Raw genomic sequence first — 72,089 nt, 5'->3', positions numbered from 1 at the left:
TCAGGAAATGTGTAGTTTTCTGAGAAAAAATGATTTGATAGGTATGTATCCACTATCCTTATATTGATGTGTCTCTGAGGATGCTGTTATGCACACCAGTTAGTAATTGTTCGACGGAAAGGTCTTTCTCATGTTTACAACGTATTAAAACATATCTGAGGTCTAGTACCTCTGAAGAAAGGCTAAATTATTTAGCTATCATAAATATTGCAGCTGATATAACAACTAACATTTGATGATGTAATTCAAGAATTCGCAACACAACAGAGTAGAAGAAAAATTTAAATATTATATTTAATAGTTTTATACTTATGATTAAAATAAAAGAAGTTCCAAAACAATGATCTTAAATATTATTCTATATTATTAACATTATTCATTTAAATAAGTAATATTATTTAATTATTTGCTATTAAATTTTATGTTTATTATAATCATTATTTTTTGTAATTTCTACAAAATTAAGTAAGTAAGAATCAATTAAACTATAGGTATTCAAAGATAATTAATGTTTAATAACTGGTAAGTTGATAAGTTGTTATTAAACAAATTTATGCAGGTCACTTTTTTGTCACTTTTATGAATAAATTCAGTCACTTTTTTAAATAGCTTAAACCACTTCCATCCCTGTATATAGTTACATTAATTTTATAAAATACTATATACAAAAAATATAAAATATTTATTTGCATAGTTTTATATAATTTTATTTTATTTATCCATGAAGTACCTACTTAAATATGTTAAAAAAAACAACTTAATGATGAATTATTAGCAAGGTTTAAGTGACATAGATTCCAATATATCTTTGCGGAGGGATCAAGCAATTGTTAAACAATATTTTTTAAAAAAAGCACTCTTAAACAAATATTCTTTTCTTCGCTCAAAATCTAAAAGGTTAATGAGGATCGGTCTCACATATTTTCCTTGGGAGGAGCAATTTTTTTTTCACGGGGGCTTAGGGGGCCTTCGCCAATTTTGTTTTTGCACCGGGGCGCAAAATGTCTAAATTCGTCACTGGATTATGTGTGGGCCCCCACGGTTTATTGTGATACACAGACTTCTTGCATATACCCTGAAAAAAGATCTGGCTACGCCTATGTATTTCAATTAATTATTACTCACCTATGGATATTGGTGTAAGTATTCGCTATTCGTTCTTCACTATGTATGTATGCTAGTAACATTATGATTAACTTTTAATGTTAACTTTATAAGCGAGTAGCGACACTACGAGTACGGTTTATGCCATCATGGGTAAATATTATAATATTATGAATTTATTAATACATTTATTTATTATTTTGTATAAATAACTTGTGTGGTGTGTCGCGTGATAATGAATTTCTACAGAGAAATGTTGCCATATTATTCTTATTTAATCACACTCGTCACTCCAGCACTAAGGTTTACTGCAACAATAGTCTATAATATTTAATTATAATTATTATCATTTAGAATAACTGAACATAATATCTCTTGTTTATTTCTATGTATAATTACAACAGACTATACTCTATTTCACGAGAGACTTTTCACGCATTTCGATTGACGACGAGCACCGACGAAAACTGGTTGACCGACTGATTGTTCTTTCGTGAAACAGGGTATAGTCTGACTACAGAGACAGAATATAATTTTGTATTATTGTCTATTGATATTTCATAAATAAAGTTTTAGAAATAGTGGTTCGAATGGGCTATACGGGTAGCGCCTAGTAATCCTAAATCATGATATAATTATTTTTACATCAAGACTTAAAGGGACCCCAAAAAATGTTACAAGCTCGGGGCTTGGGGCAAAATAATCCCGTTGCTCCCCTTCAGAACGGCCCTGTTTTAAATAATTTAACACTAGCAATAGTAAAACATAAAAAAAAATTTTAATCAACATGTATTTGGGATGCTGTTATTTTTTTAGAGCTCAGTTGTGATTAAATGAATAAATGACTGGTTTGAGTTGCTAAACACACAGAAAAAGTATGACAAACACAAAACTAGTTATGCTTTGGACGAAGATAACTAAAACAAATTGCTCAATAGAATAAATGATTTCAGAGATAATATGCGAATAAATTCCAAAAAAAAACGTTCTTACCATTCCAAAAAGGCAAACACTAAATTTAAAAATATGTAAATTTAATAATTATGTACAAGCAGTATTTAAAAAAAAAAAAAACTTATTAATAAAGTAGATGTTATCATAACAAATAAGTCGTTAAAAGGATTACTTGATGATATGAAAGTTATGAAATAAATTATATAATGACTTGAAAAGTCAATCAAGACATGGTTGAAACCCTTTTTAGTTTTTAAAAGAAATGTGTAGTTCATCTAATAACAATATTACAGCTTTACAATTTAAATATTGGTAAGTAATTATTAAATACACTAAACATAATAAGTAGTTATATTAATAATCAATTACATCAATGGAGTCTTAGATGGTACATACTAGAGAAACCCAGTAAAGCAGTACCTATTTACAGAAAATAGAAATACTACTATTAGATCGGAAGATAATTTAGTTACTGGAGAAGAATGTCTTACTGGACAACTAATTCATATTTTAGAGGATGACTGTTCCAAAACTGAAGTGACTGAACTATAAAATCAAAATGGACGATCATTTGTAAACATTGATAAAATCAATATGAATATATTGGATGAATTTGAATTAGAAGTATATTATTATTTTAATTAACAGTTTATAATTAAAATACCTACAATAATATTAAATTACAGATAAAAGAAACTAAACAATTCGATGAAATTTAAATTGAAAGTGTTGAGTATGTAGTAGGTTATGTAACACATTCCTTCATAAATACCCATTCTTGAAAAGTGATGAAGAAAGTTTTAAAAATTCATGGAACCAACATTTTTCTATGAGTTATCTTATGGTACCGTCAAGAACATTGGTTAATGCTGCACAAACAATGGGGTCTTTATTCAAAGATCTTCATGGCAATTGTCTATTAAAACATCCAGATATTATAAAAAATATTGTCAAAAAGCTCAATGGAAAATATCATGATTTACCAACAGATGTTATTGGTTGCTAGGTTCGAACACCAACATTTATTCGTATGAATAAATTAAACAATATACTTTTAAACAACCGCAAAACAATAAAAACAAAAAATAATACAAAAATAAAAAAATGTTTAAAGTAACACACTTATGTAAAAAAAAAATGCATGATTTAAATAAAATAAATGTTTATACTTTGTCAGTTGTCTGTTTGTTTATGAATCATGATAAATTGATAGTGTATACTGTATTGCTAAGCGTTTGGAGAAAAGCAATATGGCCGACTTGCGCAAACCCAAATTGCTGGCATATCTATTTACTTTATTATGGTTTTTAGTAAGATATTATTAGAAGATTCATCATCTCTCCTTATTAAAAAAAAAAAAAAAATCAGTTTTATTTATCGAATCTTTAATTTCTTAATACTTAATATTCATTATTTTAGGTATTGACTTATAATGTTCCTTATAGACTGATGAAGGCGTAGGTGTTATCCATAAACTTTTTCTTCTAAACATTGGTGATTCTACTAATAAAACTTTATTACATATATGTGTATCTAAGGATTTAGGCGTTTTAATAAATTTTTTTGTTGAAGTTTCATCTTTCATATGTTGAACTTTTGGTATTTCAGTTATTTCCGACGGTCTGTCTTCTGAAATTTCTCGTTCGGGAGACTTTCGAGTCTCCTGAATCGGTTTAATCTTAGTAATTTCTAGATCTGGTGCCTGTATATTAGATAACTGGCAGTTTTTAGTTTTAATATCTTGATACATAGGTCTTGTATTTGCTGCACAAAACCAATTTTCTGTGGAATCATGATATTTTGGATCTTTGATCAATAAAGAAGTTACCCAATTAGTATATTTTCCAAAACTTTTTATTATTACTAAGTTTGTTATCATTTTCAAAAGTGTAATAGCTTTATTATGTTTTTCTATAATTATATCATCATTGTTAGGGTGCATACTTAAGACTTTTTTATCTTTTCACAAAATAAATAGGGTATATGACTATCTATTAATTGAATTTGTTTCTATGCAAATGCATTTTAGGTATAATATTAATAGCCAACATTAAATAAATAATGTTATATGTAACGAAATTAATAAGTGTGTTTGGTTTATTTATTTAGTTCATTAATAACGTACAAAAAAAAGAATAAATAATATTTTAACAATTTTTTCTTTTATAATGAATCTAAATGCCGTGCAGGCTAACAATAAAAATGACATACAATATTGGTTTTAACTCGCAGTTCGACTCACGGTTTCCGTTGGTTAGGTATCTTGTGTCTGACTGGACTTGACTGGTTACGGTTCCGGCGGCTAGACTCGTGGTATTAGGGGCTCTTCTTTAACTAAAGAGCTCAAATTCCTTTTTCTTCTTGATTACCTTATTTTTTTAAAATTTGCTTTTTAAATTATTTATTAGTAATTTCTTGTTTAACAATATTTATAGCTGGTTTAAATACTATTTTTGAATTTGATTTAAAAAAAAATATTGCTTTTTCTACTTTAAGACAAATTAGTTTTATATTTATAATTTTATGTTTAGGTAAGATTGATATATGTTTTTTTATTTATTAATACATGCTTTATTTAAATCTATAATATTCTTAAGAGCTGGAATTTTAATTTTAAATATAAATAATAATCAGGATATTCATAAGATGGGAGGTTTAATTGATTGTTTACCTTTTTATGGTTTAATTTTTATATTTGCTTTAATATCTTTATGTGGTTTTCCTTTTTTTTGTAGTTTTTATTCAAAAGATTTAATTTTTGAATATTTTTTAATGATAGATTTAAATTTTTTTTTCTTTTTTTTATTCTATTCGTGTTATTTATTATTTAATGATTATTGAATTTGAAAGAAAATTTTTAATTATTAGAATGTTATTAATTAGATTAATTATAATTTTTTTGGTTCTTTTTTTGTATGATTAATATTTTATAAATTTGATTTAATTTTATTAGAATTTATGTTTAAAATTTTAAGAGTTTTAATTTTTTTTTTTTTTGAATTTAATAATTTTTTATTTTCTATAAAATATTTAATTTCTGTATTTAATATTTTTTTTTTTTTAGAATAATATGGAATTTATTATTTTTAAAGGTTAGTTTTTTTTTAAATAATTTTCTTTTTATTGGATTTTTTTCTTTAAAATTATTTGAAACTGGTTGGATTGAATATAATTTAAATAGTTAATTTTTTAAAAAATAATTGTTTTTATTCAAAATATTTTTTTAAATAGATATAAAGTTTATATTTTATTATTTTTTATACGATTCTTAATAATTTTAGTATTTAACAATTAAATTTAAATAGCTTAAGATAGAGCGTTATATTGAAGATATAAAGGTAAATTAAATTTTTTAAATAAAATGTTGGTAAATATTTTTATTGAAGTATTTTTCTAAATAGTTTAATTTTATTATTTTTAAAATAAAGTTTAAATTGTAGTTTAATTTTTTTTTAATTTTTTAAGAAGGTAGCTATACATGCATACAATTTTTTATTAAATTGTTTAAATTATTAGTTTATAAATTTAAAAAATTATTTTTATATTGAAAATATAATGTTTTATTTTAAACTAATAAATATTTAAAGATTAAACATTTTAAATGCTTTAAAAGATAGTTAGCAGCTTCTGTTTTATAAATCTTTTTAATTGGAATTTTTTTTTCAATAATATTATTAACAGTAATAAACCTCTTTTTGGTTTCAATTAAAAATAAGGATTAAATAATCTATTATTAAGTCGAAATTAATATGTAATTTTATTACTTCTTATTTAAGATAAATTAATTAATAATTTTTAAAAGCAAATTAAATGTTATAAGTTTTAACTATTATCCTATAAATTTTTGAATTTAATGATCCAAATTTTCATTCATAAAAAATGAGGTATAATATTAATAGCCAACATTAAATAAATAATGTTATATGTAACGAAATTAATAAGTGTGTTTGGTTTATTTATTTAATTCATTAATAACGTACAAAAAAAAGAATAAATAATATTTTAACAATTTTTTCTTTTATAATGAATCTAAATGCCGTGCAGGCTAACAATAAAAATGACATACAATATTGGTTTTAACTCGCAGTTCGACTCACGGTTTCCGTTGGTTAGGTATCTTGTGTCTGACTGGACTTGACTGGTTACGGTTCCGGCGCAGTGTTGCCAACTCATCATTTCTAAACTATGCTATGACCACTTAAAAAAATAGCTAGATATGGCTAAATAATATTTTTAAAAAAAATGCTAGATGTAGCTAAAAAAAATAACAGAAAATGCTATGAAAAATGCCAGAAAAAAATGATAAAAATGCAAAAATTATTTTATTACATAAATATGCAATATCAGCATCAACATAAGATAATAAAAACAAAAAAAAACAATTTAGATATATCCATCAAGTATTATTAAAAATTGTATAAAATAACTGAAACAATATTTAAGAATAATATTATAATAAATAAATTTGCAATATCAACATAAGATAATAAAAACAAAAAAAAACAATTTAGATATATCCATCAAGTATTATTAAAAATTTTATAAAATAACTGAAACAATATTTAAGAATAACATAACATTATAATATCCATAATTCATCTGGATCATTGGGATCATCTTCTTGATATTCTAAATCTAAATCATAATTAGTTGTATTAGGAACATTTGATGTTGAAGCAACTAAATTGGGATTTGAAGTTGAGTTATAAGTTTGTAAGGTACCAATTTTTTTTAAAACATCTGGTGGAAATTGATATTTTAAGCAGCACGTGTTACTTCTCCTTAGGCCAGATTTAATCGTGAGTATGGAGCCCAACAATGTTGTACCCATCTTATTGCGAGTTTTTGTTTTAATTACATTCATTTGGCTAAAATCCTTTCAACTTCTGCATTGGACCACGGAAGCACTAATAGCTTCAACGCAAATTCGCTTAATTCAAAAAATGGATTTGTGTCTGATGAATCCCTGTACTTCGACACTTCATACCAAAATGAATGTGTATTTGTTTTTTCCAACCATTTAATATTAGTTATATTATTCCATTGTACATTTATCTTGCCAATGGTTTCAACATCAATATTCATCATTTCCATGAGTGGTATAAGTGTATCTTTTACAACTTTAAGTGTGTTGGATACTGATAATAATGAAATATTTATATTATGTGGGAGTCTTTGTTGCAATTGTTTACCTAGGTGAAAGATAAATGACACGCATCTATCTCTTAAGCACTTTTCACTTGCAGGGTCAATATTTGATTCTTCAACAGTTTTTTCAAAACTATACCCTAAGTAGGGTTTAGGATTTAAATAATTTTCAATATTTACTATTAAAAAATCTTCCCTGCACATAGGAGTAACAATTTTTCTTACAGTTGATTTTACTAAATTTGTTAAATCACTGAGTAATTTACATGGATCTGCATTATTTGATTCGAATGATTTATTTACAATTTGCACTTCTTCAAGTATAGGTCTTAAGAATCTTAAATATGCTAAATTTTTGTTATCCTAATACATTTCATATAAAAGTTCTGCAGTGTAACATTTGTCCTTCAGCCTAGCAATACCAAATAATGTCTTCAGCTCAAGCCATTGTTCCAAAATTTTAAAAACTGCAGATTCTATGGATAGCCATCTTGTACCACAAGCTCTTACTATCTTTAAAGGGTTATGACCATTATTTGTGGTCTTATAAAGATCGTTGTACTGACTTTGCCTCAGTGTTGAATGCGAAAACCAGTTAAAAGTTTCTTTAATTAAGAAATCTATATATCTTGGTAATGCTTCAGATGCAGCACTAGACACTGCAAGTTGGAGAGAATGACACACACATGGAATTAGTATAAGAGATGGGATTTCTAGCTTAAGTTTTTGGTAAACTCCATTATTTACACCAACCATAACTGATGCGCTGTCCGTTCCAATTCCTACCAAGTTTTTTAATTGCAGCCCTTTATTTTGAATTGCATTCGTTAATGCATCAGTGATTGATTGAGCATCACAATTTGTGATCTCAACCAATGACAAATATGTAGAAAATGTCTTTCCCATTTCTCGGTAAAAATATGTAACTGTAATGCCGAGAAATTTAGTGACACTGATATCTGTTGATTCATCAATCAGGAGACTATATGGATTATCGCCAATGCTTTGCCTTAGGGCACTTTCAAAATGTGGTGCCAAAACATTGTTAATAATATTGGTGCATTTGGTTCTGTGTAGTTTAAAATCCTTAGCAGCTACACTATCACCAAATGCATTGTGGCAAAGAGTTCCTAAATGGTCGACGGGTAAAATCGAACAGTGTATTGCAATAAATAAGCTCAGACTTGCTTTAGCTTCATGAACTTTTATAGTTGGAGGTTTAGAGAAATTGGTTAAGCTTCTTGAACTGGATAATAATTGTGTAGCCGAAATGTGTTTTGAAGTTTTGGAGTGTTGTTTAATGTCATATAATTTAGCATTTACCTCAGTTTTGCAGTACCGACACCGCCCTTTACAATCATCTCCTTCAACTGCTACTAACCTATCTTTAAACAATGTATTCTGCAACCATTCTTTACGAAACTTCTGTGTGTATTGCGTCTTACCCATTTCAAATTTAATTTAATTAGCATGTGACAAAAAAATTAAATAAAACTAAAAACGTGGAACAAATTAACAATATACTTTGTAAATTGTGGCTTTTACTGTCTTTTGTTAATGACTGTCCAGACATCCAGTTAGGCAGTAACCACTAACAATGTTTGAATTCAGGTTAGATAATTAAATTATATAGTTTTATATTATATTATATTATTCTATGAACCTTGGTATGTACCATATTATCATTTATCATAGAACAACATGTTCAATGATATTACCTACATACCTAGCACATAGAGTAATAATAAATCATAAATGTTCAAAGATATTTAAATAAATTATATTTGGGGGAAAGCTGGCTTATCACCACATTCCTTATCATTCAAAAGAGGATTAATATGGTTTAATCATGATTCATGAAGATTCACTGAGATAGATAAGAATATATATAGTATATTCTTATCTATCTCAGTGTGAAGATTAGATATATATCTCTAATCTTCATGAGATGACGACTATAGTCCCACAATACTGGTTACCTACAGTCGTTATCTACAAATAATATTATAATATAAAGTACATCAGCTTCTGTGTTCGTTAGTCGTGATACTAATAAACATTTTTAAATCATATTTTTAAAAAAAAATAATGAAAAATGTTGGTTAATGCTTAAAAAAATAGTTTTATGCCAAATATTTTTTTTTAAATATGCTAGATTTATAGCTAGTAGCTAGATGTAAAATCTAGTGGCCATGACAATATCGAAATAAGCTAGATTTAGCCATAAAATGGCTAAATTGGCAACACTGTTCCGGCGGCTAGACTCGTGGTATTCGGGGCACGACAGCTGTACAAATCGGCCAACGTATCCGGAGGCTCAACTCTGGCGGCGGCGGCTCGGTTTTACGGGGCGGATTAGTACTTCGATGCTTCGGCGACTAGTACGACGGTCTGCGGGCTCGGTTTTACAGTCGTCGGATCAGGCAAGATATGCTACGTTTCGGAGTACCGTCGGTCTCCGTCCATCCACGCTCCGTCACACCACACCCGTAGATCCTGGCAGGTATAAGTACGCATGCACGTACTCCGTACACAGGTTCTAACGGGGAACTTACTTTCTTTGTCGCTCTGGTGTTACATACGGGTAGAGATGTAAAATTTCATATTTTCACAGATCTGTTGAAACTTTTCAGAAACTTTTCATGTTTTCGTGAAACTTTTCAAAAAAATTGAAACTTTCGATTTAACATTTTTATACATTTTTAATTTGTTTAAAAATTATTTAAGTCTATAACCAACTAAAATATTAACTGTTCTCAGCATAGATTAAGAAATTATTATTTAACAGTCTCAATAGTTCACAATATTAAATACTCATGTAAAAGTAAAACTATAAAATATGAATAACCTTTGTAAGCATACAATGTAGGTATGTAACTAACTAACAGTTCAATAAAAAAACAAAGTAACATTTAAACAAAAAAAACTTTTTCAACAAATTATTTAAAACTATAACCAACTAAAATATTAACTGTTCTTAGAATCTTAGCAATTTATAATAAGTCATCAGTGCTACTCTCATTGTCAACTTCAAAAGAAAAGTCTTCTTCATTTCCATCACTACTCTTCCACTCACTACCACAATCAGATTCTTCAATACTACTGAAGCTTTTATCATCATCTGCTAACATTTTTTCAATTCTGGTGTCACTTAAATCAGTTAGATCCATATTCTTGTTTGGTGATTTTCGTTTTGGTTGCCTTGAATAATTTGATAAAGTACTAGCAGACATAATCAATTGATTTTCAATATGTAACTCAGTATCATCAAGCCCTGCATTTCTTGATTTTTTTAATGGAGTGCTAGAGTAATTAATCATTTGGTTTTCATCATAATATTCTAGGACAACATTAGATGAAGCTGTTACCTTTTTTAGTTGCACTTCATCTGTATTATAATTTTTAAGCAAATTCTTGTTATGAGCAATAAAAAGTAATTTTGATGCTCTTTCGTTGTCTAGTCTATTTCTTTTCAAATTTTGTATATGTCCCATTTTACTAAATGATCTTTCAACAGATGCAGATGTTGGTGGGGAACTTAGTATTTTTATAGCAATTTTAGCTAACTCAGCAGCTGAATTACTGCAAAATCCTTTCCACTAGATGAGTGGATTAAGTTTTGAATCCAATGTTTTCCATAAAAACTCTTTGTTGAAAATACCTTCTTGCGATATCTGCATTATTTTCTCCCATATTAATTATAAATTCAATAGCTTCTATGTCTTCGCCATCTTTAAGATCTTTTCCAAATGTGTTTGGGTCAAGAATGTTTGCTGCCAAATGTATTTTTTTTAAGCAAAAATCACGTCTGTTTTCAAGCATAGCTAAAATTTTTAATTCTTCATTTTTCAGAGCTGGTTCTATTTCTAATGAAATAAATTCTTTAAAATCTTTTTCCAGTTCACTAAATATTGTACAAACAATGCTTAAATTAAGTTTATCTCCTTGTACTAATTTTAAATAATGTGTAAGTGGTTTTAATAATTTATAAAAGGTTTCAATTCTTTCCCAAAATACATCCATCAAAATACAATTTTTAGTTTGTTGAGTGACAGTTAGTTCAACTCATTCATCGATACACATGGCCTTTAAACAAGACTTATTGTCGATTAAACTCTGCATAGATCTTACAATTGAACCCCAACGTGTAGTTCCAGGCAATTTTAAGCTAAGTAGATTCCCAGACAATAAACTTTGTTTTTCTTTTAAAACTGATAACAGAATATGTTTGTTTTTTATTTCTTTAATTACATGTTTCAATTCTACAACAACTTCTTTTAGTGACTCTAATCCAATAGTAATATCCTGAACTTCAAATTAAGTCCATGAGCCACACAACCATAACAACTGATATGTGGATAATAACTTTGAATTAGATTCCATGCTGCTTTCATATTACTAGCATTATCCGTTACTACTGATGTAAACTTCATTTAACCAAATTCTTTTAACACATTTATTATAATATCCTTCATATAAACTCCTGAATGTTTATTTGATTTTGTATCAATAGATTTTAAAAATATTGGTTCGGGTGTTGTAATTATAAAGTTAATTATACTATCACCTTTAACATTTGTCCACCCATCACAAGTCAGTCCCAAATTATATGACTTATAAATTTTTTCTTTTAAGTTAAGAAGCAGTTTATTATAGTGTGTATTAAGTAATTTGTTGGATAATTTATGACGACTTGGCAAAAGAAACCCTGGCCGAATACTTTTGTAATGGTCTATTGTACTGCGATTCTCAGTGATATTTAATGGTGGACAATTTCCAAAGACAAACATAGCGAATGACAGCTCAAATTTTTCTTGATCTTCTTTGGTTACAATATCAATAAAATTAATCAAAGATGAATTACGTTTAAATGTTTTATTAGCTGAACAATTCTTAATATCAGACAATTTTTGTGATGCAGAAATATGTTGTGGTTGTGACTGTAATGATACCAAGTTGTCCGTGTCAGTACACTTAGAATTGTCTTGGACTTGAAATAGTTGGGAATGTTGGGATGCATCAAAATATTCAAAACCATTACTTGGATCATCAATCTCCTCATCTGGATTGTGTATAATTGTACAAATATTGTTATTTTGCCTGGTGAAAAAAAAATCAGGAATATTTATATGCCTCCTTTTTTTTTTCAGGATTTAAATGCATAAAAATACTGAAACATTAAAATTTTTTTAAGTACCATATTATGTAGGTAGTAGGTACCATTAATTTAATATTTAAATTAATTTATTACATTTATAAGTTGCCATATTATAGGTAGGTACCTATTTGAGTAGGTATTTTACAAGATTTTACAAAACTTAAATCTTTAAAGTAAAATCAATTTTATTGTAAATAGCACTTACTTTTTTTGTTATTTTTAGTATCAAAATAAACTTGTCGAATGTCTTTTGGACACTTCCAACATTTTTTAATAATGTGTTCCGACATTCTTGTTGCATTTTTTGAGGTAGACCAATTGCAAAATTTACACTGATATTTACTGTTTTTTTCATTAAAATATTTAAAAATATCGGTTTGTCTCGAATTCATGATGAATACAGAATAACGAAGGCAGTAAATCATAGAAAACAAATTAAATATTTAAATATTACAAGTCAGTAAACAAACTATAAAAACTTATTATTATTTATTACTAAATACTATATAATAAATTTATCGTACTATCATAGTTGAAGAACTACCAAATAACAATTTAGTAGTAGAAAATTATCATGATAAGTGATAACACATTAACACATAACAATTAACAGCAGATACCAGTGGTACCATAATACCTACTACAACTACAATTGTAGTTATTAAAACTATTGTACTATTACCTATCTATTGGTGTAAACTGTATACGTACGATTATGAAATTAAATTTTTAACATTGAAAAGTTTCAATACTATTCATTTCAATAGCCTTGAAACTTTTCAAATTTCAGAAACTTTTCAGCCTCACATCTCTGCATACGGGGTACCGTATCCCGAGAGAGGCAGAGGAAAGGTGGTGGAGTGACGTTCTCACTACCGTGTGCAGGTATAATACGCAAAGACGTATTCCATACACAACGGCAGGAAGGGTGAGCGGTTCTTACCACACTGGTATAGTACCACAGATTATATGCAAACAGATTGTGCACTTCGCATGTTGCAATGTAAAAAATGAATAAGGTGCTTTGATTGGTCGGCTCCAAAATCAGTGTGACCACAAATAGCAATACTAATTTATTGTATATATATATCATATTTTTGAAATTTGAATTAAACCAGTGAACTTTACAACTTACAAGTTATTCGAACTTTAGTACATTAATTAACAGAAATGTAAAATATGCAAATTTTTGCCCAAAAATATATTTATTTAAATTTATCACAGTATACAACAATATATTGACAATTAAATAATGTTATAATATAGGTAAACTACAAACAACTTAAATTTTTTACTATAAACAATTAAAAATTAATACATATTATAAATTTAAAACATGATTATCCTTATAATTAATTTATAAATGATTTAAAATACATAACTTTCTATTTTTTTTTTTGTTTCTCTGAAATTAAATTTCTATTTAAATTTTAATAGCAGCATGAATCCTAAACCTTATAAAATAATTAATTAAATATTCTTTATTAAACAGTGGACACGGATGTCGAAATACAACATTAGTCATGCTTAGCTTTAACTTAATACCTACTTCATTCTCAATAGCTATTTGTGGAAACCTATTTATAAAAATGTTTTCTAACTCATCTATATAATTGTAAAATTCATGTTGTGGCATCATTAAATTTCCATACATAGACTTTTCTGAATTTTCATATGCTTTGAAATAACAAAGTAAGAAAGACTCATCCAATTTGTTTTGTAATTTTGCATAATGAACACAAACTTCTCAACTATGTTTTTCTATACATTTTTTCATTAAAAAACCACAAACATATGTAAAATCATTTTTCTCGGGTATAGATAAATTTCTATAATCTGGGGTATCTATGTAAGTGTATTTTTTTTAAATTTAAATGGATTTTTATCTTGAAATATTATTTTTATGGTTTCGTCATTAAAAGTATCAGTCTTTATTTTAGATAAAATTTCATCAAAGTCTGCTATACAATTTGCATTCTCTGAATGAGTAAAATAATTAAGACAACAATTTTGTTTAAATGACCAGATGAATTGTATGGGAGTTGGATTAATATTATTTCCATTATGTTGGGTGCGAAATGTGCCAAATAAATTTTTCAACCTATCTTGGTTAATTCGGTTTGTATACAAAACATAATTTTCATCAGTATTAGTAACTTTTAGTGACTCCCACAAATGAAATAAACCAGAGATTGAAATTAACCAACCTCTAATAAATTTCATTTGGTTTGTCACTTCAACATTTGTTTTTTTGTTAAATACTTGTAGTGTTTTAAAAAATTTTCCATAAATTTTAAATTGGAAATTTGGGTATCAGTATTTTTAAAAGGTCTATTAAAATTTTTTAAGCCAGGTCGTTTAGATGAATTAAAGATATCAAAAAGTTTATCCATATTTCGAATGAAGTTAATTGTAGGTAATGAAGTATAAGGTAAGTGACTTGATGCTAAGAAAACTAGCATTCCAGCTGCGACACTCTCACTAAACACCTGTGCTCCTAAATATACACGCATTTTTTCAAAAGGTCCAGGAAATATATGAGAATATGTTATTTTAGGAGCAGTGCGAAGATTATTTTACTATCTTGATTATAAATAAAATCAAATGTTTTTTTTCAATAAATTCATTATTGAACTTAAATTATGTTGATAAAACATTTTCTGGTGGCTTTTAAGAGATGTGGTGGATCAAATATATACACTATTTTTTTATTGTTAACTTCAAAATATGGCCTTTTGGGACTAACTTGAAGTTTACTTGATAGGCCTATGAAATTGGAACCCATATCACTAACAAATGCTTTAACATTAATTTTAATATTTTCAAGTTTTAAAATACTGGTTAAAATTATGTCCTGCATATCAAAACCTGTACAACTGTTCGAAACAAAGAAATAAGCAATTGGTTGCTTCCAATTAAAATTTACGCCTTGAATCATTAATACAAGTACAAATTTAGCTAGATCATACGTTTTGCGATTGTTTGTTTCATTAAATCCTATTATTTCATCCTTACTTATGTTATAAAATAAATTACTTTTTATGGACATTTCATCCGCACACAACACACATTCTAATGATTCAGGTAAAAGATGTTGTATTTTAAATTGTAAAAAATTAAACAATAAATCATTAAGACCAGGAGTTATTTCATAATTTTTTGTTACACGTCATAGTGTACATGGATTAGGCAGGGCAAGAGTTGATTGCAAAAACTTATATACCCTTGGTCCCAAAAAATAAATGGTAAGAGCTAATTGTTTAAATTCATTACTATACCTATACCCAACTGCTTTTGTATCTCTACGATTAACATGCGTATTAATAATTAAAAACAAACTAGGAGGTAAAAACTTCTTACATAGCGTTAACATTTGTTCAACAGTATTTACTTGTACTAATTGTTGAGTTACGGCATTAATTTGTTTTTTCATTTTTTTAATTTCTTTGTTTTTGGACTGAAGTTCGTTTTGTAGTTTCAATTTTCTTGGAGTTTTGTTAGTTAGATAAAGTGGAGTTTGACAGGATGAATCACTAGTAGATACTTGCAGCTTACTAGAAACGGAAGAGCAACTAGACACATCACTAACATTTGTATATACATTATCCGGGACATTATCACTGTAAGATAATGAATGTGATGGACTGGAACATGAAGCCATTGCAACCTGAGTTTCGAATTCTTGCATTTCCCTTTCTTCTCCAATTTCTTTTTCCTTTTCTTCTATTAATTTCTTTTCTTTTTCTCTCTCATAAATATTTCAGCTATAAATTATATTTTTGTTTTAATATTAAAGTAGTTCATTAATTTGCAAGGCATTAGTAGATGCATTGAAAAAAATCATAACATTTATTAATAGTAAAATACATTTTATTTAATTAAATTAAATTAAAATAATTTTACAATTATTTGCAGTTAAAACTAAACTAAAAAAAAACTTACTAACTAAACTAAAAAAAAAAATCTAACTAAACTAACTTTACAAGAAGAAAAAAAAATGTATAATAATTAAATTAATGTAAATAAACTTAAGTCAACATCTGCAATTCACTGAATACCCTCAGCCCACTGTGCAATCTAAGTTACAAAATGTTACCGCTATGTTAAGATTCGATCACATAAAAATATTACTAAGTAACAATAATGCAATATTGTATAACTGTTCCATTAAAATATCATAAAATGTATCATGGAGTAACATTATTCATATGTTAAACGTTATTATGTATGCAATGTTACAAATTAACATGCATGCAATGCTCAATTATTGTTATATTGAAATAATCTTGTTTACTCGTTAACATGCAATTATAATATTATTATTACTTTATTAATAAGTTTAAAAATATACCCAAATAGTTTTATCTCATTGTTATAAGCAATATAGCATTGGATTTCCATTTCGGATTTCGGGAAAGCTGACCCGCATGACGCGGAACGGACGGCGCAAACAGCCGCGCACTGTAGTGTATACTAGTGTGCGGCAGTCCGGCGGATATTATGAAAATAATATTATTACACTTCATATTATAAACATAAAATTCGTAATCATAACCCATGTGCATGTGACATTGTGACCGTTTAAGTTTTCATTTGTTTTTTCCGAGTTTCTCTTGTTTGAAATTGTTCAGTTAGGTATTGTTTTTCTCTTTCATTAATTTTACCTATACTTCACGTCTATACGGAAAGAAATGGATTGCCAAAATAGCTGTGAATACTCAATTTCTACAATTAATAGAAAGGTAATTATACACGTATTTTGCATTTTAGTCTCAATGTGTTCATCAAAAAGTAAGTAATATAATATTTTTTTCGTTCAAATGGTTGTAAACTTGTAACTTTATTAAATAGGTAGGTTTATAGACAGTTTTGGGAAGTAACTTGTCTTAAGTTACAAGTTTCTATAACGAAATTACTTTTTAAGTAATTTGCTGGTAATTTAATTGCATTTTATTGTAAGTAATTTATATATGATTTGAGTTACTTTTTAAAAACAATTATTACTTAATTACTCGTTACTTTATTTGTTTTAATACTTTAATATATGTACCTATGCACTAAAACGCGATCTAAAACTAGTGACTGTAATTTTGAATAATATGCACTTTTTAAAAAATAAATTCGAAAAATAAGATTAATATTTATGTTTAGCAAAATGAGTATTTGTTAATAATTTCATATTGTTGGTTATCATTATTTAATATATTTTAGTTTATGTATTGTCGTATTGAACACATGGTTATTAAGCTCAAGTGATATTTTTGAAAAAAAGTAACTTTTATTATAATTGAGTAACTTTTTAAACTCAAAATAAATCCAACTTGACCAATTAAAAAAAAAAGTGACTTAAAAATAATTAAATTACAATTTTGATGAGGAATTAGTAATATAATTTAATTACTAAAAAACAGTAACTTTCCCAATACTGTTTATAGATAGGTACACACATAAGTATTTATAATTCATTAATAATTATTCATTTTTCATACATTTTCATAGACACTAACCAAAAAACGTTGGGTGATAGCTACATTTCCTGACAGTCAGGAGTATAGTGTCATACCAACTAATTGGGTTTTAAAAACTGTTGATGGACATGGCAATGCAATAGTCAAATGTATGTGGCCACCTGCTACATTACATGTTACAAGTGATGTACTAAAAGAGGCTATGGAACCATTAGATGATTGGAATACTTACCGAATAAAATTATTTGAAAATGGGAAAGAGTATAGTATGTATCCATTACATCTAAAATTTTAAAGTATTAATGAAATTAAACCTATAAAAAAAGGGCTTGCATAGATTATTATACACCTACCTAAATTTACTATATTTACATAAACAATTTGTAGGTGATTTTGGTAAAGCGTGGTATAGGCATGGTGCATTAACTGAAGAATCAGCATCCGAAATTGAACAGCAAAATTTAAATAAAAAAAATAAAAACAAAAGACTGTATGGTCAGTCATCATCAATGATGTGTGGAGATCAGTGGCGTAGCCAGGGGGGGTTTTAGGGGTTCAAACCCCCCCCTTGGCCTTAAAAAAAATGTTATTATTGTATGATTTTAATACTTTAATTTTTATTATTATTAATATTATTTTAGTATTTTCTATGTACGGCTGTGGGACGCTATTCGGTGATCGTCGCGTGCTTATCGCACCGACGACCGAGCGATCCCACATCTACTCTGAATTATATAATATAAACACATGTATAATATGTCTATGGCGTGTATGAGGCGACCCGACGATGGCGACGGGTAATATTTTTCTATTTATACTTTTATCAATTGTTCTTTAATACTCGTACCATATACGATAGTGTCCGTCTCACTGCGAAAGTGAAACCATTAAAAAAATAGATTTATTTTATCATGAGTGAAACAGTGTCGTTGTAATAATATGAACAAAATAATCACTATGAATAATCTGAAGAGAAAAGCACTCAAGCAAGAACAAGGGCAATCAAAAACTATTACACAGTTTTTTAAAAAAAAAACTCCTGAATCATTAGATGTAAGTATTTTATCATTTTTTTTTCTTATTGAAACAAAATTTAATATATTTATAATCTGTACATGTTATACAATAAGTAAATTGGATGAGATTTGATTGTCGGGAGGGGAGACCACCCAGTGGTGGCACCCCGTAAAATCATTTTTTTTAAATATATATATTACCTAATACATGAGTTTAAATTTCAAATATCTATAATTATTTTTTTTTTTTGTAACTAATTAATAACTATAATCTAGGATACTCATTTAGTTGCTATTTCTGACAATAAAAATGCTACAGTGAGCAACGAAAATTCATCAGAATTGAATATTAATTTGAATACAAATGCAGATTGTTCAATTGTAAGATGTTTATAAATATTATTTTATATTAAAACATAATGTTCTGTCATAGTTAAAAATATTAAATTACTTTTATATTTTTAGTCCACACCAGTATCAGTAGTAAATATGGATGAATATAAAACAGCAAATTCACCAAATGATATTGGTTTATTTGTTAATTGTTCTGAAAGGGTAAGTATTTAAGTAGTTAAATATTAAATCCATACACAATATTATTTGATTTATTTAAATTAATATACAATTTTGAATACAATAGGTAATAACAATGAACTACTAGATAAAACTCATTTAATTATATTTTAGATTTTTGGTGATCCATAATTCTGATAACTTAAGTAAAGCATTTTTCATTTAATTGTGTGTACACTGTTAAATGATTAGGGAATTGATATAATGATATACATTTATGATTTATATTAGTTTCCAGTAAGGTACACTGTATATATACTTTTTAAAATAAATTTCAGCTTTATTTAGCTTGATTTAAATTCAGTATGTAAATATCTATGGCTAATTATATAATGGCATGCTGCTTTTGCAAATCAGCTTTATTAAAATAAATTCTTAATATTTTTTAGTACTATACTACCTATATTGAATATTATACAAAATTAAGGTTTACCTAGTTTTGTTTATTTTAGGTACTAGTTGCATTTAGAAATGTAGAATGATTATACTTAATATTTATAAATTTGAAATATTTAATTATTAATAAGTTTGTTTATTATTTAAGATTGAATCTATTAAACGAATTGAAATATTGCAATCATTGTGGATTCCTGAACAAAATTATAAATATCCAACAAACAATAAAAGAAATCTAAAATTCCAACACCATTGGCTTTACAAATGGACTTGGATTGCTTACTCAAAAATGTTTGATGGCGCATTATGTAAATATTGTGTAATTTTTAATGAACATGAAGGTGGTTCGGGTAGTCAAAAATTGGGTAAATTTGTTTTAACACCGTTTTCAAATTGGAAAAACGCAATAGAAGAATTTAATAAACATGATAACAATAAATACCATAAAATGACATTATTAAAGTTTGATTGTTTAATGTCAGTATCTAATAAAACTACTGATTCTATTTTAATACAACTAGATAAAAAATTGAAATCTGAGATAGAACAAAACCGCGCCAAATTAAAACCAATTATTGAAACTGTTATGTTTTGTGGCCGTCAAGGTCTACCTTTGCGTGGTCATCGAGACTCAGGTCCAATAAACTGTGACAATCCTCCTGTTGAAAATGATGGTAATTTTAGATCACTCTTACGATTTAAAGTTATGTCTGGTGATATAAATCTAGCTGAACATTTAAGAACTGCTCAGGGAAATGCAAGTTATATTAGTGCTGATATCCAAAACCAAATATTAACTTCTTGTTCAAATTTAATATTAAAACAAATTATTTCAAAAGTTAATGCTGCTAAATGTTTCACTGTATTAGCAGATGAAACTGCCGATATATCGGGAATTGAGCAATTTTCTCTGTGTGTACGTTATTTTGAATTTTCTTCAATGCAAATGAGAGAAGATTTCTTAACGTTTGTTCCTGTTACTGATGTTACAGGTATGGGTTTAGCAAACACACTTTTAAATACTCTTGATAAACTTGGTATTGATTTGAAATATTTAAGGGGCCAAGGTTTTGATGGTGCAGCTTCCATGAGTGGATGCTTTAATGGTGTACAATCCCACGTTACCAAAAAATATCCACTTGCTCACTACATTCATTGCACCTCCCATTGTTTAAATCTAGCAATATCCGACACATGTAACATTCAATCTATACGAAACTGTACTGGTACCATACAAAAAGTATGTGTGTTTTTTAAATACCCTAAACGACAAAATGTAATGTTAGATTCAATAAACGTGTATGTCCTGAATCACAGATTACTAAACTAAAATTACTTGTCCAACAAGATGGGTCGATCGGCATGACTCCATAATTACTTTTATGGAATTATTTGATGCAGTTATTGATGGATTATCGATTATTTCTACATGGCCAGACAGAGAATCGTCATCAGGAGCTTATCAACTTTTGTGTGTCTATTAAGCAACCTGAATTTATTTGGGCAACACATCTGCTAGCAAAAGTATTTATAGCATAAGTTTACCTCTTAGTAAACTTCTTCAAATGCACAAACATAGATTTAATTGAAGCGCATGTCTCTGCAGATAATGTATCTGATGTGTTAAAAAATATCAAATAGAATAATGCAGATGAGGATTTCAGAACTATTTTTGAAAGTAAAAGAAAAATGTATGTCACTTGATATTGAAATAACTTTACCTCGTTTAACAAACAACAAAATCGGTGTAATGTAAAAATTACTTGTCCAAACGAATACTATAAAATATCATTGTTTATTCCATTTTTAGATAATTTTATTAGTCAACTTCATGATAGGTTCATTGCACATAAATCTCTAATTACCAATTTTTGCTGTCTCTTACCAAACAATAATTTGCCAAATAGAGAAGAAAACATAAAAAGTTTGGCAGAAAAGTATAGTGAAGATCTTCAATGTAGTTCAAATTCAGTAATTGGAGAAGTATTGACATGGACACAAAAATTTGTTGGAGCAGAAAAACCAAAAAATGCATTAGAAGCTCTTATAGCATGTAACCCACTCATTTTTCCATCTACTTATAAACTTCTCCAAATAATAGCTACACTTCCCGTAACTACAGCAAGCAGTGAAAGGTCATTTTCTACGTTAAAAAGACTTAAGACATACCTTAGAAATACTATTGGAGAAAACAGATTAAATAGTTTAGCACTACTAAATATTCATCGTGAAATTATTTTAACAACAGATGAAGTTCTTAATGATTTTGCAAAAGACTCAAGGAAAATAAGATTGCTATAGCTTATAATTTATAATGTGAAAACATATATTAACATTAATATTACAATTTAAAGTTTTTTTTATTTTATATTTTTACTTGTTTATAATAATAAGTCAATAAGTGTGTACTACATGTTTAATATTAACATAAATAAATATAATTATTCAGCCTCAATTAATCAAACAAAAATGTATTATTATATAAGCGTATAACTCAGTACATTTTAGCGCATTTAGTTTTACTACTCCTGAACAATATATTTTAGAGGTGAGCAAAAAAAAAGTCATTAAACCCCCCCTTTAGGTAATTCCTGGCTACGCCACTGGTGGAGATTCTGATACTTCTAGTGATGAAGGTAAACAATTCATTAATTTTTTTATACCTAATAGCTTACCTATTTTATTTTTAATTATAGGTATTAACATTATTCAACAGAAAAAAATAAATAAAGGTCCACAAACTGGTATAACAGAACAAACTGTTGTTAATAACATTTCTGAGCCTCAGTTTACTGAATTAAATAATATCAATTTAAGACCTTCCACAAGCTCAGAGAATGTATCGTTGAATATGGCAATATCTCGCAGTTTTAACATACCTGAGGTAAATAAATTAAACATCATTTTTAGTTACTTAAATAATAACGGCTAATAAAAGATTAAAAATTTTAATTTTTAAAAAATAATTCTTAACATTCATAAATACCAACATTTTTTGTAATATAATTCCCTTAGAATTTCTAAATCAATTATTTTTAGTTACCTAGGTACCTACCTATTCATTTTTTTTTTAAATGTTTAACTCATTCTGCTTTGACCCTAAATTATTTAAACATTAGCTTCAAGTAGGTATTTTATTTAATTAACATAACTAAGGTATGTGATGATAATAATTTAATTCATGTTTCATTTAATTTTTACCATAAATTTCATTAGTCATTTATTTAGAATTGTAATTTTATTGTAAACTTAGAGTGGCAGTACATTACCTCAACAAACTCAAATTAGCCCAATACCACATTCGGTATACAAATTAAATTCAGTGGATTGTTTGGATAAAACTCAACCAGGTTTAATAAAATATAATAATTCTTATGAATATTTTACCTTGTTTATATTGCACTTAAACATTTTATTTCATATTTTTATATTTACTATTTATAGAAATCATTCAGATAGATAAACCAAATACAATTATGGAATTATTAAATTTAATTTATATGGAGCAAATTCAAAGTCGAATTAAATATGATCATTTATTGTCTAAACTTAATAATATTGAAAGAGCTGTTAACAAAATTGGATTAATAAACAACGCTTCAACTGTATTACCCAATTTCGATGATAATTTTATGTCAAATTGGCCCATGAACAATGAGCAAATGTTTCAACATGTTTCAAACTGTTTGTTGGACGATTCATTTGTTTCATTAGTGGCACGTATATTGTTATAATAATAATAATATAAATCATTAATTTAAATTCATACCAAAAATAATTTTAATTGTATTTAAAAACTTCAGGAACATTTTTTTATATCTATTGGTGGGAACGCAGTTAAAGATAACGTAAAGAGAGTTCTTGCAAAAACGTTTACTGATGAGTTTGCCATACGTTGTTCATGGACAGGAAGAGGAAAAGATATTTCCACTAAATTATGTGATTCTAAAATTGTAGTTGTATTAAAAAGTAAATAAACTTAAATAGTTATTTTTTACATTTAACTTCAATATTTTTAAATTTATAATTAATTATTACAGGGTGTATAAAGAAAGGCCAAAAAGATTATAGTGATGCTTTATTTGAGTCAATTTTAGCTGATTGGTTCCGTTATGCTACAACAAGATACAAAAGATCATTAGAATAATATTTCTATCTTTTTAATAATAACTTTACAATTAATATTTTATGTGCAGTGTTCAACAATTTTACATTAAACTAAAGTAGTTAACAAAAGTATAAAGACTTATAATTTATATTAATTTAAATATAAAAGCTTAATTATGTTGGTATTTATGAAATAAATGTCAAATGTTTGATTGAAACTAGAATATGTTTTAGTTTTTGTTTGGGATCTATTTTGTTAAGTACCTAGTTACTATTTCTAGAAAAAGAGAAGGAAAGAGCTTTGTCAAATAACAAGTCGTCACTTGAGGAGAATTATTCAAACTGAGCAAGATAGATGCATAACCAATTTAAGGTCTTCTCTGCAACAACCTACTTTCACGATGAATACAATGCCAGAAATTACAACTTCTGTAAAAAATGAAATTTCAAGTAAAACATTGATAATATCTGATAATATCCCAAGTTTATTAACTTGTACTGATAATATTAATAATAGTGAAGAACCTTTGATTGATAATTTAATACCTGAAATAATTGTCAATAATTTTGACAGTACTATTTCAAATGATCAAATGGGTATATGTGATAAATTAAGAAATTGGAATGTAGAATTTAATGTTTCTCATAATTGTTTAAACAAATTATTAAATATTTTAAAAAGTGAGGGTCTGAATGTTCCTAAAGATGGTAGAACGTTAATGAATACACCCAAAAAACATAACATTTTGTCTATGGAACCTGGTGCTTATGTACACTTTCATATTAACCAAATTATTAGTTCTTTATTACATAAGCATGAATTTGATTTATCTGACATTACTGATTTAAAATTAGGTATAAATGTGGATGGTTTACCGATATCAAAGAGTTCAAAAAGCCAATTTTGGCCAATTTTAATTAGTATTTGTAATGTTCCAGTGTTATCGAGATACGTTTTACCCGTAGGTATTTATCATGGTTTAAAAAAACCTGATTCATCAGAGGATTTTTTAAATTATTTTTTAAGTGATATTTTAAATATCATGCAATTAGGTATTCAAATAAATGGCAAGGTATTTAATGTTACAATAGGACATATTGTGTGTGATGCACCAGCTAAATCATATTTACTAAATGTTAAAGGTTTTAACGCATATTTTGGATGTAATTTGTGCACTGATGAAGGTACATATATTGATGGTAGAATGGCTTTTTTATCCATTGATTCTTCTTTAAGAACAAATGAAAGTTTTAGAAATAAAACAAATGAGTATTACCATAAAGGACCTAGTGTACTTGAAAAATTACCAATTAATATAACTGATGATGTGCCACTTGACAATATGCATTGTACATATATTGGGGTAATGAAAAAACTTATTGAATTCTGGGTAAAGGGAAAAAAAGATGTACGATTATTGGATGTAGCAAAAAATGACATTAATGATAGTATTTTAAATTTAAAAGCTTATGTTCCATCTGAGTTTTCTAGACTTCCTAGGTTACTTGACGATTTTTATTTTTGGAAGGCTACAGAATTAAGATGTTTTTTGTTATACTATGGGCAAACTGTTTTAAAGGGAAAGTTAAAGAAAAAGTTTTATGTACATTTTTTGCATTTGGTTACTGCTATAAGAATCCTTGTTACAGCTGAAACATGTATTTCTTTAAATGAAACAGCCAAAATATTACTTGACACTTTTGTAAATGATTATGCTGCTCTATATGGTCAAAAGTTTATTAATTACAATGTTCATAGCTTAATACATCTACCATATTTTGTTCTTAAACATGGCCCACTGGAATCTTTTAGTTGTTTTAAGTATGAAAACTACTTGCAAGAAATAAAAAAATTTATGAAATGTTCAAGGTTTCCTCTACAAGAAGTTTCTAATAGAATTTATGAAAAATTAGATCAAATTAAAAATACTCCAGAATCTAAATATCCTAAATTGTCTAAAGAATTACATAAAACCCACCATTTACTGAGTGACAGAGTTTATGAAAAAGTGGGTTTGGAAAACTTTTCAACCATAAATATAAATTCCATAAATAATAACTTCATCATGTTGAAAAATAATGATTTGGTATTTGTTGAACAAATTTTAATGTCTTCAAACAATGAAATCAAATTTCTTGTCAAAAAATGTAACAGCTTTTCATCTTTTTTTAATCTACTCAATTTTTCATCTAAAGATATTGGCTCATATATCATAAATCTTCAATTTTTAAGTACACCTTATCTTATCCAAGTAAATGATTTTAAATGTAAGTGTTTTTATATTCAAATATCAGGGAATAAAGCAGTAGTTATCACTCTTTGTCATAATTTTGATATACCACAATAATTAAAACAAAATTTTTAATGTGATTTAAAATATTTGATAAACTCCTCATGATAAATTAATTATATTTATTAAAAATTGAAAGTTTTAATTATTGTTTTGCATTGATTAGAATAAAGGAATGTAAATATTTGATGAATATAATGTAGGTACATATCTAATCAATTTGGATTAAATATATTTTATATATTATGTATTGCAATACCTATATGTACAAATATATTATTAATTTGTATGATTTTAAATGTACATGTTTTATAAAATATTAAGTTTCCTATAATATTATAAAAATTATATTAAGTTAATTATCATTTTAGTTAAATTACCTTTGTGCCACATTGATTTTAATTAATTCATATATTTTTTATGTATAACAGAAAATTATAGAATTGTATATAGTATATTTAATAAAAAAAATTGTTTTGAAGTAAAATAAAACACTTGGTTATATTAATTTGTTTTTTAATTTTAAATAAAATGTGTACCTATTCCTTTTCATATTTGATAAAAGTGTAAAAAATAATATACCTTAAAAAAATAAGCTATGAATTATGTAAGTATTATTGTAATGTTTTATTAATTATATTAATATTCTAAAATATATTTAGAATACAATTGAAAAGGTTTAAAATTATTTGATAACGTTTATTGAATGTTTTTTGGTAACAATCATTTCATGTTATTTGGTAACAATCAATGGATGTTATTTGGTAACAATCATTTCATGTTATTTGGTAACAATCAATGGATGTTATTTGTAACGTGCTTGGAATATTACCAGATTACTTGTATGGAATGATATACAGTAATATGCATGGAACATTGGGATAAAGCATTGTATTCATATTACGAATAAAGTTACTTTCTCGGGACATAAGCAGTTCCATACACATTGCAATTACACAAATGTAACATAAAGTGTAACATTACAAGTTACAAATTAATATTGTAAAAACATCGCAGAAATATTCCATTGCACAGTGGGAGGGCTCTGGGGGTGCATCAATTTCATCAATCACTTTGTTGAGTAGAATTTTGGTAGCTGAACTATCCATATGCATCTCTCAGCCGTGTAGCCACAGAAAAAGCAAAAGCAAATTAGAATAATTTTCACGGAGTAATAAAAATATTAATTTTAGTAAACAAAATCTTACCACTAAATATTGTTGGCACGGCATTCATTGTAAGACGGTTCCTGCTACTTAGATTTAAAAACATATTGTCTTCAAAATGAACACCACACACTCTGTAATTTTTGTATAAAATAGCAGGATCTTTTTTTAACAAATTTACAGTGTGACAATTTTCCATCCATTGTTTACACCTAAAGTAAATTAGTAATACATCAAATTATAATGCATATACATGAAAATTATAAAACAAATTCAATCACTCACCTCAATTGGTCGCTTGGAAATCTGAAGTAGCTAATGTTTTTTGTTTGTGACATTTTATTGTTGCAAAATTTGACTGCACAAATAGTCATTTTTATAGTATTAGATTGTGTAAAGTTTTATGAAACAAATTTGACAATATAAATACTATAAAAAAGGTTTTTTTACGAAATAAATGACTACTGCAAACTTTAGTGAAAAATAATTTCAACAAACGAATTCAAATTTAAAAACAATCAGAACACCAATTTCCAAACACGTGAAAATCACAAGTCAGAGCACGACAAGGAAGAGTCAGAAGACCCAGAGTTCATAAGATCATAACAAAATGTTTACAAGCATTGTTCCGGTATCACTATCAGGTAGCCACCATTATATGATAAGGTTCAAATATTTTTAGTCCGTTGAAATGGTCACATTGATTTTGGAGACAACCTTATCAGGTCATTTTTTGTTTACATCTAAGTGCACAATCTGTTTTCATATAATCTGTGATAGTATGCTCTGTACCCCGCACCGTGTAGGTTAATACGTAATACGTATGGACATATTCCGTACACGGAGGGTATAGATACAGCGCGTACTCCGCGAGTGGTAAGACGGATAGAGGAGGAGACGCGGCGGCACTAGCGAGCGATGGCGGATAACTACGACTATGTTCGGATGAATAACGTCGGACTATTGTCTTCATGGTCAGAATTGACCCCTACTTATACACTGCCTGGTCCGAATTATACAGACAGTGTATATGATTTTCATGCGATGTTTGATTGGCTTTTGTATTGTTTATTTGTCGTATATATGGTTTTTTATTGATGTATGGATATAATATGTAGTAGTACTAATGGTAGTGATTATTTGATTTGCATATAATACATTTATGCCGGGTTGCATGAAATCGAACTTTAAATTTATTTAATGAATAGTTTTATTGAACCGTTAAATATTTTTACAGGGGCGTTTGGGTTGCACAAACCGTACAATAAAAATATATTGGTATTAAACATGATACCAAAGTTTGTGTAAAATTGTAAGCTTATCACAGAAAAAGTGATAACATCTTTGGAGATCATGTCAACAGCTGTTAATTTGTACAGGTACAATAACAATATTGTAAATGTTTACACTTAGTTGTTCTGATTCTGACTTCTGAGTTTCTGACGTACTGACGACTGAGTTCAACTGACCGTTCAATCTTCTTTTTAAGGTTTATTCTGTAATCTGTTTCAGTTGTGTTTTAATTGTTAGTGTTGTTTCAGTAAATAAACCTTTTTTAATATTTTAAAGATGTCTGAAAACCAATCAAAAATTAAGAGACAAAGGGGTAAGAACTTCAGTGATCGGGAAAAAGATTTATTAATTGATTTAATACTTCCCTTTAAATCAATTATTGAAAATATTAAAGTAAGTAAAGCGTTCTTTTTAATATTCCTTTTAATCTATAATTTTTAAGCTTGAGCTAATCATTATGGAAATTCTCCGAAATATTTTATTGTTCTATTTTAACCAAGGTATAATTATTTGAACATTATCCATATTTATTTTTGTGGTGACGTCAGTCAATCATCATCATATCTCATCGATCCTCAATGTTTTCATTTGGTACCCCTGGCTTCATGTTATCTTTGTAAATTATCTGTTAATACATCTACTTTATTTTTTGATTTTGTATACCGCTTTAAAAATAATAATCATTTGAATTGTAATCTAAATAGTTTAAACATTTTCTACCAAAATGTCCGTGGGTTAAAAACTAAATTAAGTAATTTTAGAAGTTCTATTCCCCTTTTTATTTGTAATGATGTTATTATCCTCACAGAAACATGGCTCTCTTCTGACGTCCATGACTCTGAACTTGGGCTCATTGGCTATCAAATCTTCAGGGTTGACAGAAATTATCTTAACAGTAACTACTCACGAGGAGGTGGTGTTCTCATTGCAATCAAGTCTTATATTAAAACATCTCTTATCTGTACAAACCTTAACACGCTCGAGCAAGTATATACCCTTCTATCCATTAATTCATTTAAAATTCTTATAGGTGCAGTTTACTTACCACCTATGTCCGCGCTCCCAGATTTTGAGGCCCATACCAGCTCTATCGAACACTTAATATCATCTACCAACCCTACATCTATTCTTCTCTGTGGTGACTATAATTTACCTCTTATTAAATGGTCTAAAAGCAATCAAGGTCTTTTCGCATCTGGTACCATGTCTAACACTTCTACTCATCTTGTCGATTCTTTCTCGTACTATAATTTTTACCAGCTCAATCAAGTGCCTAATGCCCGTGGATGCCTTCTTGACCTTGTATTTTCTAGTTTTGACAAACCTACTGTCCAACTTGCCAACATTCCAATCGTTTCTCCGGATTCTTACCACCCACCTTTGTTTGTATCTTTTCCATTTCCAACTCCGATAACTGCTCAAGACACACATAAATACCGTGAATATAAATCGGCCGATTATAAATCCATGCTCCGTTATCTAGGATCGTTTGATTGGGAAAATACTTTTTCGCTTTATTCGGTCGATGATTCCGCTGTTGTCTTTAACGATGCACTTCTAAGCTCTATTAATAAGTTTGTTCCCATCAAAGTTTTTTCACCTTCTAAATTTCCTCAATGGACATCCACAATTCTCAAAAATCTTATAATAACCAAGAAGAAGGCCCATGCAGTTTATAAGCGAACCAAGTCGATATCTGATTATCTTGTTTTCTCTGAATATAGAGCAAAATGTAAACGCCAATCAAAAGTTGATTACTCTGCTCATATTAGGCATACCGAGGAGGCCCTATCATCTTCCCCCTCCAAATTCTGGAAATTTGTAAATAATCTAAAACAGAAACCTCCAATTCCGTCATCACTCCATCTCGGTAATATTGCCTCAAATACTCCAACTGAATCAGCTAATCTGTTTTCAACTCATTTCTCCTCGACGTTCAACTCCTCGGCTCTCCAACTTCCACCATTTACTGGCTCATCTGAATACTTATCCTATGAACTTCCTTCCGATATAACGTTTACTGTCGACGATGTTTTTTCCGCTCTTAAATCGCTAAAAAATACTTACTCTAATGGTCCAGATGACATATCCGCTCAATGCTTGTACAATTGTCGTTTTTCTATTGCTTATCCAATTTATTTACTATTCAGGCGTTCATTAGATTTAGGTATTTTTCCTAAGGTTTGGAAAATATCTTCTATAGCACCTGTTCTGAAATCTGGTGACGCTTCTGATATCCAAAACTACAGACCAATTTCTATTATACCACATATTGGTAAATTATTTGAATCAATTGTATACTCCAGAATAAAGCGTAGTCTTAATCATCTTATTATAAGTGAGCAGCATGGTTTTAGATCGCATAAATCAACCGTAACAAGTGGTGTTGCCTTCTCTTCCTATTTATCAGAAGTTATCGAGCACAGAGGTCAGGTAGATGTAATCTTTACAGACTTTAATAAAGCATTTGACACAGTGGACCACGATTGCCTAATAATGGTGCTTAAGTCTTTAGGCATTGGGAATCCCCTTCTATCTTGGTTGCACTCTTACATCACAGATAGAAAACAATTCATAAAAATCAAAAATGCTGTTTCGGAGTTAGCTGTGATACCATCTGGAGTCCCTCAAGGAGGCCACCTTAGTCCTCTTTTATTTATTCTGTTTGTAAACTCGATAACCAAATGGATCACTAAGGCTAAACTCCTTCTTTTTGCTGATGACATAAAAATATTCCTTAAAATAGACAATCTTAATCAATGTCATATCCTACAGTCAGAACTAGATATTTTTGCAAGTTGGGCGTACTCCATAGGTCTCAGCCTTAATATAAGCAAATGTCATGTTATGTCGTTTTCTAGGCAGCGATCTCCTATCCACCACAACTATTCTCTAAATGGCACTTCTCTTAACCGTGTCTTCCTCTATAAAGATCTTGGTATTCATTACTCACCATCGTTAAATTTTGAGCACCATATAAATGTCACTGTAGGTAAAGCTTAAAAGTACTGGGTTTTATTAAACGCAATACTAATCAGTTTTCTTCGGCTCGTTGTCTCTGCACATTGTACTTCTCATTAGTACGTTCTATATTAGAATACGGTGTGGTGGTGTGGCATCCCTACCTAGCTAAAGACGAACTAAGACTCGAGCGTGTACAAAATAGATTTCTTTCCTACATTGCCTACATAATGAAGATACCTCACCCTACGCATGACTATTCCTTAATTCGTAGTTCTTTGGGAATACCAATGCTGTCAACTCGTCGACAAGATGCTGATGAGCACTTTATAACCTCGCTCCTAGATGGCACCTTAGATGCACCCGATCTCCTCTCTAAAATATGTCTTCGTATCCCTTCCTTCTTCTCCAGAAATCACGCACTCTTCCAAATTCCAACTCACAATACATTATATGGACATAATCACCCCTTGCACAGGATGCTTCGTACTCTGAACAATCTTAATTTTGATTTTAATAAGTAATTAAATAATATCATTGTTATAAATATGTTGTATTATAGTTTTATATTACTAAATTAAGGTATTACCATTTAGTTTATATTATGTTGTTTTTTTTTCCATATGTTCTAATTTTGTGTGTATTTGTATTATTATATTTTTGTTATATCTATTAATTTAAACTTAATCTGTTAATTAAAAATTGCCGTTTGGCGTTTATATATTATAAATAAATAAATATTTATGTTTTTAATGAATATAATAAGTTCATTATATTTTAATTATTTATTCTATATTAGACTGATGCGGTTTGGAATACCAAAAAGACTGAGGCATGGTCTGAAATAACCAGCCTCTGTAACCTTCGACAAACATCTGGTATTCGAATAGATGCTCAATTAAAAAATCTCTATGACACTCTTAAAAGAGATGCTAGAAAAGAAAAAAGTAACGATAAGCTAAAAAAAAATTTATATTATTATTATTTTGCTCATTATATTACCCAATTTTTGTTTATAATACCAATCCTAAACATTAAATCAAATTTAATAATACTACACTACTACCAATATAATTATATATTTAATAACATTTTATAATGTTTATTAAAAACTAAACAAATCAAATTATCAAATTCAGTAGTACATAATTAAGTTTGATCCTCAAGTAGGTAATCTAATTTATATTTCATTTTATAAGTACCTATTGATTATCTATAAGTTTGAAATTAACTATGTAAATTTAAATAAATTGTTTAATATTACATAAAATAAATTAATTAGAAAACTGTTAGAATAATGCATTAATATAATTGAAATTAAGCTGGCAACTTATAAACGAAATCACCTACTCCAAAAACATTAATAAGGATACTATTAAAACTATTATTAACAACGGCCAACATTTTGATACAAGCAAAGATCCAACGATGGTTTCAAACATTTTTAACAATTTTTTTATTAACATAGGAAAGAAATTAGCAGAGAAAGCTGGTTATGTTCTGAAAAATGAAACTATTAATGCTAGTAATAACTTTTCCTTTGATAATTCCTTTTCTGAAAAGATAGTTAACTCTGAGATTATCAACATTGTAAATAACTTTAAAGATGACACAGCCGCTGGTCATGATAGGATTACCTGCAAGTTATTAAAATTTATTATCGAACTTGTTGCAGATCCGCTTGTGTTCATTTTCAATATGAGTATACATCAAGGTATATTTCCGGCTAATCTTAAACTAGCAGTGATCAAACCTATTTACAAAGCTGGAGATAAAAAAAATGTTAATAACTATAGGCCTATTTCTTTGCTTACTAATTTTGCGAAAATATTTGAAAAAATTATTAAACAAAGATTAATTTCGTTTCTAGAAGCCAACAAACTCTTATCAAAAAACCAATTTGGTTTTAGACCAGGTATACTGAGGTACTCAAGATGCTTTATATCAAACAACTCAATTTATTTATAGAGAATTAGATAACAGTAATAAAGTAATTGCCGTATTCCTGGACTTAACTAAGGCATTTGATACTGTCAATCATACCATATTATTTCAAATTTTTCTGAACTTCGGTATTAATAATCATAGCTTAAATTGGTTTAAAAGCTACCTAACGAACAGGAAACAAATGGTCAGGATCAATGACATTACTAGTCAGGTAGGTTCAATTGAATATGGAGTCCCTCAAGGTAGCGTTTTAGGTCCCATTTTATTTTTATTATATATAAACGCAGTAAGTGATTTAAATATTGATGGTTTGGTGGTCTCTTACGCTGACGATACCTGCTTGCTTTTTACCGATAAAACATGGACCGGCGTTCATCATAAAGCAACTGTTGGATTAAATAATATATACCGAATTCTATGTGACAGAAATCTGACGCTTAACGAAAATAAATCAATGTTTATGACCTTTTCATTTTATAAAAGTTTCCAAACACTAAATCATATTAAAATACATAGATGTAACGATGGTAAGAGTTGTAGTGACTTAAATATTTGCTTAACTATTAAAGAAGTTTCTAGTACGCGATATTTAGGTATCATTTTTGATAATAATTTACGCTGGAATCTTCACATTCATAATTTGGTAGGAAAGTTACGTCAGGTAACCTATAAATTTTATAAATTAAAAGATCTGGTACCAAAACACACAATGCGTGTAGTTTATTTTGCATTGTACCAATCCATACTTCAATATGGCTTATTAATTTGGGGAGGATCGGCTGATTGTTTTTTAAATCAAATACAAATTAATCAGAATAATATAGTTAGAATTTGCTTAAATAAACTTTCCTTATCGGGTTCTACCTCGCATAATTATAGAGAGTTTGGGGTCTTACCTGTTAAATTTTTATATAAAAAATTTGCTGTTCTGTTCACCTTTAAAAATTTCAATAAAGGCCTTGACGGTCAAGATATTGTGGACAAAAGAGAAAATAGACGGTATAATATACCTGTTGATTACCCATACAAATCTTTTGGTCAATCTTTTGTCAATTATTTAGGACCTGTGTTTTTTAACTCTATGCCATGTCAGTATAAAAAAAATATTCAGCTGTCTGAAAATAATGCTAAAAAGTTAGTGTATAATTGGTTGTTCTCTCAAATAATTTAAAATATTTTTTGATCTACTGTTGTATTTAATTTGATTACTATTTGTATAAACTTGTTTCCTTTTGTTTACTTTAAATTTGTTATATACTTATATATGTTTATAATTATTATTTAAGACTGTATTACTCTCTATCTCTAACACAAGCTTTTAGCTAAAAGAGATAGATAATCATGAATAATTTTTATAATTAAATTTTTGTAAATTATGATGATTTCAATAAAAAAAAAAAAAAAAAAAAAAAAAAAAAAAATAATAATAACTTTAAATAAGTGTAAAAAACGATACATAATATCTTGAGTGTTAAATAAAAAAAAAAAATTAGAATATATTGTAAAATTGTATTATTAAATATTAAATATAATTAGTTTTTCTGGTTTCTCAAGTGTCACTCCCACTTTGTGAAGGCTTTTAATAAGATTAATTTTAACTTATCAAGATATTTTGTTTATCTATTCAACCTATTAAATTGTATTAAAATTAACCTCATACATCGTTTATCAGTATAGTTGTATATTTACAATGTTTAGGTTCAAATGTATAAGACAGGCGGTGGACCAAATAATAGCCTTCTATCAAAGAACACAGAAAAAATTATTGGGTTACTAGGTGACCAAATGGATCCATTATTTAATTCTATTGACTCTGATGCTAATTACAATGATGGTAAATACTAAATACCTACAATGAAACAATGTATCAATGTTAAAATGGTTTATTCAAATATAGATTTAATTTAATTATTTTTTTTTATATTTAGCAAGATTTGAAGTTGTTGATATATTTTCTGAGGACATTAGCAACCTTCAAGATTCGAGTATGTATTTATTAACTATTATTTTTAATTATAATTTTTTTTTTTTAGCTTCCATGGACCATTTAGGCTGCTTCTAAAATTAATTCCCTCTATACTTCTCTTATGTAAACTAAATCCAAGTTTCCATTCCAGTTCTCTTTTAACTCCTTTACATCTTTTCTAATTACATCTAGCCATCTTTACCTTGGGCTTCCTCTTGGTCTACTTTGATCTATTTGATTCACCTTAACCATCTTTATAAGAGATCTATCAGCTCTCTACGTATTACCAGCCCAGGCAAGTCTCAAACTCCTTACAAACTACACTATGTCCTCTTAAAATAGGTCTATAAATTTTTCTTTAAGTTTTCCTCTCAAATACAAAGAGTTTATTATAATTCCTTACTGTTGTGGCCCATGTAAAATACAGTCAAGTCTAGATAACTCGAATCTCAAAGAGAATAAAAATAAATTTGAGTTATGTATTTTTCAAAAAGTGTACCTTAAAACAATTCAAGTGGCAAAAAAAGTTATAAAGGTTTTTGACTTATTGAGGTTTGATTTATTGAGATTTGACTGTATATAGTTCATAGCGTATAGTCATCTTACATAAATTACCTTGTACAGTGGCGGTATAAACAAAGTTACATATACACAGTTGTATAAATGAAAGTAGAAGGTGGATGCTGGTTGGGTAGGAATTGGCACTTGTCAAGTCAATGTATGTTATAATGGATTGACTTTAAAATTATAATATCTAACTAAATTTTAAAAAAAGTTTTCTATTAATGGGTAAATAGGTGGATTGTTAATATTCATATAAATTAAATTGCGTATATCATGCCACCACTGACCTTGTATAATGTATTATAATCAATGTTAATAACTATATAATTTGGCTATTGATGTAGCTAATATGTTTCAAAATTCAGACATCCTATGTGAACCTGTTATTCCTGAATCCATATCTTTAAACAAAAATTATCATCTTTGAGTCAACCATACTTGTCTAATACTTCTACTCCTTCAATATCCACTGCATCTACTTCCAATCCATCCAACAAAAGCATATATAATTCCTCTATGAAATCTAGTAACAGCAATAATTTTGAAACTGAGTCCAAACAAATTTCATCAAAAAGAGTATATGACGGCTTAACAACATTAAATAATAAAAGATTAACAAAAATTGACAATAGCACTAAATTTGAAGAAGAAATATATAATAATAAAATTAAAAAAAGTAAAATTGATGTTGAAATAAGTGAAAATTATGAAAAGGAAAAATTTGAATCTGAAATCCGTCAAAATAAAATTCGTGAAGAAATATTATTAACCGAATTGATGCACAAGAAAAAAATGTTTGGGATTGAATAAGTTATTTATTAATATTTATTTAGAACCAACTTATATTTTATTGTTATTTATATATATTACATTACTAAGCTACTAGGTATATTCTTATATAATATATACTACTTTATTCTCATATATTATATGACTATATTCTTATATTATTTATATATTACTATATTATTAGAATATTTTATATTATATTGTTAATTTAATAATAACCATTTTTTTTTCAATTTTATTTTATTCTAATGAATTATGATAATTTTTAAACTTAAAATGTATTATAATATTTATATTATGTGTTGGTATAAAGTATAATACATTTTTTATTATTATTAAGAATTAATTTATAATTTTTATCAAAAATAAATTTTTATTTTTTATGTAAAAACAGAATTAATTAATTGTGTCCTAACTAAGTTACCCGTCTAGTACCTGTCTAGCAGGGTTAACATAAACTGCATTTAATAATTCATTATTTATTATATTGTCATGATCTTCTGGCATTTCATCATTTTGCTGTTTCAACATATTATATAAAACAGCAGTAGCAACAATTGTCATCATAGTTGTGTTCAGCTGTGTACGTATTCCTACTGCTAACACAGGAAATCTCCGTTTCCACACACCAAACATCCTTTCCACAACGTTTCTTGAGCCAATGTGGGCTCTCTATTATGTAAAATAAAATCATGTATATGGATCTAAAGACTTGTATCTAAATTATACCTGAAATCGTTTCTCTGCCTCAGTATTAGGATTAAGGAGAGGAGTCATAAGGTAGTCACGACAAGGATACCCACCATCTCCTAATAAAAAGCAATTTCCAAATTCATAATTTTTAAATTGAGCTCTTATCATGCTATTATCAAAAACTGTGCTATCAAGGACTGAACCAGGCCACCTATAAAATCATAATATAATATGTACCCATTGCTATTATTGATGTTTTTTTTTTACCTAGCGACAATATTCATTATATTCAAATTGCTGTCACATATGGCTTGAACATTAAACGAAAAATATCCTTTCCGATTCCTAAAACGTTCTCCTATGTTGGCGTTAGGTGACTGTATTTTAATGTGTGTACAGTCCACAGCACCGATAACCCTAGGAAATCCACGTAAATGGTAAAATCCAGTTTGAATGATATTCCTCTTTTCGACATTTCTTGGAAAATCAATAAACTGGGAACGAAGTCGACAATTTGATTGTGATACACGTTTTATTGTTCTACAAATTGTCGATTTATGTACGTGCACATGATCTCCAATTACAGCCTAATGAATTATTCCAAAATATTTATAAACAAGTAATATAATAGCATCTTTGTTCTCTGTGTGATACAGGGGGTGTGAAATATATAGTTGGACATTGAGTTTAATTTTCGATAACATTTTTATTTTATATATAAAAAATGGTAATAACCACGATCGCTAATAAAAAAGTATTTCGTTTTATATTGTTGGTTAAATTATCATAGTTTAAAAAAATGGCCAGAAAACCCCGAATAATGGATATTATTGTATAATATAAGAAATTTAATAAACAATTTGAAAATTAAAAATTGAAAGATAAGTATTAAATGTCATTGTAAAAACATAGACTATTATAGTATAGTATAAGTACTAAGTAGTATGGTATCGTATTTTTTTATGATATACAACCATTAAGAAAGAAATCGTAAATTTGCCACTGCGCATTGTCTAACTAAAGAATAGGTTAAATAAGTACCTGTAATAGAAAGAAGGTAATTTGTACATTAATTAACATACGTTTTAATTTATCTACAACTGAGAGATAAGTTTTCATTCTAAGAAATTTTTTACTAATGGAAAAGGGCCCTTAGATCTACCAGGATAGTCGAATTGCACTTATTACCTAAAAAGAAATGGTCGAATTGTACTTGAGTTGAAAAAAGGTAATGGTCGAACTGCACTCGGATAAAATACAGGTAGTAGTCGAACTGCACTTGTGTTCAAAAAAGGATTTCCCACAAAAATATCATGCATTTGAAGGGATATAACGTTTAGAAAACACTCATTAGATGCAGAATACTAATACAAGATTTTAAACTACATGGTCATGTTACTAGAAAAAATATAAATTATATAGAAAAATATATTACTTTTATGCTCAAAAACGAATTTTTAATTAGCTAAAATTTTAATTGGAGTTTGTTATTAGTTTATTACTACAAAAAAATGATCGAAATGAAAAAAAAAAATGTATTAATGACAATATTTATTATATTAACGTTTAAAAAAAAAAATTAAAATATATATATATATATATATATAATATTATATTAACATGATGTATGTATAAAACTATCATTTTTAATCACACCAATGATTAAAATCATTGTCAGTTCTAAGCCTGTAAGTGGGAAAGGAAATGAGTATTTTTTAAACGTTTAACTCCTTCAAATGCATGATATTTTTGTAATAATACCTTTTTTGAGCCCAAGTGCAGATCGACCATTACCTTTTTTCAATTCAAGTGCAATTCGACCATATCCAGATCTACTTAGTTATTCTAATATATTTAATTATATTTAAAATACTTGAAATGCTCCTGTGGCGTAATAACGTAATGTTACTAAAATTTGAATTTCTGGAGAAATCGCGAAACTTCTACGAGAATTGCGTAATTCTCCACCAATCAAATTACATAAAAAACCAAACGTTTCCTTCGATATTTACAAATTATGTACATTTTAGTGTATATTTATTAAGCTACTATATTCATACGTTATATATAGGTAGTAAGTACCTATACCTAATACTTTTTTAAAATAACTTGCCTAAAACGACACTTGAAATCAATGTCGTCAAATTCCTCCAAAGGATTTGATCGATCTCTAAATAACCTTGGTCTAGGTAAATAATACACAATATCCAGAACAAATTCATCATCAGAAATTGACATACTTGTATCAGAACTTGACATTTCAAACTTTATTTTTAAAGGTACAACGTACAAAACATAAAATAAAATTATGCGAGTACCTACTACTAACTACAGGACACAGTGACTACGTGATAACAGTAGAGTTATCGAATCATTAAAATTTAAAGAGCCGAAATCGGTCCATTAGTTTAATGAGCTGGTAACCTATATTTTAACGGCCCAATAAATCTATTGAACGTTTAAAGATTGTTTAACGGATCAATAAAATTTTAATCATTCGTTACAGCGCTAACGGATCGTTAAACGTTTAACGAACGTTCATGCAACCCGGCATTAATATGCAAATCGAATCGCGGCCACAGCAACCAATTAAAGCGTGCTGCTCATAAGCGTCATCTATGGTGAACAGTTTATATGCGGTAGTCACGAAATATCGTTGTGATAGTTATTGAGTTAACGACGGGGCGCGCTGTATATTTCTCGTTACATATATTTTATCTTAACTAAGAATGACTACAGATGGCAACAAAATATTGTCCAGTTAGTAAGAATTCCCCATTAATTAAGTTGTATTGGTGAGCCTAAGTTTAATATTATGGGGTTAATTTTTTTTTACTATTAAATCGTAGCGAATTATTGAAGTTACAAGATTTAGAGTGGTTTATTTTTGAGATCATCGAAAGAAAAACCAAAATCGTTAATCCGCTAGTACTACAGCAAATTAATTAAATCGCAACTTACTTAAAATCAAACATCGAGGTAGTAACTAGAACCCTTGAATATAATATGACAAATCGTGTGAAAAGAATTAACGTTGTCATTGCAACACATGTTAACGACTACATTTTCATGAGTCAGCTTCAATTATATGCATCTGAACATATCACACATAGATGGTTGGACGAATTATAAAAAGATGAGTTATGAAAAAATATATTTATTTTTCTTATTTCGTTATTAATATTCTATATTTTATAAAAATATTCCGACGAGTGCTCTAAACCTTTTTCACCAACATCGTTTTACAGTACCTATAATAAATGAGGTAATATATCAAAATCTAACCCATAAAATAATATATATTTATATATTCCATGTTTTAGGAAATTGAATCTGTTATCTCGTCCAAGTCCCCTCCACATTACAGATAAGCTGTATAGATGAAAACGATGGACCATACGGACTACAGTATAACAACTTCGCAGTGCCTTAACCCATAAGATGAAGCTCTATTTAATATACTATTTTTGTATGATATTTGTGTAAAATAAAAACAAGACTGATATTTAAAAAAAACTTATTATTAATAATAAGGTTATAAAAATATTTACAAGGTAAAAATAAAAAGTACAGTTTTCTAATATCGCCACTAAACGGGTTAAAAATTATAATCTTATCATGCAGTGTTAAACAATAAACTGCAATCTTTTCTGAAATAGCTGTCCGTTTTAAATTCTACTGGTAGGTCTATGGTCGATGATTTGACATTATCGTTCTGATGCAATCAAACGACAACTACGATACCAGACTTTTTAAAGCAGTTCACATACATGAAGTTGTAACTTTCATCCAAGCATTGTGCGACATGTGAATTGCCTGTAGCACTGTCATGTTCTTAGCTATGTCGTTACCACTCCCTTGTCCGTCATCGATTGCGTCAATAATTTGCCTACTCATATCGGACCTGTAAAAAGTCTTAAAAGCTTTGATGATACCCTGATCAAGGGGCTGAATTAAAGACGTTGTATTGGGAAGAAGAAATACCAGTTCAATGTTCTTTAAAGAAAATTTGGGATGCGCTGTACAATTGTCCAAAATTAGAGCGATTTTGTGATCAAGTATTGAATCCCATTTTCTCAAATAACTTTCAAAAATAAAAGATGTCATCCAAGCATTTATATTGCTGAAGTAGTCAACAGGTAAGTTCTTGACACCTTTAAAACATCTTGGTTGCTTACTTTTACCAATGACTATTGTTTTTTTTTTTACAGTACCCGTCATATTGCACGTTAAAGCCACAGTGATCCTCGCTTTATTCTTTTTCCCTACAGAGGCCGGTGCATTTTTTAAAACCATGCAATAGTCAGGTGTTGCTCTATAGTACAGCCCTGTTTCATCTAAATTAAAGATGTTTTCTGGACCGTATTTATTCAAAACAGTTGGCCACGTTGTTTTAATCCAAGAATCAGCACCACTCGCATCTGCGTCTTGTTTTTCTCCATGAAGTTTTTTGTAAACAATATAGTGGCGATCTTTCCACCTAGTCAACCAACCATCAGTTGCATTAAAATTAATTTCTCTCATTTTTTTGGCAAGTCATTGGCTTTTGTCATTAATATGCTGCGATTTATAGGAGCATTCATAGCGATAGCTTGCTTAAACCACATGAAAAGAGCTTCATCGGTTGCCTTACTTTTGCTCTCACGTTTACGTTTTCTATTTTGAGATTCAGTGCAGTCACTTATTTCGTTACGGGATTTCAGTAACTTATTTAATGTTGACTGCGGAATGCCCAATTGTTGTGCTGCTAATCTCTGATTCGTCTTCTCGGGAAGCTTGTCATAATCGGCTAGGACACTTTTTTTTTCACTTATTGAAAGCGCACTTCTACTAGCCATAATACACTATACAAACAATACACTACACGCTAAACATAAAGTGCACCGAACAACGCAACGGACGAAAACAAACTGCGTATAAGTCTATACGTACGAGTATACTGTCATCCGTATACACTATACATAGCGGTAATAACGGGAACACAAACGGTTTCAAACATATACGATATTACGATAGGAAGTACACTCATTACGTGGGTCACATTAGATAAGATTAGGACGGCCATTCGTAATCGTTTTTCCCCCTTTGTGTACATAAAAATAGGTAATTTTATTATAAATTTTATTTCTGACATGATTTTTTCTGATCACTATAACCGAAAACCTGATCACAGTACGTGACGAAAAATGCACTGAAGACGGCTGTTTGTTCCGTTCCTGACATTTTTGATCACTAAAGCGGCTGATTCTTATAACCAGTGAACACTATAAGCGGCGACCACTGTATTTTCATAATTAATACATTATTTGATGTTTCGAAGTATAAGTAATTATTACTAATAATCATATGATAAATTTATATATTCTGTATATTCATTATGTCGAAAATAGTAGACATTAGGTATGTCGTTTATGTAATTATTATTTATTGTAGTTAACAGGAGCAGCTCAATTTTACAATTGTGTTAATCTGCAACAAATATTTAAACAATAACTAGTCAAATTATGAATTAAATTAAATATGAAGTTTTTGGTATAGCTAGTGACAGATAACAAAACTCAATCTTCTCTTTAACTTGTAAATAACACATAAAATAAAATAATAATAATCAATCTTCTCATTAACTAATAATAGTAACATTTTTTAGTTTTAAAATGTAAATAACAAATAAAATAAAATGAATTAAAACCAATATTCTTTTTCTAGCGAGCTCAAAAAAACTAGCTTTGACATTCTTTTACCTTGTAATCTATTTCTTGTTTTTGAAAGCGTACTGCGTAGCACTTAATTTAGAAATCAGTCGCTCAGATGGAACTGAGGTTGCAATTATTCCTATCTTCTGCCTTGCTATTTTATGTAAGTTGGGATACATGCTATCCATTACTTCCCATGCGTCTAGAGGCGAAGTATCCAAGTTACTTACAACAGGTTTTGCTAAGAAATCATAAAGCTAAAAAGAAAAAAATTAATTAAGTTTTACTATACTGTTAGAGAATAATACAATATTCAATTATTACTTCCTGATAAATCGGTTCAGTCCTATCTTCAATTTGAATATTTGCTTTGGAAGTATGGTAAGTCCATAAATCAAATGAGTTTGTTGTTGAAACTTCTGTTACTTCAGGTTCATTTAGTTGAATTTGAGTCCTTTGATTCAGCTCCAGTTTCATCAACATTTTTTTAAATTTTTCAGTTGCCCTAGCACAGTTAACAGGATCTTTAAAATGGAGTGTTTTGAATCTAAAATTACAAAATTAAGATAATAATTAAGGTTTAAGAAAAAAATGTTTTATGAATTACTAACCTAGGATCCAATAATGTTGCGATAGGAAAATCATTAAATATTTCTAAGTTGTTAAATTTTGTATAAAGTTAATTTAATAAATTTTTTTTGAACATATTGACAAAGCTTTTACAACATTTTTATATCGAATAAAAAAAAAATGAATACATTTGTACTTAGCAACCCATCTTGTACCGCTATGTTGGGGTTCTTTTAATACATTTTCGCAATCTTTTTGGACTTCAGAAAATATGCTATGGCGTAAAGTTGAACTTGATTGAAATGCATAAATTACTTCCAGTAATCCTATCGTTTCGTCAACTATTTCAACCGATTTAGCAACATCGACTAAAACTAAATTTAATCGATGCGCGTAACAGTGTAGGTATATACGGACATTTGTTTTTAGAGAGCTCTCTAATTTTTATTAGTACCCCGTTGGTAGAGCCTGACATCACTGACGCACCGTCGTAAGACCGACTAATACATTTTTCAATGTCTAAACCAACCACATTTAAAAATTCGATAATACAATGAGTGAGACCTTGTGCATCCAACTTTAATACTTGTACAAATCCTAAAAATCGTTCTTTAATAATTTATTTATGTACATACCTTATGCATATTGACATATTTTATTCTAACGTTGAAGCATCTCGAGCTTCTTCTACAATTAAACTGTACACCGAACTACCTTCATTAACTTCTTTAACAATAGTCTGTGTAATAATATTGGAAGACGCAAGTAAAATATCATTTTGTACAATGTCTGATGTGTATTTTGCATTTTTAGGCAAAGACTTTTAAGTCTTTATTACATTTTTCGTTTTCTAAACATAGTAAATCAACTAATTCTTTTAAATTACCTTGATTGTTTTGTTTATTCAGTATTTTCTAGATATTTGTTTAAAGAAGTATTTATATAATAATGATTGCGTAAACCAATGTCTTGCCGCGCGCAATATAAAATAAAACGAATATTACTTTTTAGTATTTCTCGACTTTTAGTTATATTTTCTTCAACATGACTATTAATTTGCAATGTGACCGCACCAACACTTTTCGATGTTACAAAACCTTGATACTTTGCAAACGAAGTTTTATGTGAATTTGCCTCATTATGTTTTTTTGTCATTCCTGAAATATTTTTCCAATCACTGTACCCTGAAACTATTAAAACATATTGCTGTTTTTCATGAGATGTAAAAGTAGCAACATTACGACAATAAAAACAAAAAATTGCATCCAATTGAACTGAATATTTAATCAAAGGGTATATTTTATAGTCTGGTGCTATTTTGTATATTAAAAAGGTTAAAGTTGAACCTTGATTTAAGTGTTTAGTAGTTGATTTTTCATCTCGCAAGTTTTTAAACATCGGACTCGATCCAACAGATGAATTCAACACCGTGATTCACATTATAACACCATCAGGTTTTGTAAATATTTCCGCCGATTTTCTCAAACGTATTTTCCGACTTATGGGAAACATTCTATCATTTATACTCGAACAACCATAAAAGTATAAGCGTAATTTATTTTTGGATTCCGATTCAATTACAATATCTAGTATGGTGTACCAAGGAGAGAATATGCTCATTATAGAGTCTAAAATACAAGATGGATGTCGCATACTGTTAAATCGTAACGACTTATTGAAGTTACAAGATTTAGAGTGGTCAATTTTCGAGATCATCGAGAGAAAAACCAAAATCGTTAAACCGCTCGTAATACAGCAAATAAATCAAATCGCGTCATACTTAAAAACAAATACCAAGGTTGAAACTAGAAACGACAAATCGCGTGAAAAGCATTAACAACATTTTCATTGCAACACATGTAAATGACTACAATTTCACAAGTCAGCTTCAATTACATGCAGCTGAACATATCGCACAAAGATAGTTGGACGAATTAGAAAAAAAGATGAGGTAAGAAAAAAATATTTTTTTCTTATACCAATATTAATATATTATATTTTATAGGGATACGAGAAACCTTTTTCACCGCCATCATTTTACACTATACTTAATGAGGTAATATAACAAAACCTACTTTTTAAAAAACCAATATTTTAATATTTCATGTTTTAGGAAATTCTTTCTGATATCTCCCCTCCATCACAGACAAGCTGTACAGACGAAAACGATGGACCATACGAACCGCAATACAATACTTATACAGATGAAAACGATGACCATACGGACCACAGTACAACATTACCAACTCACTACCCAAAAGACGACACACTGTTTAATGTACTTTTGTGTAAAATATTTTTGTATACGATTTGTATAGTATTTGTGTAAAATAAAAACAAGTCAGTTATTTTTAAAAAAAGTTTTTCTTTTTATTTATTAATAATAAGGTAATAAAAATATTTACAAAGTAAAAATAATATAATTTACAAGGTAGAAAAAAAATAATTACAAGTAGAAATAATATATATATTTATCCCAACAAAACATAAATGTAAAATGATAGCCAAGTTCAATTAAATAATATGCTTTGGTTGTTGACTTCAACGACAAAAGAAGTGAGATCTAAATGGATGCCAAATTCAATGGTCAGTCCTGAAATTTATTTATAACAACATAAAATATAATTTCTTCTTATCACCTAGGATAATGTTTTGAAGCCTAAGGTCTGACTTGGCTAGTTGTCATATACGAATTATTATTCAGTACCAACCAAAACAGTCATGGAAGAGCACTGTGTTCGATAGCTAGTTTCTACCAGCAAGCCAAATTTTTAGAAGGATAAAAAAGAACTTACAACTTTAGAACTTGCGAAGGCTATAACATAATTCGTACATGGAAACTAGCCAAGTCAGAATTTAGGCTTCAAAACATTATTCTAAGTGATAAGAAGAAATTATATTTTATGTTGTTATAAATAAATTTCAGGACTGACCATTGAATTTGGCATCCATTTAGATCTCACTTCTTTTGTCGTTGAAGTCAAAAACCAAATCATATTATTTAATTGAACTTGGCTATCATTTTACATTTATGTTTTGTTGGGATACCATTACTTTTTTGTAAGTAAATAATTAATAACTATTAAATCATATTAAAATAATTTTCAAATGGTTTTTAATAAACTATTGTATTTTCCTACATAAGTATAAAAAAAAAAATAAATTTAATTTAATTTTTTTTTTTTTTTTTTAATTTAATTTAATTTTTTTTAAAATTTTTTAATTTAATTTTTCAATTTAAGTCAACACTACATTAAAGCAGAGGCAATTAATTAATTGATTGAAAAATAAAACATAATAGATAATTAATTGCAAAATTATAATAAAATCAATTGATAAAAAATTAAAAATTAAAAAATTAAAAAAAAATTAAAAATTAAAAATCTTCAAGTTTCTAATTTTTTCCTTTGTATTAACCTAACTACCTATCTGTATGGCAAATTTGAACTTTCTAGGTCATCTGGAACTGGGTTAGAATTTTGATCTATAGGTAAGTCAGTCAGTCATAAAAATGACGATTTTGGGACGTTAATATCTAAATAACGGTTTGAGGTATGTTTATGAAATTTGGAAAACATATGTATCTCGTAAGTCTCAATATACGTATGAGCCAAATTTGACATGTTTATGTGGAATAGTTTTTGAGTTATGAGGGGGTCAAAAGTGGCTCCAAATGGTTCGTGTAATATTACACACGGTGCTGCTCGCTAGTTCTGTAGCTAGAACTTGGCTTGACACGCTACCGCGTGTCTAGATGTATAAAAAAATTAGTTTTCTAACATCACCGCTAAACGGGTTATAAGTTATAATCTGATCATGTAAAATTAAACGATAAGCTGTGGTTTTCACAGGAATAACCGTATCCGTTTCAAATTCTACTCGTAGGTCTATGGTCGATGATTTAACGTTATCATTCTAATGCGATAAATCGACAACGACGATTGGAACATATGTTTGAAAAACATTTTTTGATAACAATGGTTCAGAATAATCTCTCTCGTAATACGATTTTTGAAAGTCTGTATAGGCTTTATACAGTAAGCTGATGGTATTATTTTTAAAATCAGCACGAAAGTCTTCATATGGAAACACTTCAGAATTTAAGTGTACCTTAAGATTTTTTAGTTGGCAGTGGTCAATGCGCCCAGCGTCGTTTTCTATATTTTTTTTTTCTATCTGTTTGTAATCCAAACAAAATAAATCTAGGTTTTTCAAGCAAGCTGCTAGACTTTATCGTCCATGAATGTGAAGTATTTCTAGGTAGTACAGAATATTCACATAGATCCCAGGTTCTGAACGCACATGATAACGTTTTACGTGAATCTATCACTTTCAACAGTTTTAATTTTTCTTTATCATTAACTCTGATTATAGGCATCTTCCATATCACTTTAATCAATTCAATCGTAATTTTTTTTTTTTTTTTCAACGTTTTCGGGGGTTCCGGTTTGCGTCATACGTAATGCGTCTAAATCGGTAGACGAGCGATTTAAAATCAGTTGTTGATTGCAATTTAGTAGGTAATATTTTTTTATAATCTTCGCAAAATCCGAATAAATGTTTTAGAGGTATACAACCGGTAAATACATCGTTGCTCATAAAATTTTTATTATCTTCGCCGTCCATGCCCGAGTCCCAAGCACAATTGTCTAACGTATTCAAGTCACTTGGTGTATATGAACAGTATGCTTTCAGGCAAGACGATACTCCGGATGATTTCAATTTTTGTATTTCTATTCCGTTTATTTCATATCGCATTTCGGAGTATAAAAATACCAAACCATTATTCGAAAAACGTACGTCTCCTTCAGCATCTAAAGGTTTTCTTAGCTTTCCTTCAATGTAAATATAACTTTCACACGGTAGAGTGTACACTGAAAAAAAAATCTTGGACTTCATTGACAATACTGTCTTGTTAAACTTTAACAATATTTAAATTTGTCATCATAATAATAGTATGTCATTCAAACAATATATTTGTTAAATTTATAATTGTTTTATCATGATAACAATCTATATTATCAATGTTGTTGGCAAAAAATGTATTTAATTGATAAGTTATTATTAAAATGACAATACCAATATTATCATTTTTGTTATATTTGTTTGTACTTATCACGGAGTACATAACTATTTATAACTATGGGTTTTCTGAAATAACCCAAAGGTCGACAGCAACATTATCATCGTGACAATTATATTACCAAATTAACAATTGACTATTATAAACGTAGCCGCCTAGTGGCGACCAGCGTATTCTCATGAGTCGTGATTCGTGGGTAAACCTGGCCGGAGTATTTAGTTGTCAATAATCATTATAATAATATTAAATATTTAATTTAATAATTCTTGTACGGAACTACGGAAGTTAGCTTACGGCATACGCGCAATTGCATTGACGCATTGGATCCACAGATTAAGAATAATATTGAATTATTTGAATTGGATCACAAACTTGGATCAACATTATTGTTTACTGTGCTATTTATTTTGAAAATTATTTTCTGTGATCTGTCGTGTTATATATTATTTTTTCTGATATTGCTGTCAACACCTGCTACCTCCAAGATCCTATACTGGCTAATGACTATACTCAACTTATATGTCACACACTTATACTATAATATGCTTACTGGTAAGTCTTTGTATATTTTTATTTACTTTTATTGTTAGTGGTGCAACTAGACTTCGCTAAACATCTTTATAATAGGTGTATGTTTCACCAAGAGTTAATATCTTAATATGTCTTAGTTATAGTATGCACCACTATTTGTTATAAATTTTAATGTTCAGGTATAAGACCTCGTATATGACTTTATAATTATAATTACACAGATTAATTTTATATTTAAAGGTATTCTATAAATATTCCGAAGCAGTTGTAAAAAAGTTTCCTTTAATTTGTATGTAAGTTAGAGTAAGTTATTGTCACTACCTGTTGTCAATTGCTATAATATTTTAAAATGATTTGTTATGTATGTAAATTTAATACTGATAGTTGGAAATCGTTAGTGTATCATTTTAAAATTTTCCATTTGTTAAAATCTGATAGCAATTATACATGCTGTGAAGAAACTTGTACACAGTCTTTTCTTAACTTGGCTACATTTAAAAGACATCTTCATAAAAAGCATTTAACGCCTCTATTAGAACCTGAACCAGAACAATCATCTTCCAATAACTCTCCACTATTACTTCAATGTACTGAAAGTGCTGATATCCATAATGTTTTACCTGAAATTCCTATTAATACAATTCCAATCAATCTTGATCTGTTTAGTGAAGCTATATATAAGTCTGCAATTGAGTTTATAGTCGGTTTGCACAACAATAACAATTTTACTAGAGTGGATATTATATCAATACAAACTGGAATAGTAGATTCAATTATTGCTCCAGTTGTATCTATGTTAAAAGCAGTAATCGATGACGAAATTAAAGAACCTATTTCACGTGGTAAATTTCATAGAGTAACTTCGGTTATAGAAAATATTTTTCAATATTGTAATTCTGAATATCGTTTAATAGATTGGCTAAAAAAAAATGATTTCTTATGTAATATTTATCAGTTTACTATAAATAAAGAAATTAGCCCTGTTCAATGTATTGGTGAAAGTGTATACGATGAAAAAAACACTACAGGAGCTCTTTTACCTTTAAAGTTCCAATTTAAAAAATATTTTGAGCAAGGTGATAATTTTAAAAAACAGTATACTAAATTAAATTTCTATAAAAACAATGAAAGTACATCAATGGAAAATTTTGTCCAAGGAAATCTCTGGAAAAAAAAAGGTTTTCAACCTAACAAAATATGTATTCCTTTTTTTTTATATACAGATGAATTTGAAATTAATAATCCTTTAGGTTCGCATTCTAATTTTCACTCTGTTTCTGCATTTTATTATAGCTTCCCCCTAGAAGATAATTGTTCAAAATTATCTAATATATATTTAGCTGCATTAATAAAGCATGTTGATCTTAAATTATTTGGAAATGATCAATGTTTACATGGTTTGGTAAATGAAATAAATATGCTTGAAAAGGAAGGAATAGATATTGTAACACAAGAAGGTACTTTTCATGTACACTTTATTTTGGGTATAATATTAGGAGATAATTTGGGACTTAATAGTATATTGGAGTTTAGTAAATCGTTTTCAGCAAAATTCTTCTGTCGCTTCTGTAAAGCAGATAAGGTTGCTACTTGGGTTATGCATGAAGAAGACTTGAGTTGTTTACGTAATGTTCAAAATTATTCTGAAGATATTGAAACTATGAATTTTGCTGAAACTGGTATTTATAAAGATTCGTTTTTAAATCAAATAACTAGTTTTCATGCAACTAAAAATTATTGTATTGATATAATGCATGATTTATTTGAAGGGGTTTGCCACTACGATTTATGTCATATTATAAGATATTATATTGATACCGCAAAACTATTTTCTTTAGAAACATTGAATAGTCGAAAAATGAATTTCAATTATGGACAAATAGAGATAGGTAATATTTCACCTCCTATAACAGCCCTTCATTTAAAAAAAAACCATTTAAAAATGTCAGCCAGGGAAGTCATGACTTTTATGCACTTTTTTCCTTTGATGATAGGAGATTTAATACCTGAATCTGATGAAGTTTGGGAGCTTTTTCGGTTATTACTTAAAATTACAGATATTTTGTTATCATACACTTTTACTGAGAATGCAATTTCATATCTGAAACAATTAATTTCCCAACATAATTTGTTGTACATAACTCTTTTCAATGATAATTTAAAACCAAAACATCACATTTTAGTCCATTATCCAACAATAATTCAAAATTCTGGTCCTCCTAGGCATTACTGGTGCTTTCGTTTTGAAGGTAAACACAGAGAATTAAAGATGTATGCAAGATCCACTACTTCTAGAAAAAATATTTCCTTGACATTAGCAAAAAAGTACCAGTTTAAATTTGCTTATGACTTAATGAGAGACCTAGATAAAAAAATTATTTTCAAAGATAAACATAAAGTTCTTACTAAATATACTGACATTATTAACAATAGTCTTAATATAACTTCATTACAGTATACATGTTATACTGAACTGAGATTTAATGGAATTTTATATAAGGTTGGTTATTATTTAACAAAGCAGTGTAATGAAATGTGCTTATTTAAAATATTGGAACTTATAACAATGAATAATAATCCAGACAATATTGTCTATATTTTGATCAAAAAAATTTTGTTAAATGGATTTAGTTCACATCTTGAATCGTTTATTGTTAGTGATAATGAGGAGGAAGATGGTTGTTTTGTTTTTAAAATAAATGAATTTAGTGGTCCTCCCATAAATGTAACAGTAGTTACATCAGGTCAAAAAATGATACGTTTAAAAGAATTCTACTAACTTAATAAATTTTTAATTAATTAAAATTATGTTTTAATATTTTATATGTATAATAAATATGTATCATTAAATTGTATCTCTATATATATATTTTTTTTTAACATTTATTAGAATATTTATAAGTTGTAAAGAAATGGAATATACGCCACATATAAGTGACTCATTTTTACATATGCTTCAAGTACCTTCTAGTACTGTAAGTACCATTTCTTTTTTTTAATAAATAACATTTTAAAAATGACACCTTAGTTATTTATGCATATTTTATTATACCAATGTTCATTTGTATTATTATTTATAATTTATATCTTAGCTCCCAGCTGAAGTAGTAGAAACTATGAATCCTGATTTATATCTTCAAAACAGTTTAACTAAAATGTCAGAGTTTCATTACCCAGTTGAAGATTTACCAATACTAAAGAAATTATTAGAAGATTGGGGATTAACATGTGTATATCAAACTTGTATTGGTAAAATAACTATAATGGGGAAACAGTGCACAGTTTATCACTCATTATTCTGTAAATATGTTTTTTGTGTAGATCAACTAATTGATATGAGTGCTCTCCGGCTTTTAAATACTAGACATATTGATAAATTATTATCAACATATCCATTAGGCATCCTAGTTAAATTTGAATCTCAACTGGAAAAATGGAAAAGCGGTTTAAATATTGTTGATATAGATAAACGAACAGAGCTTGCTGAAACATCAACGTTAGATATATCAATGAACAAAGCAAATTTAGAACCTCCTCTTAAATCTTTTAAATTAAGCCAAGAATTAAATGTTGATGTAATTCTAAATTCATCAACACAAGGTTCTTTAATATTGGACTATTATAGACAGAATAATAAGCTAAATGATGGTATTAGATCAACATTGGTTGACATACTTATTGGGCAAGTACTGTCACAGCGCATACCAATGTCTGTAAGCTTGGCTGAGTCTATAGCAGATCAAATAGTGGCAATATTTAATTCTGAAATTAAGGTAACTAAATTTTTTATTTATTGCTATCATAATAATAATAATTACCATAATAAAAATTTACAGGATACCTATTTCATAAAAATTGGATGCAATAAAAACCCAAAAGGCAAATTGTATGCCAAGTTTTATAATTCAATGAGAAATCTGAAAAATACTGGATTAGTTCATACTAAAACTAAATTAGAAAAAAATAAAACTGGTAGTGGAAATCAAGAGAAAGATGGTTGGACTGACAGAGAATTTGGTAAAATATTTAATTTATAAATGAAAATATACATACATACATATAATGTCTATATTATTTGCAGTATCAGAAAATGAAATAGATTATATATTGGATGAATTGAAACATAATGACAGTCCATTTCCAGATCTTGAAAAAAACTGGAAAGCAAGTGTAAACTATCGATTAAATTACATAAAATATTCAGAGTCAACAGCAAGTATATTGAAGACTTGGAAACAATATTCAATTCCTTATGGCCATAAGCTGGTAATTAATTGAAAAAATTATTTCTGTATTTTCTTATGTACCTATAAAGATTATATAATGTTTTCAGATTGATATTGATTACCATGCATTATTTCCTAATGGCGACTCTATATACCAAAACTTTGAAGAAAAGTCTCCAAAAATATTTGATTTATTGATGGAAAAAGTAAAGGATATAAACTGTCGCAAAATATTAGACAAAATACAAAGTAGTGATAACAATATAAGTGAAAGTGAGATATTTTTATGCTTTTTTCTTTATTTCTTATTTATCCGCATAGGTAGTCCATGATATGTATATTGTATATTATGTTTGAAATACATAGATCCCTAAATCCCTAATTTTATCACTGGTAAATCTTGTATGTATTTTACTTGAATTAATAAATTAATTTAAAGTTATTTAAGTAATGGGTAATAATTAAAAAAAAAAAATTTGTCACTCTCTTTAAGATGATTTATGTAATTAGTATATTATTATTATTATTATCAGATTTTTAATGCTGAAATAGTATAGTATATACCTAAATCATATAATACATAATATTATATCATGAATAGTTTGATATATTATAATATTATATAATAATTAAAAAGTTAATTATTAATAGTGGGTATTAATGTATTATATACCTATTTATTATTTATTGTTTGGGTGTTATTAAGGCTTCTAATGGGCACTTAAATTTTTATCAGAATATTTTGCTTGATTTGATGTACTTGCTTGTCTAACAATAACATGTGTATTGATATACTATTTTTTTAAATATTTAACAGATTCAAAAAACGCAGCTCTAATATATTTATTACATGCTGTATTTGCACCGACTTCAAAAAAAATCACCAAAGATGAAAATGGAAAGAAAAATCTTATTAAGTATTCAATCAAAGACTCTCAGGATAGTCTTATAGTTTTTGGTGAATCAGTAGAGGCCATGCAGCATCATTTTCAAAGTCTTAGAACCCAAGGCAACCCAATTCAGCCTTTTATTTTTATTGTTGGTTCTTTGTTTGCACAAAGAGAAATTTTAGTTTATTTTGATACAATTATATACAAGGTGCATTCAATCATACGGTCTGTAGAAGTATGCTACAAAATTTTTCATGTATTTAACTTAGAATATCCAACACAGTCCTACATTGTGTGGCTATTTATTCAAAATATATTTTTTGGTCTGAAATCAAAATTCGATAAACCACACCCTAAACTGGCACAAGTCTTATCAGAACTTAAATAATTATAATTTTTTTTTTTCATACATTTTATTCTACTTTATTATTTTATGCTACTTTATTTTAAATTTATTATAATAACCCGTGTATATTATGATAATATATTAAAAAATAATAAAAGTTTTTATTAATTTAACCAATACTTTTTCTTATTTATTTATTTTAACTAGTTTTAGTTTTAGTTTGTGTATGTTCTATGCTGCAAGAAATGATTATGAAATTAATACCTATAGAAAAAAAAATGTGTTTCATGAAAAATCAAATAAATTATGACTAGGTACTGTATTTTACTAATTAAATTCATATTTCAAAAATCAATTTTTAATAAATTAGCATCATAATCATTGAATTAACAAGACACATGGTCAAATAAAGATCAATATAACTGTTATTTCTACAAGAATATTTAGTGTAATTTGACAATTTAAATTTTAAAATTGATAACTATAAGTTTTTAAATCAATCATATAAATTATCAATTTATAAAAATATTTATCATGTTAACAATATTTACCTGCAGCAATTATTAGTATGCTGACAAGATAATTGTCACCACTACAATAACAGTAAATCTAATAACAATTCCTATTATCATTTCAACAATATGTTTCTCAAAATGATAAGATTATTTAATTACTTATTAACAATCTAATATACATTGGTTTAACAAAAATCTTGTCGGCTGAATAGTAACAAGATAATTGTCAAATCAACATACGTTTTTATTCATATGATACGGGTTTTTTTTTCAGTGTAAGATTCCATATTTTGAATATTTATTCTAATTTCATCATTGTATGAAAAAGACGTGTTTGAATACGGCGTGAACGAATGATATTGCATTTGCGTTATTTTACAATCGTCAACATAACCGGCCGTTACATCTAAATATGTGTCATCCATTATTGTAGTGAACGAAGAAAATCTAAGTTATTTTTCGTGAGCTTGAACTCGTTGTTTTTCGGTTTAGACTTAGGTGTTGACTTCTTAACTGCAGTCACTTTAATGACGGGTTTTTTTATTGCAGTAGTATTTATATTAAACTTGAGCGCCATCTTATCCGTGTGTTATTTGTAATCGAATCGTAATTGGTTCACCACGTAAATTTATCAATCGATCTTTATGATCTTTTAGTATGATTTCAACTTTACTTATAGAAGTAGTATTAAGACCATAAAAAACTAAATGTCTAGGCACTTCAACAATTTTATAGCCCACAGCAACAGTCGGATAAAATTCATGTATAATCTGGCTCGGCGATCCATCACAAAATGAGTCGGTTATTAAGTTGCACTCTATTTTTATACAGTTTATTTTCATTATGTTGACTGTATTTTCAGATTCGTGTGTAGTACCAGTAGTATATACAACATTTCTAAATCCTAATAATGTTGCTATACTGTTTTCGATTGAAAAGTCAATCTCATGGCTACAGGATATCATACACTTTAACGTGTTACCATCTGATTTTAATTCGAAAAAAGTTATATAGTCGGGCTTCAACTTGTTTATAACAAACTCTAAATCTTCCAACTCATACGTTCCAGTAGGTATAATTACGTTTTCAACTTGTCCAATCATATTCCGAAAACCTATGGTATTGCAACCAGGTTCTATGTTTGGAATTGAATTATTTGTTAGCAGGCTCAAAAGTCATATTTGTGCTGTATTTTCTACCTCTATGGGCGGAAAAATATCGCATGACAGTTCACTCGAGTTTCCGTTTAACGTTATCGTGTACATGATAAAAATTGTATACACAAGTGTCCACAGTTTGATGTATTAAATCTCTGCTCTGTGTTATAATTGTAATTAATATCGCGTCCTTGAAAATATTTCTGTACTTCTAGCGGAGGTGCTAAATTTCCAAAGCTGTCGTAATATTTTACTTTTTTTCCGATTTTTTTATACGCTACCCAATGCGTACCTGTACCGTTTTCAGTGTCCAAGTTAACAATCGCCGATTCAAATCGTTTAGGACGAACTGGCAACTTATCTCTAGTAAACACGCCGATGAAATGTGGTATTTTCAACAAACGTGCGATTTTTATAAGTTCGAAATCATACAACGCTCTCTTGGGTAACGTAGATATTAGTTTTTTTTTCGTTTTTACTCTCCCACCACCATTTTTATGTGGTGTGATATATAGACCATCACCTATTTTGTATGAGTTGCCTTTATATGGCGTCAGGTAAAAACCATTTCCCAAATGTGATGGAACGTTCCTCTTAAATTCATTGGCCATCTTCACAACGTTGGCAACTCCACCAGTCAGAGCACCTAGAGCTGATAAGCCGGCGAAAATCGGAATAAGTGGTAATACACCGCCTTTTTTCGGAATGTTTACTATTCTCGGAACTTTTGTCTTTGTAGATTTAAATGTTTTTCGTGCGACGGCTACACACTTTTTTGTTAATTTCATTAAATTTTTTTCACCGCCTTTTTCTTTAAAACGTTTTTAGTTGCTTTAACCGCTGCTTTAAACCCACAACCACCACCAAATTTACGTTTTGCCTTCATGGCGGTAGTCACACCCCAAGCTACAGCTTTTTCTTTTAAACCAGAATCTTTCGATTTGAACCTTTCCCAGGCTCGCTGTTCTAATATATGATCAGCTTCGTTACGATCGGCGATAGAGTTACTACGTTCGTATGCGATATCGTGGTCTCTACACGCAGCGTCTAACGGGTTTATACCTTTATCACCACGAACTAAACGTTTTTTCAATTTTGTACCAGGTCCACAATATTGATAACCTACAAAAAAAAAATATTATTATTATTATTATTATGATAATATCGGATTTAATAAACTTACCAGGCACGTGAAGTTCGATCGGTAATTTGTTTATAAGCGTGTTAATAAGCCCGCCACCTTTATTTTTGTTGCTTCTTCGAGCGAGTGACATTGTGTACTGATGACATTCTCATCACAATAAAGATATTTATATCAAAATGAAATTCATTAAACAAGAAACCGAGCTTACAGTTGAGAACGTAGATCCACCTACTTCGTTTCAAAACTATAGACACGGTCCGCTTCTACCTAATACGATACGTGCGCTTATTAAAGGTCCGTCCGGCTGTGGAAAAACGAATTTAATATTTGCATTATTAACTAAAATAAATGGAATAAGATTTTACAACGTTTACATATATTCGAAAACTCTGGATCAACCGAAATATAAAATGTTGAGTAATATCTTATCAGATATCGAAGGAGTACAATTATTTACGTTCTACGAAAACGAACAAGTTATTGAACCTGAAAAAGCCCTACCAAACTCTGTGTATATTCTAGACGATATTTTGACAGAGGGGCAAGGAGTATGTAGATCAATCTTTGCAAGGGGAAGGCATAACCTTATAGATGTGTGCTATCTAGCTCAGAGTTATTCAAGAGTACCAAAACAACTTTTGCGTGATAACGCTAACCTTATCGTTTTATTTAAACAAGATGAAACTAATTTAAAACATGTTTACATAGAGCATTGCTCTGGTGACATGTCGTATACAGAATTTAAAGATTTCTGTACATCGTGTTGGCGTAAGGGGAGGTTCTACTTTATCGTAATAAACAAAGAGTGTGAACGCGATAATGGGCGTTATCGTCACGGCTTCGACACGTTTGTTATTATATAAACTTACGTTTTTTAAAAAACATCTCATTTACGATCATGGACTCCAGTGGTGAAGTACTCGAAGAATTGATAAAAGCAAAAGAAAATATTAAACGAAAATATACTGCATTAAAACAAGGAAAAGCCGATATTCAATCGATAGTAACAGAAACATTTAAACCGATTATCGATCCGTTAAACGAAATACAAAAATCTACTTTGGATAAAACTATAGAAAACACTGAAGATTTACATTTTTATCAAATAGATGAATTGGTAGATTCATACAGCATAGACAAGACGTATGGTCCTAAATTACAGCGTAATAAACGGTACGTTTAGGTAAAAAAGAAATCAAACTTGTCGGAAATACGATAATTGTTGATGATACTACATACCCGTTAACACAGGGTCTCTGTAGTTTAATATTTTCAAAAGCCCCGAAATTATATAACGAAAACGATTTAAAAACATATAAATCTATATTAATTCAAACATCAGCTCATTTAACGTCAAACAGCAAACAAATTAAAAAAGCGGTAATAAATACAGAGATATAATCACAACATTATTTCCATCTGGTAGTGGACTATCTGTACAATTACAGAAACATACACTTCAATATTGGAACGATCCGAATGAATTGGTTTCCCGTTTAAAACTACTATTAGCATCAAAAGCTGCTGGCAATACTGGTGTTTCCAACGAAATACTATCAATTTTCGAAGAATTACGCGAAGCTGGTTACATAAAACGTATACCAAATGTCTAAGCGAGATATCGCATTTGAACTACACAAACCTGCTAGAAAAAATTACATAAGACGTATAGTTAATGTATACGGAAAAAATGATCTATGGCAAGCTGATCTGGTTGAAATGATACCATATTCGAAAAAAAATAAAGGTTATAAATATATTCTATGCGTCATAGACTGTTTTACGAAATTTGCATGGGCGATAGCATTAAAATCAAAAACTGCTAAAGAAGTTTCAAATGCAATGTCGAAAATACTACTCAAACGTTCACCAAAACTACTACAGCTTGATAACGGCAAAGAATTTTATAATACAACATTCGATAAATTGATGAAAAAGTATAACATACACAAATATTCAACGTATAGCACAATGAAAGCATGTATTGTAGAACGCTTCAACCGTACATTAAAAGAAAAAAATGTTTAGAGAGTTTACTGCACGAGGTTCATACAATTGGATTTCTATTTTACCTTCATTGATTAATGAGTATAATAATACAAAACATAGAACAATAAGGATGACTCCGACGCAAGCTGATTTAGATCCAACATCAGTTGAAATAAAAACACGCAAAATTATTAATAGAAAAAATAGTTTAAAAATTGGTGATTACGTTCGTATAAGTACATATAAAAGTGTATTTACAAAAGGTTATTTACCAAGTTGGTCTGCGGAAATATTCAAAATTATCAAAATTAATAAAACCATGCCTATTACATATCAATTACAAGATTATACAGGAAAACCAATTGCTGGCTGTTTTTACTCTGAGGAAATATGTAAAACAAATTACCCAAACGAATATTTAATCGAAAAAATTATTCGTAGAAAGGGGACACAGATATTTGTAAAGTGGCTGGGGTTTGACAATACACATAATAGTTGGATAAATATAAGTGACACTAGAAAATAACTTTAGTTGAGTTTCTACTATGAACGTGTTCGGTAGTTCTCAGTCTGGTGAAATAAAAAATATTAATTCAAATCTTGAACATTCGATTAAATCATATTCGGATAAATAAAATAAAATTGAACATTTAATTGAAGAAAATCATACATCTATTCAATTACAAGAAGAACAAACAGAAAAGTTGGAATTAACGTGTTTAGATATAACAGAGCATATGATAAAAGCTGAAGTTACATTACAAACTATTCTAGAAGCTGTAAACGATTTGAAAAAAACATTACCTGCTATACATAGTCAACTCAATACTATTGAAACTTATTTTAAAGACAAGCCATAATGTCTACAGGCAACATTGACATTCAATGCATTCTTGGAGCGAATAACAAATATATGATTAAAGATATGTCTATTGTAGACACAGAAACTTGGGCTACTCAACACTGGATTTTTAAAAATTCAAAATCTAATCAAGATAATAAACGTCGAAAAACTAACAAGTGGCTACAAAATTTTCATCATTTATCTATAGATTACGGTGATATTGAGTATGAAGAACTTGGCAGAATATTGAATTCGTTAAAGTTTGACTGTATTTACACCAAAGGCGAACAGAACAAACTACTTATAGAGTATATACCACACGTTGCAGTCATCAACATTGGAGACTTGGGTTGTCCTCGACTGGATCAAATATGTGATGAAGAAAATTTACACGTCAGTGGCGGCTCGTGGGTGCAGGTGATGGGGGTGCGACTTTAAATATAATATATTAATGTCCCTACTTCCTAGTCATAGATATAGGTAACAAATTGTCAAATTAAGTATAATGAAAATAATAAAATGAAACACAATACACATTACTATAAACCTTATTATTTTATTCATAAAATTGTTCAAATCATTATAGTATATTAATATATAATTTAAAAATCACTAGGTAATTTATGGAGTTATTTTATGAATAAAATCCATGCGCCTGTTTTTTGTAGATGAAAAATTGTCGATGACCTTTTTATTGAAGTCTATATCTTCTGCAATCATTTCACTTTCTATACTAAGAATAGACAAAGTATTTAGTCTTTCTTCTCCCATGGTACTTCGCAAACAAGTCTTTATTCGTTTTAACGTTGAAAATCCACGTTCAGCTTCCGATGATGTCATAGGAATAACGACTTATAATTTAAGTAATTTAAGTACTTCCTTAAATAAATCGTTCATATTATTTGATATGATATAGTTAATTGTAGGGATAATTCCTTTTAATAAGCGAAAATCATCAAGGCTATAAATAACTTCAAGTTCAGTTTTTAAACGTTCTTTTGCAAAGAAAGGATAGCAATTTATAGTTTTTTGGAAATAATGAATTGGAAATTTGTTGTTAAATTTTGAATAATATTCATTTTGAAAAAGCAACGCTGTAGTAAGATGTTCATTAAAACTAAAACGATCTTTTGCTTGATTGATTAATACATCACATACTTCTAAAGCAATAATTCTTTTAGTAGTATTTGGGTCTTAGCTAGTTTTTCTTTTATTTGAATGTATTATATCATTTATATCTGATTGATTAAAAAGTGTCGAACAAATTGATTACATATTATCACGGATTTTAATTATTTCATTAACAAATGATTTTACTGCGTTGTTTACTTGAACGGGATCTGTTTTTCTAGCTTGGACAGAATTATATAACCAATCAACATGTGGCATAATTTTATGAAAAATAGTCAACCAAAATATGAAATCACTATCTTCTAAAAGCCTTTTAATACCAGTAGCTTGATTAATTGTCTTAGTTTGTAAAGATGTTTCTATTATTTTATCCATACAAATTATCAAATCTTCCCTATGTTCAAAAACAGTATTTACAGTTCTAATATTAAAATTCCATCGGGTCTGAACTGCTCTTGGTAAACGAACACCAACTACTTCATCTAACACTGATACTCTCTGTGGTGAATGAGAAAAAAACACTGGTATTTCAGATAAATTTGAAAAAAATATACGAACTTGCTTATTTTTTGAAATTGATTGTATCATTATGAGATTTAATTGATGAGCGTAGCAATGAATAAAAAAGGCAAATGGGTACTTTTCTTTTATTTTTACGTTAACACCAGATTTTTGACCACATAACAGCTGCACCATCGTATGACTGAGCAATCAATTTATTAGTTGATTTTTCTAAAAGAGGATCAATTAAACTAAAAATAGTTTGCGATAATGCTTCGGCATTATGTCCATTTGGATTTGCAAAACCCCAAAACCGCTCAACAGGCCGACCTTGTTTTCGTACCTTAGTATAAGAACCAATTGAAATATACTTGAAATATCAGTAGTTTCATCAACGATAATGGAAATAAATTCTGACTGTTGAATTTCATTTACTATTTTGTTTCGGCATACTGATAGAATAGAATCCAACAAATCATTTTGTATTGTTTTGGAAGTTCCTTTAAAAACAGTTGACTTTTCAAAATGATCACTCAAACTAGAGTCTAAATTAGTACAAAGGTCGAGAATTCCACGAAAAACGACCTGATTTTTTGAAGATACTTTTTCATCATGACCTCGTAATGGTAATTCGTGTTTACCGCAACATTTAATACAATTTAGAATTTTATCTAGAACATAACGATTTTTATCTACTAACCCGTTATGGCGTTGGATACTTATTTTATAACCAATATCAATTTGTTGTCTTATATCAACTTTGCCTAATAAATTCAAGTTTGTCGCATTGTGAATATGTTTGAATGAATTTTCATGTTTATCAATTTTTGCATTAAGATGTTGTAAATCAGTGACTCCTATTTTAGTCCAAGCTGTTTCACCACCAAAAAGTAAACAAGGAAAACAGAAAAGAGCTTGTTTTATTTCACATCCACATAACCATTTATTCTTTTGATATAATGCCGGATTAAAATTTCGAAAATATTCATTTTTTTCCTTTTTTATATTTAGTTTTTAAATTTTTTAATTCCGGTAAAGGTCTACCATTGGTTTTTATAGTTAATTTTTGTTCAAATAATAATGAAGAAAAATTAGTATTTATTAAATTATGAACACTATTTGATATGTTGAAATAATTAAAATAAAAAAAATAATAAATTTTTTACTTACAAGTTATAAGATTTATGACGACAATCTGCTTCCTACTAGTCGCAGGCCGCAGTAGAAAATAGAAATGAAAATAATATTATAATAATGTATAATTATATCACGGACGACGCTATCAGTCGTCAAAAACGGGGCTGTATCACTTTAACCACATTTTTATTTTACTAACAACAACTTTTTCCAATGTTTAAATTTTCCTAATAACTAGATTACCCAATGTTCAGTTTTTACCAATTGGAGAAAATTAATATTGGTTATAGTGGTTTTTAGAAAAAATGTATATTGGAAGAAGTGGAATATTTTTTCATGCTACTATTTTCATTAAACCATGGCTAAATTTAGCCATGCATTAACCTATAAATTATTTTACTTCCCAGTTCCCTCTAAATTTTTGAAAACCCCTTATTCATTGTCTAATGTCTTCAAAATTAATTATTTAACCACAATTGATTTTATGTTTAGCATAGTGAAATCTAAATTTTACTATTCAGTATTCTATGATCAAGTCATCAAACCATGAAGCTACGCTACAGATCTTAAGGTCTACGAAAATGTCGAAAATACAAAATTTTATTAAGACTGATAAACAAAACTGGTACGTGAATAATAGTGATCAAACAAAGTAATAAAATATTATTAAGATCGTAATTATAAAAATCTCTCAACTAGTTAATTATAGCTATTAAGACCACATCTGATATCTGAATTAAAATATTATTTTGAGATGCCGGTTGGTTGTTACACCACCGTTTTCTTTCGAATGACGTCCTGCCTCAATCTCACATCTAATAACTTAATAAGTCAACAGTTGTAATTATATTTGAGCATTCAGCTTTTGTAAAAGACTATAATATTATAATGGAAAATTTCAAGTTTTAAAAATCTATAATTTGCATATTTCATTACCACACCACAAAATAACCTATTTTGTGACCACCACTTTTCTTAACTTGTTAAAATACATAGGTACAAGAGTTTATAAAAACAAACTCAAAAGAAATTGAAACTGTTCCAATGAATAGTATGTATTTATATTATACTGCATGCCTAATAATTTTAAATTTTAAAAATTTAGTAGACAGCAGAAATTTGTATACACTATACAGTATCAAGGCATCTGATAACTAATATTCCTAGAGATAATGGAAGTAATTACAAAATAGTTATTTTTAGAAATTGTATCATTTAAATAATTTATTTAATTTCAATAAGATATTTCCTCTAGACTTGTATTAGTATAATATTAAAACAATAGATGTATATATCTACTATATAATATAAGTAATACTTAAATATATACAAAAAAATATAATGTATACATTATACCTAATAATAAATTGCATAAAATAGGCAGGTATTAATCTAACAATTTGAATTAGGTATTATAAACTACCTATTTATGATAAAAAAACTAATATAAAAAAAAAAACTATATTAGTTGATAATAATATGATGTAAAACAATATTATAATATGAAAGTTTATTAAAGAAAAATTAATATAAAGTATAGAAGTACCTAATAGTATAGTAAGAAAAGTAACTTATTTAATAATAATAATATAATAAATATTAACAATCAAAAATTTGATGATAATTAGTACCTACTTTTGAATTTACATTATATATACATTATAATATAAATACAAATAATTGAATATCAAATATATAAAATATAGTAACAAAACTTTTAAGTAGGTAAAATGCCAAAATTTTAAGTATAGTTATTACTATTTATTTTTTCATATCACTAAGCCTTCATATTCCACTGTGAATGTTCTGCACAATGGACAATTGTTCATATTTTCTTCAATGAACCGAAGTGCACAAGTGTTACAAAATGTATGAGCACAAGGTCTTAATATGACACTTGTCTCATCATTAAAACAAATTACACATAATTCTACTGTAATTTCTGTAAAATAAAACAATTATATTTTAATTGTTAGTATATTATGCTAAAATTGACAAATAACAATAGTAATTTCACTTTTTCACCACATTGATTCTTTTAATCTAATACCTATATTATAAATGTATTAATCAAAAGTATTTAATAACATATCTATAAACACATATTAGACAGAACTTAGTTTAATAACATTAAAATATCATCATTCTAGTTTAAAGTTATACAGCTTTCTTAGTAATAACATAGGTAATTTTAAAAAAAAAATGATTATTAGTACCCATCCCTATATTATGTTCTACCTACTATTTTTGCCTTACTTACCCAGAACATGAAAAATTATGATGCTAAGAATCCATTTTATTATTATTCTTATATTATAGTGAATTGACCTATACTATTAAATTTAAAGGTATATGTTTTATCCAGCTTACTATGTAAGCATTTTATGATTTTTTAGTTTAAAGTTTTGAGCATTTAAAGTGTGAAATATTTATGGGTCCCTTGAAAGTTAAAATATATTATAATGCGTATATAGTGAGCTGAATTAAATTCTTGTTTTTAAATTGTATAATATAAGTCAATAATTCTACTAGTAGTCTCTAATATTAAACATAACTAAGTAAAATAAATTTTTCTGATTATAAAATTTTGTTATGTTATGCGTTATTAAAACAGAAGGTATAACAAATGTGGACACACTTCCTCTTGAATTATGCAATATTTTTAAATGTTAAGTCTGTATCAGTTTTGTATCTGAATAATTCATAAGAAAAGTCTATTTTGTGTCTTGAATATATTACATCCAATTAAAGATTAAAATTATTTATTTTACCTTCATTGTCATTATTTACAGGTGTTGGTGTGCGATGTGTGCCTGTTGGAACAGGTATTTGAACAATTGTTACATCAATATCTAAAATTTAATTCTAGATAAAAATACAATTTATTTTTATTATATAATATAGTTAAACACTGGTATACCATCTTCATTTTCCAGTTCTTGATAAAATTCTCTCCATACTTCTGTCATGTTATAGCGAGACCTTTGTTCCAATGTATTTTCATTTTCTGTATCGTATTTTGAAAATAATTTCAGTATCATAACTTAGTTGCAATTGTGTAAATACTTTTAAAAATTGATTTCAAAATGAAACTTGTGCCTATCATACTAAATTTAATTTAAAATAAACTATTTTACCTGTAGAGTCCTCAACAGCAGGTGCTATAACTACTGGCAGTTCTGCATATGAAGGAGCTTCTACTGTTGGCTCTGGAAAAACTGGAGCATCTAAAAATAAAGTATCATAATTATTTTCTGAATTTTAAACATACAAAATGAAAAATGATTTTATTTTTTATATTTATATAAATACATTTATATTTGTTAGTTCACTGATATAATAAGTAGATGTGAAAATGATTAAAAATACATGTTAAAAAACCTATATAATATATTAGATACCTATTGGTGGGTAATCAATATCAACATCATGGCCTAAGGTGTTGTTCATATAAGTTTCATTGACTAATGCAACCCGTCTCAAAAACATCATAGTGTCACCTCCATTTATAATGTCTTGCAGCGCATTATGGATTGTTATGTTGTTTCTATTCCTTGAAGAAACAAATCTTCTTCGTACCTGTAGAAATGTAGTTAAACATTTTTAATTGTTCTAATTTTTAATAATTGATTTTGATTTTTATTATTTTAAATTCTGAATTAAGCAATGAATGTAGTTATTAACTTTACCATGATGTTTTTTTTTTTTTTTTTATCAAAAGTTTAAAGTATAGTATAGTATAGTAGTATTGGCCATTACTTTTTAAATTATTGGGAAAAACTCAGAGCTAGACTTTTCACTCAGAATTTTTTTTTATTGTATATATTCATTTATCATTGAATTTAAATTTTACACATTCATTACATTGACCTAATCAATGACAAAGTAAGTACACTAGACACTTACCTAGCAGAAAGTTATTGGCTTATTATATTATGATTATAATTAATTTTATTTATTAAAATATATTTATTACCATGTTATGAACTTACTTGTTGGCCATTTAATATTTGGCTCAGCTCCAACCTTGTTGTGTTCTCGACACTTCGGATTAAATCTAATATTTATAATATAATATAGAAGTATTATTTATGATTTTTTTATCAGTGCTTAAAAATTATTTACCATAAAATCTCCATAATGGTGGATGAACTCCCAAATACCCAAGTAGAGATGCATGGAATGACTCTACAAAGTTATTAGTTCGGTGATTTAATCCGTGGACAGAAAATCTTTCTGGACCTACTACACCCATCCAATACCGATCGAAGTAATTGAAGACTGGTCGTAGTTCTTCAAAAACTTGTTGCTCTATTGCAATTGCTTTAACCATCATCAGCCCATCGGATATTGTGAAACCTCTAACATTGGGATACGCTTGTCCATTTGCAGGTAGGTGTGGAATAGCTAATAACTATAAAATAATATAAATATATAATACCTATGTATATATATATATCATTTAACCATATTATATTTCTTATTATAATTTCATTACCAAGCGTACTATATTTCTGCTAGTAACATTTGCTCTGATAACATTCCTCAATCCAATGTGGTGTATATGTCTTAAAACAGCCTGTATAAAAATAGTATAGAAATCCTTCTATAATTAGTTGTTTTTATAAATATAATTAATAGGTATGCAACGTGCTCTGATACTTATATTAAATATAATATATGAATTACATACCATAGCCAACAATAACCTAACATTGGGGGTGCAACAGACACTTTTTGATGAGGGTGTAACAATTATTCTTATAATTGGATTCAAAAAGTGAGCAGGTGATATCAAGTACAGATTCTCTTAACCGTGAACGATTAACACATTGACGTAGCAATTGTCGATCATCAGCGGCGGCGGAACGGCGTGAGAACGCTAGCCGCAACGAAAATATTATATTATAACAATTATATTATGCGGCGGCATCGTGCAGGGTCAAAGGCAGATCATCGCACGTACGCTTGCCACCCGGTAGAATAATATAGAAATATTAATACCCGATAGAAGAATATAGATGTCAAAATGACGCACGTCGTCGTTCAGATAACGCAAAGCGTGGGAAGAAGCAGATGCAGGTGCAGATGACCATCAGGGACCTGAAGGTACCGCGGGAGTCCCTGGACGATATATAAGGGGGCCCAGATTAGGCACATTTCAGACGTGATCCACCAGAGTTAGCGCAAGCACCTTCACGTCACCCAGTTTAATATTTTATGTCTCCTGGACTTAGAATATTTTTTACAAGTTTTATTAAATTAATTAATTGGACTTAGAATAATTTTAAATAAAAAACACTTAGAATAATTTCGAGAGTTCAATTATTTCACAAAACCTTTCCAAATCGACATCATTCAACTGATTGTACGTGGCACGTTACAGGTATGTTGGAAGTGTTTCAGATAATTACCTGATTGAAATGAAAAGAACAACCCACTTGTTGCCATTCAGGAAATACTGTTGTTATGGCGCTGCGAAGACCAGTTTCAAAATCAGTAATAACTTTAACTGGCTCTTGGTTGGAATAGGGCAGTCCAAGACTTAAAACGTACCGCATAACACATACATATGCTGCTTGTGTATGGCGAGTTAAGCAAGCATAAACCACTGGGAAACTCTAAACATTATTATAAATTTTCCAAGTATGTTAATTTAAAGTAATTAAGCCCATAAAAATGTTTGAAACAAAATATATTACCATATTATTAAATATAATATGTACTGTAAGTCATTGACGTAGATCAGTGGGGTGGTTGGGTAGACATTTAAAAGTACCGTCTACTGTCACATTTGATATTTTTATGTTGTTTTGCCTTAATTTTGTCACTATTTCAGTGTTGAAGAATATAATGCCATAAAACAAACCTTCAGTAACTAATTCACCTTGATAAAACCTAGTCTCTGATTATAAGTAAGATACATGTTATGATTAATTAAAAATATTTAATACATTAATTTTTACAGATTGTCAATAATTAATAGAATATAATACTTACGGTTTCCAATAGTATTTAAGTATCTCTGCCTCCATTCTTCAGAGTTAATCATAGCACCCCATTCTCTAGTTGTACTAGGTATTGATGGTTGGTGCCCATGTCTCGCTCTGTGCATAATCCTTGATGCTTGCAAAAAGGTGTATGTCATTGCTGCCCCCGGAAACCTAATTATTTAGTATTATGTATAGTATACAGATTATAATTGAAAATTTATTTAGAGTAGATACCTCTGTATCTCTTCATTATAAATTGAACGTATATTTGTTTGTTCTCTCACAGCTCTCAGTCTTAATGAACGAATTAATGCCGTTTGGTTGTCATTGTTTTCTACCTGTCGCAGCGGAACACATGTATGAGGTCTTAATAGTTTGAAATCACTATTGTCTAGTTTTGTGCTGCTTTTATAACTTCTTTTATAATTATTGTAAGCCAAACTTATGGAAGATCCTGTATTAAATTTTCAATTTTTAGCTACGTACCTATACAAAAATTTTTATAAATTTTTAACTACAAAATAATTTGAAAATATTCATAATTTTGTCAATATTTAAACTTCAAATGCTAATAAAAAAAAGAATTAGTATTTGGCCAAAAATTTTTATCGATAATTATAATAAAAAAACCAAACAAAAATGAATATTTCAAATGCCTATAAATAGCTTTAAAATAAGCGAAATATTTTGAAAATTAAATTATGTAGGTAAAGAAAATTCTAATCTAAATAACTGGTGAAATTATCAAATATTTATGAATTTTATTTTTATATATTTAATAATAACAAATATTTAAAATCGTTATCATTACGCGATTTCGTAAAAATTTAAAACTCAAAAACATTTTTTCGTATAATGACGCTGAGATTTTTCTCTATAGCTATTTGAATTAAAGGTCATAGAAAGCTTGGTTTTGAATTTTCTGAATTTTCAACTATAAATTTAATTGCAAATTTTCGCGGATATGACATATTTCGTAAAAATTTGAACTTTGAACGCTTATAAAAAAAAATTGTGACCTTTGATTTTTGATTTTTTTTAAGTACAATAAGAACAACTTATAAGGAACCTTTATTAAATTTTAAAGTGTTTTTGGGTACACCCAAAATTTTTTTTTCAAAACTTCCAAAAAAATAGACAATTTCAGTTGTCTATAAAAAGCTCAAAAAAAGTCAAAATATTTTGAAAATTTTACTGTATATAGATAATACTAATATAAACATTTTGTGAAAATTTCAAGTATTTACTAGTGGTTCGTTTTTGAGTTACAACTATAATATGTAAAACTACTGGGAACTTCTTATTTTTTACCTCTATTTTTCGACAAGTATGTACACACACACACAAAATCAATACATTCATCACTCTGTTCAGAATCTAAAATATATTATTAATAATTTTTAAGTACATACCCTGAATAATACCGCGTCTTTCCATGGATTTAAAATTTAAAATCAAATAAAAAAATCACACTTAATCTAGAAGAATTGGTTCTACACAGGTCTACTAGAAAGCGTACGAAAGCTGAGACGTATAAATGAAAAATGAACTATGAAGGGTCAGAATAAAATGCGATTTGATATATTTTGTCAATTTAGTTACTTATCTAAGGTAAATTAAGTATAATAATTCCTATTATTATAAGCAAAGTTATATGATCATGCTCATGATGTTATATGTTTTTGTATGTGTATAAATACTAAAAGATATATACCTATACATAATAAAAAATATTAGTGATAATGATATCGATAATAATTCTTTATTATTAATTGCTTATTCGTAAGAACTACATACTTTCAAAATTGTAGTGAACTGCTAATCACTTTCAGTTTATTAAAGTTTTAGTTAGTTGAATTACAGAAATAATAACTAATAACCACGGGCGCCCATTGGAGGGGGCAAGATAGAGCACTTGTCCTCTCCTGTGCAATAAATATGGCATATTTTTTTATTTATATGTGAAAATAACATTAAACCTTTACTATCTTACATTTGAGAATTTTCTTATTTTCACCCCCACTCACCCATAATTTTATCATTGGGCGCTCATGCTAATAACTATATTATTATTTAGAAATTACATTACGGAGTAATATTATATAGGACGTTTATGATCTACGAATTTAAACGAATCTAAAATTTCGTAAAATATAATAAATAAATATTTAAAATTCTGCATATGCTCACTAAAATATTTAATTGATGGTTGATGACTTGGTAAACTTTTTTCATTACTATAGAAAGAAAAACTTATGGGAAACCTTTCAAATTGGAGTTTAGTGTATATAATAGAAAATATAAATTATTAAAAAAAAATTAAAATGTAACTTGTAAGACGGTTTTAAAGTGGTGTCAACAAGATTATTGTAGCACTAATTTTTGCTTTTGATACTTAGAAAGTTAGAAAACAAATTTGAGTAAAATAGTAAATTTCAAATGCATATGTGAAACATTTTGTGTATAAAGGTCCCCGCATAGCCATAGACGGATCTGGATACCTATATATAAGCAACATCAGACGTCCAAATTAAAATATGTGTTGTTATTATTATTAAATTCAATTGTTAGTTTTTGTTAACAAAATAAAATATTAAAATATACAATTAATCAAATTATATAATACTATACCTACCTACTATACAGTAGAGGTCTCAACACTCGAAACCTTTTTAATGTCAAGGGCCAAAACCTAAAAAAAATTTTTCTTGGGCCATATACTTTATTTTATTTACAGTTTAAATT

General features: G+C 28.2%; 6 protein-coding genes across 6 annotated transcripts; 4 read left to right on the top strand and 2 right to left on the bottom strand.

Moving 5' to 3' along the window:
- The first annotated feature begins 16,608 nt into the window (after window positions 1-16,608).
- On the top strand, window positions 16,609-24,007 carry LOC114126263 (uncharacterized). The gene is made up of 9 exons (XM_050208516.1): window positions 16,609-17,106; window positions 17,864-18,098; window positions 18,220-18,356; window positions 22,432-22,453; window positions 22,514-22,701; window positions 23,071-23,167; window positions 23,262-23,533; window positions 23,621-23,786; window positions 23,858-24,007. The coding sequence occupies exons 1-9, from the start codon at window positions 17,056-17,058 to the stop codon at window positions 23,962-23,964; spliced, it is 1,275 nt and encodes a 424-aa protein (XP_050064473.1). The 5' UTR covers window positions 16,609-17,055; the 3' UTR covers window positions 23,965-24,007.
- A 300-nt stretch (window positions 24,008-24,307) lies between these two features.
- LOC126553337 (uncharacterized) lies at window positions 24,308-26,313 on the top strand. The gene has a single exon (XM_050208515.1). The coding sequence runs from the start codon at window positions 24,326-24,328 to the stop codon at window positions 26,270-26,272; it is 1,947 nt and encodes a 648-aa protein (XP_050064472.1). The 5' UTR covers window positions 24,308-24,325; the 3' UTR covers window positions 26,273-26,313.
- A 2,458-nt stretch (window positions 26,314-28,771) lies between these two features.
- Window positions 28,772-35,644, top strand: LOC126553330 (uncharacterized). Its single transcript, XM_050208509.1, has 5 exons — window positions 28,772-29,067; window positions 32,435-32,593; window positions 35,281-35,416; window positions 35,511-35,567; window positions 35,616-35,644. The coding sequence occupies exons 1-5, from the start codon at window positions 28,951-28,953 to the stop codon at window positions 35,642-35,644; spliced, it is 498 nt and encodes a 165-aa protein (XP_050064466.1). The 5' UTR covers window positions 28,772-28,950.
- A 1,671-nt stretch (window positions 35,645-37,315) lies between these two features.
- LOC126553325 (putative nuclease HARBI1) lies at window positions 37,316-37,850 on the bottom strand. The gene is made up of 2 exons (XM_050208505.1): window positions 37,631-37,850; window positions 37,316-37,573 (listed from the first exon to the last, which is right to left on the bottom strand). The coding sequence occupies exons 1-2, from the start codon at window positions 37,760-37,762 to the stop codon at window positions 37,322-37,324; spliced, it is 384 nt and encodes a 127-aa protein (XP_050064462.1). The 5' UTR covers window positions 37,763-37,850; the 3' UTR covers window positions 37,316-37,321.
- Window positions 37,851-41,356: 3,506 nt separating this feature from the next.
- LOC114127832 (tigger transposable element-derived protein 4-like) lies at window positions 41,357-42,118 on the bottom strand. The gene has a single exon (XM_050208508.1). It carries the CDS (start codon window positions 42,116-42,118, stop codon window positions 41,357-41,359), a length of 762 nt encoding a protein of 253 aa, XP_050064465.1.
- A 7,702-nt stretch (window positions 42,119-49,820) lies between these two features.
- LOC126553341 (uncharacterized) lies at window positions 49,821-55,027 on the top strand. The gene is made up of 6 exons (XM_050208519.1): window positions 49,821-50,547; window positions 53,072-53,244; window positions 53,308-53,488; window positions 53,553-53,737; window positions 53,805-53,970; window positions 54,515-55,027. The coding sequence occupies exons 1-6, from the start codon at window positions 49,821-49,823 to the stop codon at window positions 54,973-54,975; spliced, it is 1,893 nt and encodes a 630-aa protein (XP_050064476.1). The 3' UTR covers window positions 54,976-55,027.
- The last annotated feature ends 17,062 nt before the right edge of the window (window positions 55,028-72,089 follow it).

The sequence above is a fragment of the Aphis gossypii genome, unplaced genomic scaffold, assembly GCF_020184175.1.
Source record: "Aphis gossypii isolate Hap1 unplaced genomic scaffold, ASM2018417v2 Contig00205, whole genome shotgun sequence".
Taxonomy (NCBI): domain Eukaryota; kingdom Metazoa; phylum Arthropoda; class Insecta; order Hemiptera; family Aphididae; genus Aphis; species Aphis gossypii.
The sequence above is the reverse complement of the archived record's forward strand: the minus strand, read 5'-3'. Positions and strand labels throughout refer to the sequence as shown.

What these genes read in the sequence shown, in the direction of transcription:
- LOC114127832 (XM_050208508.1), bottom strand. Translation starts at nt 42,118, where the DNA reads ATGAGAGAAATTAATTTTAATGCAACTGATGGTTGGTTGACTAGGTGG.
- LOC126553330 (XM_050208509.1), top strand. Translation starts at nt 28,951, where the DNA reads ATGTCTGAAAACCAATCAAAAATTAAGAGACAAAGGGGTAAGAACTTC. An exon ending in AAGAAAAAAGTAACGATAAG is followed by an intron (nt 32,594 to 35,280) that starts CTAAAAAAAAAT and finishes TACAATGTTTAG; the next exon opens with GTTCAAATGTATAAGACAGG. An exon ending in TGATGCTAATTACAATGATG is followed by an intron (nt 35,417 to 35,510) that starts GTAAATACTAAA and finishes TTTTATATTTAG; the next exon opens with CAAGATTTGAAGTTGTTGAT.
- LOC126553325 (XM_050208505.1), bottom strand. Translation starts at nt 37,762, where the DNA reads ATGATAAGAGCTCAATTTAAAAATTATGAATTTGGAAATTGCTTTTTA. An exon ending in AGGCAGAGAAACGATTTCAG is followed by an intron (nt 37,574 to 37,630) that starts GTATAATTTAGA and finishes TTTACATAATAG; the next exon opens with AGAGCCCACATTGGCTCAAG.
- LOC126553337 (XM_050208515.1), top strand. Translation starts at nt 24,326, where the DNA reads ATGAATACAATGCCAGAAATTACAACTTCTGTAAAAAATGAAATTTCA.
- LOC114126263 (XM_050208516.1), top strand. Translation starts at nt 17,056, where the DNA reads ATGGATTGCCAAAATAGCTGTGAATACTCAATTTCTACAATTAATAGA. An exon ending in CATCAATGATGTGTGGAGAT is followed by an intron (nt 18,357 to 22,431) that starts CAGTGGCGTAGC and finishes ACTGGTGGAGAT; the next exon opens with TCTGATACTTCTAGTGATGA. An exon ending in GCAGTTTTAACATACCTGAG is followed by an intron (nt 22,702 to 23,070) that starts GTAAATAAATTA and finishes TTGTAAACTTAG; the next exon opens with AGTGGCAGTACATTACCTCA.
- LOC126553341 (XM_050208519.1), top strand. Translation starts at nt 49,821, where the DNA reads ATGATTTGTTATGTATGTAAATTTAATACTGATAGTTGGAAATCGTTA. An exon ending in TATTTAATTCTGAAATTAAG is followed by an intron (nt 53,245 to 53,307) that starts GTAACTAAATTT and finishes AAAAATTTACAG; the next exon opens with GATACCTATTTCATAAAAAT. An exon ending in TGATAACAATATAAGTGAAA is followed by an intron (nt 53,971 to 54,514) that starts GTGAGATATTTT and finishes AATATTTAACAG; the next exon opens with ATTCAAAAAACGCAGCTCTA.